At 36.4% G+C, this 72,089-nt stretch overlaps 1 protein-coding gene and 2 long non-coding RNA genes across 5 annotated transcripts; 2 read left to right on the top strand and 1 right to left on the bottom strand.

Moving 5' to 3' along the window:
* Positions 1–20,358: 20,358 nt before the first annotated feature.
* Positions 20,359–21,066, top strand: LOC104222468 (uncharacterized). The gene has a single exon (XM_009773697.1). It carries the CDS (start codon positions 20,359–20,361, stop codon positions 21,064–21,066), a length of 708 nt encoding a protein of 235 aa, XP_009771999.1.
* Positions 21,067–35,048: 13,982 nt separating this feature from the next.
* On the bottom strand, positions 35,049–38,245 carry LOC138891273 (uncharacterized). The gene is made up of 2 exons (XR_011407651.1): positions 37,985–38,245; positions 35,049–36,737 (listed from the first exon to the last, which is right to left on the bottom strand). It is a non-coding gene; the product is annotated as an uncharacterized lncRNA (long non-coding RNA).
* A 1,897-nt stretch (positions 38,246–40,142) lies between these two features.
* On the top strand, positions 40,143–59,522 carry LOC104222466 (uncharacterized). 3 transcript variants are annotated; one of them, XR_011407417.1, is made up of 5 exons: positions 40,143–40,237; positions 40,396–40,489; positions 57,919–58,024; positions 58,161–58,336; positions 59,409–59,522. It is a non-coding gene; the product is annotated as an uncharacterized lncRNA (long non-coding RNA). The 3 variants fall into 3 exon arrangements; XR_011407416.1 differs by lacking the exon at positions 59,409–59,522 and adding an exon at positions 58,446–58,589 and having other exon boundaries at positions 40,371–40,489; XR_011407415.1 differs by lacking the exon at positions 59,409–59,522 and adding an exon at positions 58,446–58,585.
* The last annotated feature ends 12,567 nt before the right edge of the window (positions 59,523–72,089 follow it).

Here is a 72,089-nt window from a genome sequence, read left to right as displayed (position 1 = left end):
GTTTTCTTAGGGCGTCGACACATTCTTCATTCCATTGCAGTCTATGGTATTTCCTTAGCACGTTGAAGAATTTGTGACATCTACCGAGGACCGTGAAATGAACCTTGACAGGGCGGTACTCGTCCTGTCAGTTTCCGCACCTGCTTTTTGTTGGTCAGTATCTTTGGTATTGCATCGATGGCCCTGATCTGATCCGGATTGACCTCGATACCTCTTTGTGACGCTAGGAAACCAAGGAACTTTCCCGAAGTTACGCCGAAGGCACATTTTTCGGGATTCAGCTTCATTCCGTATTGCCTTAATATCTCGAAGGCCTCCTTCAGATGGCCAATATGGTCCTCTTTCTTTGTCGACTTTACTAGCATGTCATCGAAGTAAACCTCCATGGTCTTGCCGAGCTATTCTTTGAACATCTTGGTAACTAGTCTTTGATATGTGGCCCCTGCATTCTTGAGTCTGAACGGCATTACCTTATAGAAATATGTCCCTCGGTGAGTGACGAAGGTTTTCTTTTCTTGATCTTCTTCAGCCATTAGAATTTGATTATAACACGAGTAGGCATCCAAGAAACTCAATAGCTCGTGCCTGGATGTCGCATCGATGAGCTGGTCGATATGGGGCAACGGAAAGGAGTCCTTCGGGCATACTTTGTTCAGATCGGTGAAGTTGACACACATCCCCCATTCCCCATTCTTCTTTTTGACCATTACCACATTGGCGACCCATTGGGGGTATTTTGACTCTCTGATGGAACCGTTAGCGAGTAATTTATCAACCTCCTGACTGACCGCCTCATTGATGGCGGCATTGAACTTTCTCCTTATTTGTTGTACCGGCAGATGAAGTGGATCGACATTCAGCCTGTGTGTGGCGATCTCCCTTAGGATTCCTGGCATATCTGAGTGGGAAAAGGCAAACAAATCGACATTTTTAGTTAAAAACTCACGATATTTACCTAGTTCCGAGAGATTGTGTCCATTATAAGCCTTTTTTATATTGTCGATATTGTCCAACTGGACGGGATTGAGATCCTCTACAGTTGCCTTGCAAGCTTCTACATTGTTCGGGTCTTTGATGGCTTCTACTTGTACGTCGGGTCTAGTTCCCGACATGGCTGATTTCTATGCCTCCTCACTTACCCCTTTTAGTTATTTGATGTATGTGCAATCTTGGGCGATCCGGTAGCATTCCTGGGCGGTTCGTGGCTCGCCTCGAATGTTGCATATCCCTCATAGGTGGAAATTTGATTACTTGGTAAAAACTTGATGGGACGGCCCGCATGGTGTGTACCCATGGACGACCTATAATGGCGTTGTAGGCTGTTTCCTGATTCATGATGTGGAATGTCGTTTCTAGGGTGACCCCTCTTGCCAGGACGGGTAGCACTATTTCTCCAGATATTCGCTCCACTACATGATTAAAACCCGTTAGTGTTATGCAACGCGGTATTATTTTATCCTCGAGTCTCATTTGCACGAGAACTCGTGGGTGAACAATACACGCGCTGCTTCTGTCATCCACCATTATTCTTTTTATATCGGTATCTGCGATGCGTAAAGTTATAACCAAAGCATCATAGTGAGGGAAAGACAAACCGTCGGTATTTGACTTATCGAAGATGATACTGTCTTCGAGGTCGTCATACCGTTCGTGGGCAACTGTCCGTTTGAGTTTATGTGTGGTGTTAAATTTCATGTGGTTGATTACCGTATCATCGCCACCGCCAATGATCATCTGTATGGTATGAGCTGGTGATGGTGGCTTTGGAGGTCCTTGAGGTTGGTCGCGCCCACGAGCGAAGTTGGCTCGTCCTTTATCGCTCAGCAGTTCTTTCAGGTATCCCTGGTTTAATATCCTCATTACTTCTTGTCGCAGACCTATGCAGTCTTCGGTCTTGTGTCCTCTCTCCTGATGGAATTCACACAAGACGTTCGACCTCCTGGTGCTCAGATCCGATTTCATCTTTTGCGGCCACTGCACCTTCGTACCAAACTTTTCCAGTGCGTACACTATCTCTAAAAGGGAAACACAAAAATTATGAGCAGATAGCAATAGAGGCATACCTCTTTCGTTTCGGAGGGGCGCAGTGTGTTGGGGCACGACATCCGCGTGTCGTGGAGGAGACGGATTGGATGTTAGATATAGGGCTGATGCCTTTCTCGATTGAAACATAGCAGTTGATCCCTTCGCCCATCATTACGTCGGTCTCTCCTTGTCTCGGTCTGGACTGATGTTAATCGCTGAAGTGGGCCATTCAGGTCGTCCTCGTCTACCCTCACTTAGGCGCAATAGGCGTTGTGGATCTCTTCCCAAGTGGTAGGGGTACTTCATGAGTGTACTGAGTAGTTTTTTGGTCGTTTTTGATCTGTTTCTTTTTAAACCATTTTGAAAGGCTGCTACTTCCATCCCTTCTGACACGTTCAGTAGGCTCATGCTTACTCTGTTGAATCGGGCTAGGAAATACCGAATTCCCTCGCCCGTAATTTGCCTGACGACGAAGATATCATTGACCCTAACTTCGACCTTTTTTGCTCCCACGTGAGCGGTGACAAACTTATCTGCCATCTATTCGAGCGTCGATATCGATCGTGCTCATAGTTGGGAGTACCATGTCAATGCTCCCCTCGTCAGAGTTTCGCCGAACTTTTTCAGTAGCACAGACGGTACCTGTTCTTTTGATAGATCATTACCTTTTACTATGGTAACGTAATGGATTAAGTGATCCTCCGGGTCTGTGGTCCCATCGTATATTTTCAAATATGGAGGCATTTTGAAGGTCTTTGGAATAGAATAGGGAGTTGCTCCTTCGCTGTATGGTTGTTCGACGAATCGGCCCACATCGCATTTTGGTAACAACTTCGGAGCACCCGATATTTTATCAACCATCTCCTGATGTTCCTTCATTGGTCGCGGAGTGTTTTGTTCTCATTTTCCATCTCTTCCATTTTCTTTAAGACGGTCATGAGTGCGTCATTTCCTGTATCAGTAACAGTACGGGTGTTACCTGTTCGTGTAGCGGCAGCAGCTATGGTTTATGTGGGTAGCGCGTCTTCGACACCTTCCTTAATGGGTTTCTCAAGCATGTTGCTCAAGGTACTCGTCAACCATTCTTCTAGTAGCCTTTTGACAGCCGGTGGCGCTTCTCCTGCTGCGGATGTTGAGGTTCCCCTCTCGCGCAAGATCGTTAGATCCCCGTGCGGAGGAGGTGAGATCTCTCCTTCAAGTGTAACACTTGGTGTTGCATTCTCACTGTCTTCTCCTCCGGCTTCGTTGAGGGAATTCAGGAGGTTGTTTGTGACACCCTCTATTGCCTTTAGCCCCGCTTCTCCCTTTCCCGCCATCGTTGGCTTTTATGGAGCTGAAGAAAGGTGATTATTTCTTTCAAGAATCTAGATGAAAACTACGATTTCAGCTATAGAAATCCCCACAGACGGTGCCAAAATGTTTGACTCGAAAGATATTAAAACCTTTTTGAGCAAATCAATCTAAGATGAAGGGGTAAATCTTAGCTGAGGATAATAATCTCTAGAAAGATCGATAGATAAGGAGAAGATAGATCACGAGGTTTCTTTTTGTTCATAAAATAGTAATGTCTCCCGAGTTGGAATACCGATTACAAAGTTATTGTCCTCCTTTTATACTAGGAGAGAAATTCTTCTAAACTGTAAAAGATAAAATACAAGAAATATTCGAAGGAATATTCCCGATGTCCCCTGATGGTTTGTACATTATTACAAGGGTCGTCCTATCTCTGGTTTGTCTCAGGGTCGTCTCCCTTAGGGCATCAATTCGAGGAGACTCCGTCAATCGTCGTACTCGTCGTTGTCGGTCAAATTTGGACCCATATAGGTACCTTGAGCCTCCCCTTTCTCTGTCTCACTTTCTCTTTGTTTTTCCTATCTTCTTCTCCCCCTCCTGTTGTGTGCCTATTTTCTTCTTCTCCTTTCTTCCTCCGTCTCTCTCGTGGTTCTTCTGCAATTTCCTCATTCTCCAACCCCTCTTCTTCTCCTGCTCTGTCTTCCTCTGTCTCGCGACCCCACTGCTATGCTTTCTTCTTCTTCTCCATCATTGTCCCATAGCGGAGACACAAACCAGTGACCTTTATTCTCTTTTCTTGGCCCGTGGTGTTTCTTTGTTTGTTTCAGGAACTTAGTAGCGACTGTTGGAGGTGCGTGTCGGGCACACGCGATAGCATTAACAGACAGTTCCGATGGGCCCGTGACAGCACGTGGGAAGCGGGAAATCAGTTCCATCTAGTGTTGCAGCTGCGTCTTGTACTCCACAAACTACTAACCAGGTTTTATCTCTCGGGAGTTGGTATCTCTTGTCCACCTGCCGACCTTCCTTGTAATACCTCGTACTTTCGAATTATGGTTCACTCGTGCGACATAGATAAACTTATCTGAACTCGGGAGATCAAGGTTGTATCCAAGCTTAGAGACCTAGGATTAAGTATATTTAAGTGTTGAACATAGGTTGGAGGTTAAGGAAGTTGAAAAGGAGTTTCGGCAAAGTTCGGCTTGAATGAGGTGACATATGGATCGTACACTTTAAAGTGTGACAATTACAGTTAGAAATAATATTTTTGTACGCAAAAGAGTCGATGAACTAGTACCATATTTCATTGGCATAGTAATAAGAGCTCCTTTGGACATAAGAATTTTCATTTTTTTCGAAAATTTTTTACCATTTTCGAAATTTTTTACTCTTTTTCGTAATTAGTGTTTGGCCATAAGTTTCCAATTTTCACTTGAAGATGAATTTTGCAATTTTTTGAAAATTTGAAAAACTCCAAAAAACTATTTTTAAAAATCTTCACTCAGATTACTCACAAAACTTCAAAAACAACCCAAAAATATATTCATGTCCAAACACAACTCTAACTTTCAAATACCATTTTCACTTAAAAAAATTTAATTTTTTTGGGAATTTTACAATTCTTATGTCCAAACGCCCACTAAGTATAGGAGGTGTATTATAAGTGATTTAAGAGCGAAGGATAGCCCTAGCATAAAGTTGAGTTGACGATTACGTCACAGACTAAAATTTCAAATAAGCTCGCACATGGCCCAACTTCAAACAAGTATATCTCCCGGGATATAAAGAGTTATGGGGTGAATTGCCTACCCAATTAAAGTTATTCGAATTTAGTTTCTAATGCACTAATATGTTTGTTAATCTGATCTCAGTACAAAGAGTTATATGCGTTTATTACCTACCTGCGTAGTGCCAAAGTGCATGTGGAACAAGTCGAACCTCCAAGGATAAATCGGCCAAACTTCATGTTTTTTAAGGTGAAACTTTGAGAATTCATTTGTAACATTTCCCTTGGACGAACTAAGTAGCCCTCTCAAAGTTTTCTTTCCATCATCAAAGACCTTCAAGCAAATCAAAGGGGTTCTTCCGAGATAACTAGGTGAAGAAAGTTCTAGTGTTCGGCAGCCAAAATTGAAGCTTATAGCGGGCTGATCAATTTTTTGTAGTTGAGATAAAGGTTGAGAATCAAGACATTCAAAGCAACAGAACCCCCAGATAGACATCCGTTTGTATATTCAGCTTCAATGGTGAGCCTCACTCTATCTGGGGGTGAGTCTGGTTCCTTCTTGGTGTACAGTTGTTTGGCCAGATCGGGGCCTGTCCCGCCACTTTTACAATTATAGATGATTTCAGAGGCTTCATAGACCAAAGTCATTCATGTTATGTACTCAGTTATATTTTGGGCTCAACTTTACTTAGCTTTTGCAAATCTTGTGATTTAAAGAACAAAACATTTTGCAGTTTATTATCAAAAAAAATTTTATGGAAATTACATATTATAAGTTTTCCTTTCAAATGTTTTCAAAAGTTTTCAAAATCATCGAGTAGGGTTCGCTCGATCAAGTTAAAGCACTAAGTGTTGGTCTGCCTCACCAAGATTTTGGGGCATGACAAACTTGGTATCAAAACAATAGATTTTTGTGTCCCGATGAGTTTATGAAGTTGTATCTAGTAGAGTCCTTTTTATCCGTGTTTTTCCCATTACATCTATAAGGAAGAGGCTACACGAACATTTAGGAGTAGTTACCTTTCTTTTATACTCTAGATCGTGCAATAGAGCTATGCTATAAGAGGTCATTTAGATTCATGCATTATTTCATTTTTGTTGAATTCTCTCATCTCTAAAGGGAAAAGAAGAGGTAAAGTTGAATTCTGATGATATCTTACTATCAGATGGAGCCATCAAGAATGAATCAAGTTGCAAAGGGACTCGTGGGAAGGCTTGACTGAGCCCTAAGTGCATCTAAAGCTTTGGGTTCGAGGGGATATGCTCATGTTTCCCTTTCTATTAATGTTATTCCGATTTCGAGCAGAACAGTTTTAGAAGTAAGAATGTAGGAGAGAATTGATTATATCAACCAGTCAGGTTGTGTTATGTGTGGGGAGCACCATTTCAGCAATTATTATAGGAGACAAGGGATTTTATTATTGTGAGCAGGGAATATCCTCGCGGCAGTCGTACATGGGACAAACAATTGCAGGACCCGAGATAGGGTTGATTGCCCCTTGAGCAGAAAGAACCAGGGTAAATGAGAGGATTATCATCCGAAAAGAGATAGGTGGTTCTAACAGTCTCTCTAGAAGATACCAGAACATGGTCAGAGTTCTAAGTCACTAGGCCCATAGATTCAGAGTAGTATGAACAAAGGAGGTCGTCTCGATCTCGTTGTAATTGATGTGGTAAGAAATATTTAGGGGTATGTCAATATGGTTCAAATGCATTTTATCGAGTTCGGAACCAAAATGTGGTTCTTTTGGACAAGTAGCACCTTAATAGGTATAAAAAAAAGATGACATTTTTATATATAGTGCCCAAATACTGGGCGTTATACATTAATGCTAATTGTGCTATTAATGTATAGCGCCCAGTATTTGGGCACTATACATAAAAAGCTAGCACGCCCAGGTATAGCGCCCAAATACCCGGCGCTATATATAAAACTTTATGCATAGCGTCCAGTATTTGGATTCTATACTCCTTTTTCCTGGCCCCACCAATAATTCTTGACTTCAATAATTCAAAAGCGTATAGTTCCCACTTTTTGGGCGCTATATATAAAAAAAAAATTCCGGCTAGCCATTTCCTATATAAAGAGGTTAGGATTGTATAGAAATTCATTCAAAAAAAAATTTAACTCTTGTTGAAACGTTTATTGTTATTAAATTCTCCAGCATTTTTTCATTATGTCTTAAGAGCGTAGAATAAGAGTTTCATTATATTGGGGGGGGTAAGGTTGTGATGGAGAATAACTCTGTGGGCTACAGTTTACCTGCTCAGTGTCATGTTAAATTGCCACTTACAATGGAGTACGATAAATTGATATCGTTGTTATGCAAAAAAATGAGTGTGAGGAAACGTTCAGTGATACTTAAAGTAACTGGAAGATATCCATATTTTGTCACTCCGCAAGGGGTTGCTTTTTACTCGGAGTTTAACATCGACGATGATGAAACTTTGAGTAATTTTCTGAGGACTCCGGACGAATGCCGGGAATTTCTTGTAATCACAATGCTGGAGATGTACGTGAAGGTCGAAGACGTTCCAAAAAACGAGGTTGTGCATAGTAGAGATAACCCCCAGTCATCGGATGGTTATTCTAGAGCAGTTTTTGCCTGACCGATACCGGACCCACCTATAGGCTAGAGGGAGTTGCGGAATTTCTACATTAGCCGGTAGCTGTGGTAGGTGGCCGAAACTGCAGAAATCGCTCCCAGACCCAAACCTAACATACAAAGTTGACGTAAAGTATAAGATTAATTATAACTAGGTAAAATTGTAACTAATGGACATATTATTTGAATATGTTGTCACCTATAGAAGCGGCAGAAAGCCACCAACGTCTCTCTGTGTGCCGATGCAAGCCCAGCACATCTGCCTGTACAAATATGAGATGACAGCACCACCCCAACTGTACATGGTTGTATCCTCGAACCGGCCAATATGATGCAGAAAACGGAGGCTCACTAGGTTCCCCGAAGTGTTCGGGAACAAGACCCCCCAAGTAGAAGGAGCAACAGCAGCCTCGTATATCGCTGTACATCCACCTCCGCTAACTCGTCGGTGATAGTATGGTGGATCTGCACCAAGTGGTCTCTAATGGGGACCAACTGCATACGACTGAACCCAGACGCTACCTCCTCGTACTCCGGCCTGAAACCCATGAGCATGTGCAGCATGTCCCACTAAGACTGTCGCGAATAATGTCTCATGGTCGCAGGCAGGAAAACTGGCAAGCCATCAGCGGACAGGCCATATAAAATCTCAGCGTCTTGGAGTGTGATGGTGGCCTCGCCGATGGGCAGATAGAAAGTGTGCGTCTCCGGTTGCCACCGTTCAATCAAGGCCGTGATCAAAGCCTAGTCGAGCTGTATCCGGCCAATCCTAATAATCATATATAATCCCATCTCCTCCAGGTAATGGACCACGCGGGGTGGACTCAAAAACTCCCACAATAGATCCACTCTCCTGGCCTAGAAAGTCTGCGTAAGCAATTGTCCATCCCATATATACTCGGATCTATGCTGGGGCTGTAGGGCTAATAGATCCGACGTCCAAGGGTCGGGATGTATAGTCGCGTCCATGTCATCAACTGTAAATTCATATTTTTTAATAACTTAATTGTACAAATTTATATATATATATATATATATATATATATATATATACCTATGGGTTCCGAGCTCGATATTTTGAAGCCCAGTGGCACCAAACTATCATTAATAATTATGTATTTTTTTTATAATTTAAATTCATATTTTGTAATAACTTAATTGTACAAATTATATATATATATATATATATATATATATATACCTATGGGTTCCGGGCTCGATATTTTGTGGCCCAGTGGCACCAAATTAATATTAGTCATTATGTGTGTTGATACAATTATTAACTTAATTGTACAAAGTTTGCATTTTCAACCAGTATAAGATACTTAAACAAAAGGAATTCTAAGCTAAAATACTACACATTACTACGCTGCAACACTCTAAATTTTACTATGCTAAAAGGGTCTACATTTTACTACGCTAAAAAGGTCTAGATTTTACTACGCTAAAAAATAATCTAAACTAAACATAAACAACAAATAAATTTTAATTGCAAATAAAACACAAAACGGCATGAAAACATATATATATAAATCAGGATATTAACAGACAAATTTATATTTTTTTATAATACACTAATATTAAATTCGGATAAATTTAACATACTAGTTTCGAAAAAAAATACAAACCGAAATAGAACACATACAAATCAAATAATATGCATTATTATAAAAGTTTCAACTTAAAATAAACTGAAATACCTCGATTTAGAATTTTTGAAAAGCAAATAGATTAAAATTTTGACTCCGGAAGTGTGAATCAACAATAATACTAAGCTCTACTCGAATGTGGGACCTACATTCTTCACCTTTATGTGAAGGAGGGCCCAAAAAAAAATTAAAATAGTGGGGCAGCGGGTATGGGAGTGGGGGACCAAGAAGAAGAAGAGATAAAATATTGAGGAACAAGAAGCAGAATCATCGTGATAAAGAAGACGGGTCATTTTTTAAAAAGGGGTATAGCGCCGGGTATTTGGGTGCTATACCTGGGCGTGTCAGCTTTTTATGTATAATGCCCAAATACTGGGCGTTATACATTAACGGCACAGTTAACGTTAATGTATAGCGCCCAGTATTTGGGCACTATATATAAAAATATCATCTTTTTTTTACACCTATTAAGGTGCTACTTGTCCAAAAGAACCACATTTTGGTTCCGGACTCGCATTTTATCGATGTGGTGTTGTGGGCCACAAAAAGAATAATTGCCCAGAATTTAGACAAAGGGGCAGAAGTGTTATGACTCAGCCCTCAAGGTCAACATCAGTATTGTCAGCAGTACCTCCCGTAGGCCATGGTCCTAAGATACCAGCAGACCAAGACACAGGTAGCGATAAAGTAGTAGGAATGAGCGAAGGTCAGACCCATCGGCAGGATATAATAGAATGTAAAAGTTCAGTGACATTGCCAGACATCGTCACGGGTATGTTGATAGTTCTCTATATGTCACGATCCTAAACCCAGATCCGGTCGTGATGGTGCCTCTCGTGAAGACAAGGCCAGCCAACACACTCCCAATTCATTTTAAGTAGTCAAAATAATACATATTAAGTCTTTAACATAATAATAATCCCAAAATAAGGTAAAACAGTACAATTGCGGAATAGACATAGCCCGACATTGGGGTGTCACCAGTCATGAGCATCTACTAACCGATTAAAACAGGAAGAGTCTACATAGTCTATTATAGAACTGAAACAAGAGAAAATAAGATAGGGGGAGAAGCACTGGGCTGCGAATGTTAAGCAGCTACCTAGTGAATCTCCGAATCCGCTTGAGCAGGAAGAAATCAGCACTCGCTAGTAGGACCTGAAGCGTCTGAATCTGCACACAGGGTGCAGAGAGTAAAGTGAGTACTCCAACTCAGTGAGTAACAATAATAAATGAAGACTGAGCGATAAGAAATCACGTAAAAACACAACAACATACTATATAGAAGCAGAGTAAAACCAGTAAGTGCAGTAAAAACAATGAAACCTCTTAAAAACATCTTAGCTCAGTTTAAACTTCTTTAAAATACCTTTTTAACAGTTAAACAAGTAAATGACAGGCAGCTAGAAACAGATAAAACACATAAAATTCGCCCCTCAGGCACAATGTCAATATAATCCGCCCCTCGGGCAATATCATGGAACAACACCAGCCCATTGGGCTATATCTCATATCACAATGGGTAACCGCACTCATTGGATGTGTACAAACTCCTGGAGGGGCCCCATACAACCCAAGCGCAATATCAAGCCATCTCGTGGCATAATCAATAGCTCTCAGCCTCATATCAACAAGCTACCTCGTGGCGTACAATCTCAGGCCTCGGCCTCATAATCATAATTAGTGTATCCTCATAACACAGGCCCTTAGCCTTACTCAGTCAGAATCTCATAAGCCGCTCGGGCAACATTAAAATATGATGCTCAGCCTAAATTATCATTTAGAATATCATTTAATGTGTTAAAATAGAGTAAACATGGCTGAGTTATGAAAACAGTAGAATATAGCATGACTGAGTACAAGTAAAAAGTCAAAATAGTGAGGAATTATTAGTAAAAATCCCCTAAAGGTCCAAATAGTTGGCACGAGGCTCAAATATGGCATTCAGCCCAAAACATGATGATAGCAAATAGTTTTCAATCAAATACAAGGTAAAATAGTCATTTAGGATGGACTAAGTCACAATCCCCAACTATGTGCGACCCCACGCTCGTCATCTAGCGTGTCTGTCACCTCAATATAGCACAACAATGTGTAGTCCGGGGTTTCATACCTTCCGGATAACATTTACAATCATTACTCACCTCTATCTGGTACAAATCTCTAGCTCGCGATGCCTTTGCCCCTCGAATCGGCCTCCGGATGCTCCAAATCTAACCAAAATCAGTGTAAAACCATCAAAATAATCTAAGGGAACAAAGCCCACTCGAAAGAAATCAAATTACAACACAAATCCCGAAATTGGCCAAACCCGACCTCCAGGCCCACGTCTCGAATTCGGATAAAAATTACATCAATAGACTCCTTATCACTCCCCGAGTTCATTCATATCAAAATCCAACCTCAAATGATCCCTCAAATCCCAAATTTTAGGTCTCCAATTACAAGCCCTAGTTCTTCAATATTAGGCTTAAATTCCATGATTAATTAGGTAGAATTCAGATTATAATCGAGTATTAAGTCCATAAATCTTACCTCCAAGTGTTCCCCCTTGAATACCTCTTCAATCCTCTTCAAAAATCGCCCAAAAATGGTGAAAGTTATCCCCAAAAACGCGGACAATGGCTATTTAAACATTCTGCCAGACATTCAATTCCTTCTTCGCGGACGCGGTCAAAGCCTCGCGTTCGAGAAGCACAAACTGACGTTGACCAAAATTTCCTTCATCGCGATCGCGACTCCCAGCTTGTAAACGTGAAGACTTAGCTCCCTTACTCACCGAGAACGCAACTCCCCATCCACAAATGCGAAGAACAAACCAACTTGAACCCAGCTGCTCAACTTTCCTCTACGCGAATGCGATGACCTTGAGCCTCAACCCTTCACGATCCCAGGACCTCCTTCGCAAACGCGAAGGCTAACTTCACAGCCTCCCAGCCTAACCCTTCGTGAATGCGAGGTCCCACTCGCGAATGCGACGGCTAAATGTCTGCAACATACACACAGCAGTTTCTGCAACTTTCAACAACTTGAAATGGGCCGATTGACCACCCGAAACTCACCCGAGGCCCCCAGAACCTCAACCAAACATGTCAACATACCTCATAACATCATTCAAACTTGTTCCAACCTTCGGAACGCTCAAAACAACATCAAAACACCAAATTCGCATCGGATTCAAGCCTAAGAATTCCAAAATTTTCTAAATTACGCTTTTGATCAAAATGTCTACCAAACCACATCCGAATGACCTGAAATTTTGCACACATATCCCAAATGACACAACGGAACTACTGTAACTCCCGGAATTCCATTACGACCCCTATATCAAAATCTCACCTATCAACCGGAAAATGCCAAAATTTCAATTTCGCTAATTCAAGCCTAAATTTACTCTGGACCTCCAAAACACATTCTGATCACGCTCCTAAGTCCCAAATCACCTCCCGAAGATGTCCGAACTATCAAAACTCACATCCGAGCCCTTTAACACATAAGTCAACATCCGGTTGACTTTTTCAATTTAAGCTTCCTCCAAAAGAGACTAAGTGTCTCAAACCTTACCAAAACTTCTCCAACCTTCTCCAACCTATGATGCTCGTCCTCTGGCATGGCAGGAGCTACATAGTCCTGAGCAGTTGCAACCGGATGGGCTGGATGTGCCCCCAGTGTCTGAAGGCCCTGCACTACCTGCTCAGGTGTGCGAGCAGCGGGATTTTGAGTGCCTCCCCCGGCCTGAGAAGTAGCTGCGGCTGTAGTAATTGAGACAGCCTGAGCTAGGCCAGTGCATACTGATAGAATCTGAGCCAAGGCCTCCTGAAGACCCGGAATCACAATGGGCACAATTGGTGTCTGAGCTGGTGTTGCTGGAGCGCCCATAACTGGGACCTAATCCTGAACTGGGGCGGCTGGTGGATTTGTAGGTGTTGCCCTAGCTGCTGTGCGGGCCATAGCCTTGTCCCTACCGTGACCATGACCACGTCATCGGCCTCTAGTGGCCACAGCTAGTGGTACTAGTGGTCGTCCATCCTGACCGGTAGCGCGTATCCTCACCATCTGTGAGAGAATAGAATAATAGAAGTTTAGTACTCGGATCAACAGATTCTCACGACAAGAATTTCAAGAATATGAAGTTTTTCCTAACGGTTCTGCAGCCTCTCGAGGATAAATACAGACGTCTCCGCACCAATCTGTGAGACTCTACTAAACCTGCTCATGACATGTGAGACCTATGTAACCTAGGCTCGGATACCAACTTGTCACGACCCTAAACCCAAACCCGGTCGTGATGGCGCCTCTCGTAAAGACAAGGTCAGCCGACACACTTCCAATTCATTTTAAGCAGTCAAAATAATACAAATTAAGTCTTTAACATAATGATAATCCCAAAATAAGGTGAAACAGTACAATTGCAGAATAGACATAGCCCGACATTGGGGTGTCACCAGTTATCGGGGTGTACATACTATACAGAGGCAGAGTAAAACCAGTAAGTGCAATAAAAACAATGAAACCTCTTAAAAATATCTTAGTTCAGTTTAAGATTCTTTAAAATAAGTTTTTAACAGTTAAACAAGTAAATGACAGGCAGTTAGAAACAGATAAAACACATAAAATTCGTCCCTCGGGCACAATGTCAACAGAATCCGCCCATCGGGCAATATCATGGAACAACACCAACCCCCCAGGCTATATCTCATATCACAATGGGTACCCGCGCTCACTAGGGGTGTATCAGACTCCCGGAGGCCCTTACGGCCCAAGTGCAATATCAAGTCATCTCGTGGCATAATCAATAGGCTCTCGGCCTTCTATCAACAAGCCACCTCGTGGCGTAAAATCTCAGGCCCTCGGCCTCATAATCATATTCAGTGTATCCTCACAACACAAGCCTGTGGCCTTACTCAGTCAGAATCTCATAAGCTACTTGGGCAATAGTAAAACATGATGCTCAGCCCAAATTATCATTTAGAATATCATTTAATGTGTTAAAATAGAGTAAAAATGGCTGAGTTATGAAAACAGTAGAATATAGCATGATTGACTACAAGTAAAAAGTCAAAATAATGAGGAATTATCAGTAAAAATCCCCTAAGGGTACAAATAGTTGGCACGAGGCCCAAATATGGCATTCAGCCCAAAACATAATGATAGCAAATAGTTTTCAATCAAATACGCGGTAAAACAGTCATTTGGGATGGACTAAGTCACAATCCCCAATGGTGCGCGATCCCACGCTCGTCATCTAGTGTGTGTGTCACCTCAATATAGCACAACAATGTGTAATCTGGGGTTTCATACCCTCAGGACAACATTTACAATCATTACTCACCTCTATCCGGTTCAAATCTCTAGCTCGTGATGCCTTTGCCCTTCGAATCGGCTTCCGAATGCTCCAAATCTAACCAAAATCAGTGCAAAACCATCAAAATATGCTAAGGGAATAAAGCCCACTCGAAAGAAATCAAATTACAACACAAATCCCGAAATTGGCCAAACCCGACCCCCGGGCCCACGTCTCTGATTCGGATAAAAATTACATCAATAGACTCCTTATCACTCCCCGAGTTCATTCACATCAAAATCACCAAAATCCAACCTCAAATGATCCCTCAAATCCCAAATTTTAGGTCTCCAATTACAAGCCCTAGTTCTTCAATATTATGCTTAAATTCCATGATTAATTAGGTAGAATTCACATTAGAATCGAGTATTAAGTCCATAAATCTTACCTCCAAGTGTTCCCCCTTGAATCCTTCTTCAATCCTCTTCAAAAAGCTTCAAAATCGCCAAAAAATAGTGAAAGTTAGCCCCAAAATCGCGGACAATGGCTATTTAAACATTCTGCAGAGGCATTCAAATCCTTCTTCGCGAACGCGGTCAAAGCCTCGCGTTCGCGAAGCACAAACTGACGTTGACCAAAATTTTCTTCATTGCGATCGCGACTCCCAGCTCGCGAACGCGAAGAATTAGCTCCCTTACTCACCGCGAACGCGACTCCCCATCTGCGAACGCGAAGAACAAACCAACCTGAACCCAACTGCTGAACTTTCCTCTACGTGAACGGGGCATAACCTCGTGAACGCGATGACCTCGAGCCTCAACTCTTCGCGATCGCGGGACCTCCTTCGCCAATGCGAAGGCCAACTTCACAGCCTCCCAGCCTAGCCCTTCGCGAATGTGAGGGCCCACTTGCGAACGCGAAGGCTAAATGTCTGCAACACACACACACAGAGTAGTTTCTGCAACTTTCAACAATTTGAAATGGTCCGATTGACCACCCGAAACTCACCCGAGGCCCCCGGAACCTCAACCAAACATGTCAACATACCTCATAACATCATTCAAACTTGTTCCAACCTTCGGAACGCTCAAAACAACATCAAAACACCAAATTCGCATCGGATTCAAGCCTAAGAATTCCAAAATCTTCTAAATTATGCTTTTGATCAAAAAGTCTACCAAACCACGTCCGAATGACCTGAAATTTTGCACATACATCCCAAATGATACAAAGGAACTACTGCAACTCCCGAAATTCCATTTCGACCCCTATATCAAAATCTCACCTATCAACCGGAAAACACCAAAATTCCAATTTCGCCAATTCAAGCCTAAATCTACTCCGGACCTCCAAAACACATTCCGATCACACTCCTAAGTCCCAAATCACCTCCCGAAATTGTCCGAACCATCGGAACTCACATCCGAGCCCTTTAACACATAAGTCAACATCCGGTTGACTTTTCCAACTTAAGCTTCCTCCAAAAGAGACTAAGTATCTCAAACCTTACCAAAACCTCTCCGAACCCGAACCAACCAACCCGGTAATACAAAATACAACTGAACAAGGAAATAAGAAGCAGAAATGAGGAAAACGGAGCGGTAACTCATGAAACGTTCGGCTGGGTTGTTACACTACCATATTATGTATATGTTGTTCGCCCCGAGTGTGTATAGCCTGACATGATTTCTTGAATGTTTAGAAGGCTCGGGGTTAGGCATTCTAATTTCTCTTATAAAAGATAGGTATATGTCCTAGTATAATTCATGCCTACAGTTAAGAAGAGTTAGTATACGACCTGAAAATAGGGTCGAATGATGGTAAAAGGTTAGAATCAGCATTACGCCTGCATAAGTTGTTCAGAGTTGAATAAAAGAATAAGATGTTAGTGAGTTGTTATTAGAAGAATATTTGACAAGTCTTGGATATATGTAGACGACGACTAAGTATCGTAAGCTTAGTATGGTAGTGTGATAAAAAGATGATGATTGAAATTGTAAAGAATATACAAGACATAAGATTATGTCTTCGCTATGAGAAGTGCATTGATGATTTCAATCTATATACTATATTAAAAGCACGAAGGCCTTTAGCGAAATATCTTTTATCTTTTTTACCCTAAAAATTTAAATTTACACTGGACAAAATAGTAATTTAATTATTTTTCTAATATTTAGAAATAGTTATTTAATTAATTTCCTAAAATTTAGGACTTCAAAATCACTTAAATTTTATGTATCAAATCCTTCCTTATTCGAGCTATGTAATATAACATATTTGTAAAAAAAAATAATAGCATAGGAAAAACACATTATTTTGTACGCTTCATTAACATGTAAATCTTTGGATGGAACACTTTCAATTCCTAGAGTCATCTATATCTATACTATATTAAAAACATGAAGGCCTTTAGCGAAATGTCGCTCGTTTTTTTTATCCTTTAAAAATATATTTTATATTGGAGAAAATAGTAATTTAAATTATGTGCCTAAACTTTAGGCTTCAAAATTAATTATATTTTGTATATTAAATACTCCCTTATTTAAACTATGTAAAAAGGTCTAAAATTTAGAATTTCAAAATCAAATAAGATTTTACCAAAATTAGGCAACCTAATTGTATGGACTTTGAACCAAATACTATTTGACTTCCCATTTAATTGTTGTTCACTTTTTGTGTGTGTACGTGACTTTCTTTCTTTTTTAAAAAAAATCGTAAGTTGTTTCTTACATTTTCTTTTTTGGTTCCAAGAATATTATTTTGTTGTGATTTATTAATGCATTACTGTATATTTTATGGCTTATCTATTCTCATCTTAATCATGTATCCGAGATTTTTTCTTATTTTAATTATTTATTTTTTATATTTTAAATTTAGTCTTATATGCTATTACTTTTAATCTAATCAATTACAATACAAATCAAGCAATGAATAAGAATATTTTTGACTAAGCTTATAAGCAGGATAAATTAATTCGTCTTAACATTCATCTAATTAGTCAATATAATAAGTACAATCTTAGTATACGTCTTACACATATAACATAAGAAAGTTATTTTTAATAAAAGATGTATAATTTTATCTCACTTAATAGGAATAAAATTGATTATATTATGTAATCCATCATGTGTAATATAAAGTACTTTAGAAAGGCATTATATGTAGAGCAAGATATGATGGAGATATTATTTATAAAAACAATTAGTATTTGTCAAGTTGCAATTGCAGGATACAAGTTAGTGCTCCCATAAATTAAGTAAAATATGAATAAAATATTTTCAATTGTCAATAATCTATCAAACTCAAATTTTTAAAAAATTAATATGACATAAAAGCACATATACCTAGCAAGGTCTCATATCATACGTAAAATCGAACAACCTCTTTATCTTTTAATCAAACATTACTCCATAATAATTTTGCACAATGAAGCAATTAATAAAAATAAACTGGAAGAAAGAACCACTACACTTGATACAAACCCTAAACATACGATTGACATTTATTATTTTTAGGAACTTGTAATTTTTTTGTTAATCTTTGTTTTATAACAGAGATACATCTGAGTATTATTTATGTTATTTTTTAAAAAAGTTTATATTTTTTATATAGGGTACACGCACAAAGCGCGTACACTAAATCTAGTAAAAATTATAAGTACGATTTGATTTTCCCAGTCAAATAGATAGTAGTGGTTGGGTGACAACTTGCAGGAGCGGATTTACGTTGACCTAAGTGGTGTCACGGGACACTGCTTGGTCGAAAGTTTTTATTATATATATATATATATATATAAAATAACTCAAGCAAAAATATTAGTAGAAATAATAAAGAGGACACCACTTAAAACAAAACAGTCTAGTGGCTTGTTGGTTAGGCTTCTTACTTGTAACAGGTCGCGGGTTCTCGAAGCCCACAACCTATATAAAAAAAGATTTTTTAAAACTTTGCACAGTTATTAATTAAGCCCCTTGGCTCGTAGACTAAAATAATTATTTGACCTTTTCCTAACAAATTAAAATCTTAAACCATTCTGACATAGGATTAGTGAAGACTATTTAAAACCTTAAGACTTTTTTTTTGGGAAATAGAGCTAATAGAATAACGAGGTTGTGGGTGCATATTTTTCAAACAACTCACTATTCCTGGAGCAAGCCTATTATCGTTATTACTTCAGGTTTGTTTCTCTCTTTTGCCTGTCCAGATCTTTTTGTGCAACTTATTTTTTATAGAGCTTATTTTTCTTTCAACTTCTGAATGCACTTTATTGGTTATTTGTCTTGGTTGATTTTCTCGGAGAAATTATTGAATTATGAGTAAAACATTACTATTAGCGGCGACATGCCAATGGATAGAAATATTGAACAATAAGGAGAAGTAATTTCACAAAAACTACTCCACCGTATAAATTATATGTGCTTAACAATAAGGTTAGTTGTACTTTTATTCAAAATTCATTGCTTGAAGATATTCTTTTTTGTGCTTAACAGTTTGGGGTTTTATTTCTTTTATTTGTTCATGATCATAATTGTGATGATTTTCTTTATTTATAATTTATTTTTGTTTGATGTGTTTGATTAATTTTAGAGGTTAAATTGTGGGATTACCATAACTTTAATTTGTAAGTGATAGATCTTTAATTGCCTTCTAATTTATCATTATTTCGGATCTTTAGTATTCTCTTATTTATTATATGTGTCTACTATTTAGGCAGAATACCCTCACCCATTCTTACTAAGAAACTGAAAGAAGTTATAATAAAATGTGACATGGGCTATTGTTAATGAAGTTGAAAAGTTTGATTATGATCCTTAATTAATTAATTTTTGTAGAAGAAGATAATAGGAAATCAAAAAATACGTATCAATCTTTCTCCCATATTTGTTTCTTTCTATTCTTTTATACAATGGTATTATTTAGGCTTCTATCTAAATTGATACTTAAATTTATAATTTAGCATAAATTTCAATGGAGAGATTTTTTCCTAAGGAGTCTTCCAAGCTCCCAAAGCTAAGTTCAACATCTCAAGATTTAGTTAACTTGGAGGAACAAGCAAATGAGCCACAGCAACATCGTCAAAATGAAAGGGTTGATTTGAGTTCCTTAGAAACTAATCCTGGGGAAAGATTACCTATTCGAAAATATCGTCCAAATGATCGTGATGCAATAAGAAGAGAATATATCAAAGAGGTCTTTTTCGACCTCGAAATCATAACTTTCCTCAAAGAAATTTTTATGGTAAAATGTGTCATTTTAATCCTCAATGTTTTGATGAGTACGATTGCTTGGAGTATAGTGTAACAAAAGATGCAGCTTTTTGCTTTTATTGTTATTTGTTTCAAGATGAATGCATCAATCAAGGGAGAGAGAATGTATTTTCAAGTATAGAGTTTGCAAGTTGGAATAAGAAGAACAGATTTGATATGCATATTGGTGGACCAAGTAGTATTCATAATCAGTCAAGAGTGCTAACGTTTTGTTGAAACAAAAACAATCAATTCAAAGTGCATTTGCTAAACAATCTTATCAACAAAAGATAGAATATCGGACTCGTTTAGAAGTTGTCGTTGATGTGATAAGATATCTTTTGAACCAAGAACTATCATTTCTGGACATCGTGAAGATGAATCATCTGTTTATATAGGTAATTTTATTGAACTTCTTAAATGGCATGCTAAATGATGTAAAGATGTTGGTGATGCACTTAAAAGAGCTCCAAAGAATAAGCAATTAACTTATCCATAAATTCAAAAGGATAATATCACTGCATGTAAAATGGAAACAATTAAATGTATCATTGAGGATTTAAATGGTGATTACTTTTCCATCGTAGTTGATGAATCTCGTGATGTATCGTGTAAGGAGCAAATGGCTATTGTTTTGTGCTATGTTGACAGAAGGGGAAGTGTGATGGAGAGGTTTATTGGTATTGTTCATGTTCGTGATACTGCTGCTTCATCCCTAAAGAATGAAATCACGGGTTTACTTGCTCGACATTCTTTAAGTCCATTTCATATACGTGGACAATGTTATGATGGAGCAAGCAATATGCAAGGATATATAAATGGACTTAAAATCTTGATGCAACGAGAAAGTAAAGGTGCTTATTCAATTCATTATTTTGTTCATCAACTTCAATTAACTCTTGTTGCAATTTCTAGAAGATGTGATGAAGTGCAAGAACTCTTATTATTAGTTTTCGATATACTGAATATGGTAGGAGCTTTTTTCAAGCGCAGAGATGAACTTCGTGAGTCTCAAGTAGAAGAAATTGGAGAAACATTACGTAAAAGTGAGCTAGAAACCGGTAGGGTCTTGACTCAAGAACTAGGACTTGCTAGAGCTGGTGATACTCGATGGGGTTCTCACTACAAATCCTTTAACAATTTTATTCTTATGTTTGGCCGTATCATGGATGTACTTGATGCTATTGTTGTTAATGCGCGTTTTGAAGAAAAGTGTATGGCAAAGGGGCATGTTTAACATTTGAGGTAGTCTTTATAAAATGTCAGCTTTTGAACTAAGAGGGAGATGGAACCAAAAGTACCAATGCATAATCATGTGTTCTATCTATCTATAAGCTTTGAGGAGGATTTTCGCAAAGGTTCAGTATGATGTTACATACACCCAGGCTCCATAAATATCACAACCCCATAAGAGTATATAAGAATAATGTTAGGAAGAACGTTACGCGAATTGAGAAGAAAAGAAAGTTTACCCCATGCTCATAATATACGTTCAAAGCATCGTAAAAAAGTTGGCCAAAGGGCCTGTGATGACAGTACATTCAGGATTCCGTGCAACTATAGGAACGAATGTGTCGATGATTTGTCGCCTATCGTGCTTATTTAGAGAAATCAGAGTTATGAATAATGTTCAAAACAATGTTATACGGAAGCTTAAAGATGATACGAAAAGCAAGGTATCTGTATCTAAGTTTCGGAATGAGTAAGATAAGATTCAAGGCAACGCTATGTTTCAGTTCCAAAAGAGATACGTTTAAGTTACCCTATGTTACTTATGTCAGATGTACCCTACTCAAAGTCGACGTATTCATGGCACGCCTACGCTCGAGATTTACGCTCTATGTTCATGATCTAAGAGTCAAGATGCTATTCATATTCTACATCATCCATGTCTATGTCCCATCATTCTTATGTTTTACACACCAAGTCGTGCTTATGTCTAAAGTTAAATTCGTATTCGGGTTTCGTGTATATATCGTGCTTATGTACCAATGCCTGTGTTTCAACTGTGGTATGTTTCGAGTATGGCGAAGAATAGTGAGAAAAGAAGTTGAAGGTAAGCTATTTATTAATTTGTATGGCCAAAAAGGGCCACGTAATATTTTTTGCTCATTTTCAGTGTGTTGTGCATTGTGACGTGAGAGGCATATATATGCTTTTGGCTAGCTGACAGGCTTTGAGATAGTTCTATTCACAGAGGAAATTCTACCGAAACTTTTAGAAAATCCTAGAGTTAGCCTTTTCTTTAGTTATGACTCTCATTAGAGGATAAATGATCTCAAGGGAGAGATGATGTAATATCTCGTACTTCCGGGGTTACGTCACAGACCAAAATTTTAAATAAGTTCGCGCATGGCCCAATTTCAAACACGTATCTCTCCTAGGTATAAAAGTTCATGGGGTTCATTACCTACGCAATTAAAGGAATCTGAATCTAGTTTCCAACCAATTAAATCGTTCGTCAATCCAACCTCAGTACAAAGCGTTATATGGTTTTTACTACGGACCTGCGCAGTGCCTAAGTGCATGCAGGACACGTGAAACCTCCAAGGTTAAGTCGGCCAAACTTTATGTTTTATAAGCTGAAACTTTGGGAATTTCGTTTTAAATATTTCTCTTGGACGAACTAAGCTTCCCTCTCAAGTTTTTCTTTCTATCATCAAATATCTTCAAGCAAATCGAAAGGGCTCTTCCGGGAGAATGAAGTGAAGAAAGTTATAGGGTTCGGCAGCCAAGATTGAAGCTTATAACAGACGGATCGATTCTTTGTAGTCGAGCTAAAGGTTGAGACTCAAGCCGTTCGGAGCAGCAGACCCTCCAGCTAGATATCAATTTCTATAGTCAACTGCAGATTGTTATCTGAGGCCGAGTCTAGTTCCTTTTTGGTGTACAATTGTCTGGGTAGGTCAGGCCCTGTCCCACCATTTTTATAGTTATAGATGATCTTAGAGTTTTCATAAACAAAAGTCACCCATGCTATGTCCTCAGTTATATTTTGGGCTCAGCTTTACTTAGCTTTTGCAAAGCTTGTGTTTTAAAGGAAAAAGATTTCGCGGTTTTATTATCAGAAATTTTTTAATGAAAATCACATATTATATGTTTTCCTTTCAGATGTTTTCATAATTTTTTCAGATTCATAGAGCAGGGTTCACTTGATCAAGTTAAGGCACCGATTGCCGGTCCGCCTCACCAAGGTTTTGGGGCATGACACTCCTCTTCCTTGTGTTAGTTTAATTAGCCACTCTTAGTTCTAGCATATTATCTCTCTTGATTTGTTATATATGTTCCTCTTGTTCATGTTTGCTTGCCTGTCTTTATATTTAATAAGTTGATTTGATTTGTATCAGCTTTCATTTATTTACTTTAGATTCGCTACTTGTTATAGTTTAGCTTAGTATATCATAGTTTATAGTTTATAGAGGCATTGGTGAATGATGGTAAAGTAGGTCATGTTCTTGGGTGGGACGGGAGGTGGAGCGGATGGGAGCGGGCAGGGGCAAGGGTGGTAATAGGGGCAAGGGACCCTCTAGGTTGAGAGTTGGGTCTTGGAACATAAGAACTTTAACAGAACAATTTTTAAAGTTAGAGAAGATTCTCGCAAAGAGGAAGATCAACATTGTTTGTGTCCGGGAAACTAGATGGGTGGGAACTAAAGCGCGTGATGTAAACGGATTTAAGTTGTGGTACTCGGGAGGCTTGAGGGGTAAGAATGGAGTAGGCATTTTGGTAGGGAGGAACTTAGAGAGAAAGTGGTAGAGGTTGGGAGGGTGAGCAATAGGTTTATGGTTATTAAGCTAGTTATTGGAGGGCTTTCATGTAATGTAGTAAGTGAAAACGCACCTCAATGGGGCTTCTATGGGGTGGTAAAAAGGCATTTCTGGGATGATTTGGACGAGGTCGTTCTTAGTATTCCACACACCGAAAAGTTATTCATAGGAGAAAATTTTCAACGACCACATCGGAGCAAGCACAATGGGGTATGACGATGCGCATGGGGGTATTGATTTTTGATGTTTGGCTATAAATGTATATTTTTAGTGCATTGATCACCTTACATTTTAGTGTTTTAATGATTGATTATGTGACGTTTGAGCTTAATTATGTCATTTTTATGTGTAGGATCGTTGAAGGATGAAAACGCATGAAGGTTGCACCCAAGAATGTCAAAGATACATAAAAAAGAGCACGAAAAGGCAAAAATTGGACAAGGCCCAGAACCAGGCGCCAAGCCAGGCAACGCCTAGTCCCAAGCGAGATGCAACGCGCAGTAGCCTAGGCGAGGCGAGCTCCAGGAGATGCTACAGACTTTCCCACTCAGCGCATTGAACATTCTCTACTTGATTTTGGACTTGGGGATTCCAGCCCTAACCTATAAATACCCTCTAAATGTGATTAGTGGTGGTCAATTTTGAGGGCGGCAAAGGCATAGAAACACAAATGAAGCACGAAATTCATCAATTCTTCCATCTTTCATCTAGTATTCATAGATTTTATGTTTAAAAATAACATATTAATTATTGTCATGAACATGAGTGGCTAAGAACCTCATTATTCTAGGGTTATGGGTTGTACTTGACTATTGTTGTTTGACGGTTGATTATTTTGCTTGAATTATCATATTAGCTTGTTTATTCATTCTTGCACTTAATTATTATGTTGCATAGCTAATAATAGGATATTATCTACGAATTTATAGTTGAACTCGAAAGTGGGAATTATAGATTGCATACAAGATTGAGTAGAGTAAGTTTATGAATCCGGGCATCGGAAAATAGATTCGCGATTAGGATAGACATATTCTAGTTGCCTTATTTGGTTATTTTTGAAGGAAATATCATGTATTCTCATTAATTCTGATTCTATAGACATATAGTATTAGGTTGACTTGAATAGATGAGCGAATCGTTGAAAGAACTTTGCGAGCATAATAAACTCTGTTAACCAAAAAATTAGATAGATTAAGCAGTTGAATCAACCGGAAAAAACGCAATAGGAGAGACATTAATCCCATAACCCCGAAATATCCCCATCATATTGAATTCACTCCTACGTGTTTATTTGCTCTACTTGCGATTTTATTCTCTTATTTGCTTATTAGTTTCGTAATAATTTAGTTAGTAAAAACCACAATCATCTTCCTCAAAATCTCTTGAGCAAATAACTCGTAACTAGTTCAGCTAAGGCAGTAGTTGATCATAAATCCCCATTGGAACGATAATTTCTTATCACTTTATTACTTGTCGACTGTGTATATTTGCGTGTGCGTTTGGGCCCAACAATTGTAGAGATAGAAATGATGGAGGAACTTCGCTATTAGATTTTGCCAAAGCTTTTTATTTGTTGATAGCTAACTAGAGCTTTCTGAAGAAGGATGAGCCTTGATCCCCTTCCAAAATACGGTGGCCAAGACCCAAATTGATTACCTACTCTTTACGAAGGGCGATAGAGGTTTATGTATGGATTGTAAGGTTATTCCGAGTGAAAATCTCACAAGTCATCATAAGCTCTTGGTAATGGACTTTGACATTAAGAGAAAGAGGAAAATGAGGGTTGTGCATGGTCAACCTAAGATCAAGTGGGGAGCCTTTACTAAGGACAAATCCCAAGTGTTGGAGAAAAGGTTGATGGAAATGGGCGACTGGAGGAGGAGTGGAGACGCGAGTTACAGGTGAACTAGGACAGCGGATTGCATTAGAAAAGCAGCTAGAGCGGTGCTAGGGATCTTGAAAAGTTACTCTGGTGGACAGAGAGGAGACTGATGGTGGAATGAAAAGGTCTAAAGGAAAGTGGAAGTAAAGAAGGCAGCATATCTAAAGTTGGTGGAGAGAAAGACAAGGAGAATAAGAGGACGAACATGGATAGCTATAAGACAAAAAAGAAGGAGGCGAAGTTAGTGATCACGATGGCGAACAGCAATGTTTGAACGCCTGTATGCAAAACTTATGGAGAAATGTGGGGATAAAAATTTATACAGGCTAGCCAAGGCGGGGGAGAGGAAGGCCCGTGACCTGGACCAAGTGAAGTGCATCAATGATGAAGAAGGCAAAGTATTGGTGGAAGAGGTACATATTAGACAAAGATGGTAGACATACTTTCATAAACTTTTGAATGAAAATAAAGACATGAATATTATGCTAGGTGATTCCGAGCACTCCGAGAGTCGTCGAGATTTTGGGTATTGTAGGCGTATTAAGGTTACGAAGGTCGAATGGACTTTGTGTAAGATGAGCAGGTGAAGAGTGACTGGGCCAGACGAGATCCCTGTAGAGTTTTTTAAGAGTGGGGAAGGACAAGTTTGGAGTGACTAACTGGGTTGTTCAATGTCATATTTACGATGGCAAAAGCCCATAGAATGGAGGTGGAGTACAACTATTCTGTTGTACAAAAACAAGGGTAATCTTCAAAATTGCAACAACTAGCGGGGTATTAAGCCACACTATAAAAGTTTGAGAGAGGCTGATAGATGAGGGTAAGGAGAAGCATATCTATTTTCGAGAACCAGTCATGATTCATGCTGGGGCGATCGGCAACAGAAGCCATTCTCCTTGTAAGGAGATTGGTGGAGCAGTATAGGGAGAGGAAAGGTACTTGCATATGGTGTTCATTGACCTACAAAAAACTTACGACAAAGTCCCAAGGGAAGTTATATGGAGATGTTTGGAGGCAAAAGGCATTCCTATAGCCTACACTAGAGCGATCAAAGATATGTATGATGGAGCTCAGACTTGGGTAAGGACAGCGGGAGGAGACTAGGGACACTTTTCGGTACTGAAGGGGTTGCTCCAGGGATCAACTCTTAGTCCATTTTTATTTGCTTTGGTGATGGATGAATTGAAATGACACATTCAAGAGGAGATAACGTGGTGCATGTTATTTGCAAATGATATAATTATAATTGAAAATATGCAAGACGGAGTTAACGCTAGGCTAGAGGTTTACGACAGAATCTAGAGTCTAAATGTTTCAGGTTGAGCAGGACTAAAATAAAATACTTGGAGTATAAGTTCGGTAATGTTACTCATGAGGCGGAAGTGAAAGTGAGGTTTGATACGCAAGTCATCCCCAAAAGAGAAAGTTTCAAGTATCTTGGATCAATAATTTAAGGTAATGGGGAGATTGGTAAGGATGACATACATTGTATTGGAGCGAGATGGATGAAATTGAGGCTCACATCTGGTGTCCTATGTGATAAGAAAGTGACACCGAGGTCCTACAGAGTGGTTGTTAGACCGATTATGTTGCATGGCGCGGAATAATGGCCAATCAAGAACTCTCAATAGCGGAAATGAGGATGTTGAGATGGATGTGTGGGCATACTAGGAGATATATGATCAAGAATGAAGATATTCGAGACAAGATGCAGGAAGGGAGGTGTTGAGATGGTTCAGACATGTGAAGAGGAGAGGTCGAGATGCCCCAGTGAGGAGGACCTTTAATAGGAGGGTGTAGAGGTCGAGGAGAGGGTAGGAGGATAGTGGATAGTCGAGCATTCTTCTTTTCTATACCAGTAGTATTAGTACATATTCTACTATTCGTATTCTTAGATTTCTATTACTGCAAGTTGTTTTTTCTTTTCGGTCATCTTATTACTATGTTGTTGTTCCTGCTGCTTCTTTTTATAGCTTCTAGATTACCGTATTTTCTTGTCATTATTGTTGTGCTTATGCTTTTCTTGAGCCGGGAAGCTATTGAAAACCTCTCCGCTTTTATAACGATACGGATAAGATCTACAGACACACTATCCTTCTCAGACCTTATTATATAAAATTATACCGGGTATGTTATTGTTATTTGTTACTTTCTTCTTCGTTTCCTAAAGGCTCCTCCGGTCTCCAAATAACCAATTTGATCGTGTGGGTCCATTCTCGTCAAAGTGCATTCCACGAGAGTATAGACACATTACACTGTTAATGTGGACCTTTATCACCATTCACCAATTCGTCCTAATCTTCCGTCTTGAAAATATAATTAAGAAATAAATTTTATCGTCAATAGTTTTTAAGTATTTAGATGAGATATTTCCGTAATTTAACATGTACAGCAGGCAAAACTATTATACGTAAAAATTGCACGGGACGTCCTATTTGGTCTTCCCCATTTAACCTATACCTATTTATTTAAAAAGTTTTAATTTGTACCAAATTTTTAAACAATTTCAACCTCTTTCTCCTCCTCCTTCTCCTCCTTCATTTTCTTCTTCTTCTTCTATTAACAACTGAAAGGCACTAACAATTTGAGATTTTGTGCTGTGGATTGTAATATTGTGGTGAACGAAGCATTGATTGGGGTGACACTACTAGAAATTCGGAAAAAAATGACCAAAATTGGTCTGTCAAGAAAAGCGACCAACGCTGGTCGCTAAATTGGAGAAAATAATTAAATAATTATTCTAAATACATTAGCGACCAAGGTTGGTCGCTAATTTGGTCAAAATGTTGACCGAACTAGTCAGACTTGCTTGGTCAAAGAAATACTGAAATTAGCGACCAACTTTAGTCGCTAAAGTGGGACCCACTTATAAAATTTTAATAATTATATTATTATTTAAAAAAAATATAAAATATAAATAAATATAATTTAAAATTAGCGACCAAAGTTGGTCGCTCACGGAAGGAGAAGCAGATAGACCAACTTTGGTCGCTAATCTGGGACCAGTTATAAAATTTTGAAAATTATATTATTATTTAAAAAAATTATAAAATATAAATAAATATAATTTAATAATCGACTTATAACCTACTCAGATGCATCGTTGAATATTTAAAACAAAACGTCTCGACTTATATCAATTAATCTGTTATAATAAATACATCGACTTATAACCTATTATAATCTATTAAAAGTAATTACCTAGTTAATATAAAAAAAAATTAAAGATTATGCTTATAGTTTTTAATTATTTATAATAATTGTAGTTAAATAAAATAAATATTTATAGCTAATAAGATTTTTTATAGCTTATAATATTTAAAAACAAAAATAGAAAGAAAAAAAGTTATTTAATTTTTTTATAGAAATAGCGACCAACTTTGGTCGCTATTTTGGTCAAACAGTCAAACTTAATTAGCTACCAAAATAGCGACCAACGTTGGTTGCTTTTTTGTAAATCCAGACTCAAAAACGGGTTTCCCCCTCCCATTCTTTTATTTTCTTCCCAAAATTTTCCCAAATTCTCTCTCAACACATTCCCCTGCCCTTCTCTATTTCCCTCACATAAATCAATCCCCCCACCCCGCGCCACCACTGTGACCGCCTGAGCTGCCGCTGCCCCTTTCTCTCCTTCTCCACCTAAAAAAAACCTAGGTTTGAATTATAACCTTGAATCTTTGTTATTTCTAGTTTTTGTTTCAATTATATCAATATTATAGTTTAAGGATATGAATTAGTGTTTAAATTCTTTGAACATTGTTTTTATTGAGGATTAGGGTTTAGGTCTTGTTTTACTTAGCTTTGTTAATTATTAACTAATTAGTTTAATTAGTGTTGAATTTAGTGTAGTTAGATTTAAATTATACTTTGTATTGTCTTGATAGTTTAGTTAGAATCTAGGGTTTAGTTTATGTATTGGAATTTTAGTTTATAAATTGAAGTTTTAGAATATGAATTGAACTTTTGTGGATATGAGTTGAATCTTTAGGATATGAATTGAACCTTTAGGATATGAATTGAAATATTTGTGTATGAATTGAACTTGTAGGATATGAATTGAGCCTTTAGGATATGAATTGGACTTTTAGTTTATGTATTGGAATTTTAGTTTATAAATTGAAATTTTAGGACATGAATTGAACTTTTGTGGATATGAGTTGCACCTTTAGGATATGAATTGAACCTTTAGGATATAAATTGGAATTTTAGTTTATGTATTGAAATTTTAGTTTATAAATTGAAATTTTAGGATATGAATTGAACTTTTGTGGATATGAGTTGAACCTTTAGAATATGAATTGGACTTTTGTGGATATGAGTTGAACCTTTAGGATATGAATTGAACCTTTAGCATATGAATTGAAATTTTTGTGTATGAATTGAACTTTTAGGATATGAATTGAGCCTTTAGGATATGAATTGGACTTTTAGTTTATGTATTGAAATTTTAGTTTATAAATTGAAATTTTAAGATATGAATTGAACTTTTGTGGATATGAGTTGCATCTTTAGGATATGAATTGAACCTTTAGGATGTGAATTGGAATTTTAGTTTATAAATTAAAATTTTAGGATATGAATTGAACTTTTGTGGATATGAGTTGAACCTTTAGGATATAAATTGAACCTTTAGAATATGCATTGGACTTTTAGTTTATGTATTGAAATTTTAGTTTATAAATTGAAATTTTAAGATATGAATTGAACTTTTGTGGATATGAGTTGAACCTTTAGGATATGAATTGAACCTTTAGGATATGAATTGGGCTTTTCGTTTATTGGAATTTTAGTTTATAAATTGAAATTTTAGGATATGAATTGAACTTTTGTGGATATGAGTTGAACCTTTAGTGAATTGAACTTTTAGGATATGAATTGAACCTTTAGGATATGAATTGAAATTTTTGTGTATGAATTGAACTTTTAGGATATGAATTGAGCCTTTAGGATATGAATTGAACTTTTGTGGATATGAATTGAAATTTAGGATTGCGGGAGGATTTTGTAGAAGGGGTTGATGACTTTATTAGACATGCAATGGAACTTTCACCAAGAATAACTTAGATACAGTACCTGGCAGAGTGGGTCTTTAATTGTTGTTCTCATTAGCGACTATGATGATGAGAATGCAATGGCATGTGTTTCAAACAGTGATGGTATAGGTAGGAATTTAACATTTCCTAAGCAGATAAAAGAAGAGGTTATAGAGGAATTCTCTACTTCATTTTCCAAAAGGAAAAGAAGTTTAATTGAGAGTGACAAGGTTGATGGTAATGGAAAGTTGTCCATTGCTCATGGCAGTTCCCATAAAACGAGGATCATAAGACTTTGTGAGATTTGAGTGACAAAAGTATGGAAATGCTAATCAAAAGAATTAAAGTATGGAAATGTTAATCAAGAGAAGTTTGGAGAAATTTGTTGCCTATAAAGTGCACATATCACGTTCATGCAGAGTTCAGCACCTTCTCTTCCAAGAAAAACGTTTTACCTTTAATTCTTTTTTGATGACAAAGACGAAAGGAAGTTTTATTCTCAACTTTCTTCCAAGTCTGATCCGTAAAAGCTTAATGGGATTGGTGATATTTCTTCGAATTCAGACAATGATTTGAGTGACAAAAGTATGGAAATGCTAATCAAAAGAATTAAAGTATGGAAATGCTAATCAAGAGAAGTTTGGAGAAATCTGTTGCCTATAAAGTGCACATATCACGTTCATGCAGAGTTCAGCACCTTCTCTTCCAAGAAAAACGTTTTACCTTTAATTCTTTTGTTATGACAAAGACGAAAGGAAGTTTTATTCTCAACTTTCTTCCAAGTCTGATCCGTAAAAGCTTAATGGGATTGGTGATATTTCTTCGGATTCAGCTAATGATTTGAGTGACAAAAGTATGGAAATGCTAATCAAAAGAATTAAACTATGGAAATGCTAATCAAGAGAAGTTTGGAGAAATCTGTTGCCTATAAAGTGCACATATCACGTTCATGCAAAGTTCAGCATCCTTCTCTTCCAAGAAAAACGTTTTACCTTTAATTCTTTTGATTAGCATTTCCTTACTTTTGTCACTCAACTCATTTTCTGAATCCGAAGAAATATCACCAATCTCATTAAGCTTGTACGGATCAGACTTGGAAGAATGTTGAGAATAAAACTTCCTTTCGTCTTTGTCATCACAGAGTCTTATGATCCCCGTTTTATGTGAATTGTCATGAGCAACGAACAACTTTTCATTACCATCAACCTTGTCACTCTCAATTAAACTTCTTTTCCTCTTGGAAAATGAAGTAGAGAATTCCTCTATAACATCTTCTTTTATCTGCTTAGGAAATGTTAAATTCCTACCTACACCATCACTGTTTGAAACACATGTCATTGTCTTCTCATCATCATTGTCGCTAATGAGAACAACAATTGATCAAAGACACACCTTGTCAGGTACTGTATCCAAGTTATTCTCTGTATCCAAGTTCATCCCGAGTAATAGTACCACGAGGATAATCACCAAAGCCACCAGACAGCTTTATGATGCCAATGAAGCAAGATGAGTTATTCAATGAGACTCGTATTGTAAAGAAGAAGAAAGAGACTGATCCAGAAAGGTGGGTCGAGGGCCGAGCCTCAACTATACATGTAAGTTTTTTACTTTTCATTAAGTATTTTGATTTACTTTTATATAAATTTTGAAATACTAATTCAATATAATTTTTCTTATAGGTTCGCTTCACTGATGACGTGGAGGAATTCATACGCAGTCAGACTCCCAATGAGTCGGGCGAGGCAACCAACTTTCGGACGAGGATGCTGAAAGAACACTCCTTGAGTACTTTATATACTTTGAACTAGACAATAGAACCAGTTTTCGAATGGGCTTGTAATAAGCGTTAACTTAATTTTGTTAGTTTAATGTGTTAGTTCTATTAAACTTTATACTTTGTTGGTTTAATGTTGTTGTTGTTGTTGTGTTGTTGTTGTTGTGTTGTAATAGGAAATTTGGTATGCTGGCAGGTGGTATAGCTGCCAAAACAGACAGTTTCTGCCAAAATTATTCCAAAAAAAGCGACCAACTTTGGTCGTTTGTTGGTCGCTTTTCTTATTAAAAAAATATTTTCTGGGCAATAGCGACCAAGGTTGGCCGCTAATTAGCCCAGATTTCTTAAAAAGCGACCAACTTTGGTCGCTATTCTATTAAAAAAATAATTTCTAAAAAATATGTTTAAAAAATAATTAAATTCTTGCAATTAGCGACCAATTTTGGTCGCCTATGTTTAAAAAAATTAAAAAAAAAACGACCAACTTTGGCCGCTATTTTTCAGATTTTAAAATATAATATTTGGTTTACAGACCAAAGTTGGTCGCTATATTTTGATTAATAATAAATTAAAAAAAGTAATTTAAATTATATTATTAAAATACTAAAGTGACCAAAGTTGGTCTCTATATTTAAAAAACCCGGAATATTTGGTCTTTTTACCATAGCGACCAATTTTGGTCTCTAAGGTAAAGGGACCAGCAAAATAGCGACCAAGCCAGTTTGGACACTTTTTGGCACTTTTTGACCTGTAAGCGACCAACTTTGATCGCTTTTTGTTGTCGCTTTTTTCCGGATTTCTAGTAGTGTGACGAAACTGTGAAAAGGGGACACAGTAATCAGAATTCTGGCAACCACATTGGTAGAACTTTTCGTTGGTTGTATCCGAAAGAACATTCGTGGAAAATAGCAATAAGACTACTAATAACGAAAGAAATAAAGTTTATATTCCACTCTTCCTACAAAATGTTACTTCAGCTTATATAGTACTGAAGTTTTAACAAATGAACTAAATAACTTCAGCATCTTCTGCTGAAGTTTTTGAAAAAGCTTTATGACAAAACTAATTAATCCAGGACAAAAAAAACTTCAGCTATTTTAGTGCTTAAGTTTTTACAAATGAACTAAATAACTTCAGCATCTTATCCAGGAAAAAAAAACTTCAGCACTGCCTTTGCTACTTCAGGCCCGTCTACTAGAATGCTGAAGTTTTGCATAATTGTCTTTGGTACTTCAGCCTCGTATGCTGAAGTTACGCAAAAAAGTAGGTACGCTTACAATTTTTTTTGCAAAGCGTGCACAAGTTAAAACGTGACCCAAAAAACGGGTATAGATGCAAATACCCCCTATTATACAACTCCTGTTTAACTTTAAGCCCATTGCACACTCAATAGTACATATGATCTTTTCTTTTAGCTGAAAACATAAAATTTCCATACAAAGAGTAACTAATATCTCCACAAAGCGCTTTTCACGTTAAAAGCACAAAATCTTGAAATCTTTACTTTATCTTTATCCTTTGCAAGAAGTGAGAAATTAATCAATGTGGTTTAGCCTGCTAGAGAAGTTACTACTCAGACCTTAAACTAGGACCAGCCATACAAATATGTAGTGACTGATTTTAACACAAATTTTTAGAGAGGAATTCTATATTTTAGGTCAATATTATAAACATAAGAAATGAAAAAGAGTGAGCGATATTTTCGTTGAAATATACACCCTAAGGAACGGGTGAATACGGCCAACAGGTACTTTCCGTGGGCACCACTATAAAGGTACCGTGTTGGGGGACCCGAGAAACTCCATCGTTCCCAAAGAGAATATCTGGGAAAAGACCCTACCCTGTGCCATTGCCCTAACTGCTGCTCCCCAAATGGATTTGGATATTCCTGTTTACTACCACATCGATCGTGAACATTTTTACTTTTACGAAAGGAACATTGTCAACAGGTTATTCTCTTTCTAAATTTGCTTGCCAAATTATGTTACCATTTTATAATTTTGTTGTTAGTATATAGTATATACCCATTTACGTTTACAGACTTGCTGAATGTGTTTATATCTTACTATCTCTTAACAATACCCATTTGTGTTAAGCTAGTTCTGTTCATAATTTTGTTTTTTAACGATACCCATTTGTGCTAAGCTAGTTCTGTTCATAATTTTGATTTTTACAATCCCTTTGGGTTAACCATAATTGTGTTTTTACCCATCTACGTTAACAAGACAATGCAAAATGTATTTATATCTTGTTTTTTAACAATACCCATTTGTATTTAAGCTAGATCCGTTTATAATCTTGATTTTTACAATCCCTTTCTGTTACCATTTCATATTTATTTATTTTTACAAATGGGTACCCATTTTTGCTTCAGTTCTAGATCTGTTGTTGAATATTCAAACATTTGTGCTTACAGGATAGACAAGTTTCTGGCTAATGTCACTGTTCCAGACAACTTCATCATCAAGGGAACGCTGCAAAAATTCTACTGTAATGGCATAATCAGAGCTTTCCTAATTGTAAATGTTAGGGAGTTTTTGACTAACATATATATATATATTATGCATTTTCAGACTACTACTGCAACGGGTATGGAACTTAACAACTGGAAAGGATATGGTGAACCGGGTTGATCAGTGGAGGCGTGAACTTGCTGACAACACTAAGTCCCTGAAAATGGGGTTTGACATTCGTGATCAATCTCAAACGACCTTTCCAGAGAAGATTCTGCTAGTGCTTAAGGTTGCCTATCCACTAGAACAGTTCAGGTATAAATCAATTTAATGCAATCAAACAGTTGACCAAAAAGAAGATACAAAAAGAAAAACCAAAATTTTGTTCCTGGGAATTTTTTTCAAGGGCAAATGTGATAGATAGGTTGTTTACACATGCTATATAGTTCTGCTTTCATGCATACCTGCCATTCACATTCATGAAGAGCCTCCTCTTCAGCAACCTGTTTAGTCATCTTTTCCCGCATTTAGACCAGCACTGGTAAGATTTTCCATTTAGAGGTCTGCAAAACAGCCAAGACAAACCCCAACAGCCAAAACAGACCCAAACTTTACACGTACTCCATCTAAGACCGGTTTCTTCTTCCTCTTGTTGCACGTTTCTGCTTTATTTCTTTAGAATTCTTTGGTTCCTTCTTTGCTCTAACTCAAACAGCAATTCCTCTTATTAGCCCCTAGCAGGATACGCTAATAAAACTTAAATGGACTGAGTTCCAGAGGATTTTTGAAGAAGACATTAAGGGAGCGGAAAAATCCGCAAGTATCTGCTTTTTAAGCTTTGAGTAATATTGACTTACTCTGAATCTAACAACTTCTTTCAAACTTTGTTTGTAGTGTACTAGTAGAGATGAAGATAAAAGACTGATCAAAGCCCTGGTTGAAGCAGTTGAAGAGGTAAAACTCTCTCAACAGAAATTTTTTTTAAAAAAATAACAGAGACAAAAGGCATACTAACATTTGAATTTTGCAGGAGAGGAAACATAATGACATATACATGTACACCCCAAACAGCACAAGCAACGTATAAGCTTTCTTAACACTTCCAAGTACTTTTGAAAAACAACGAATCTATGGACAACTGTTTCACTGAAAAACTTTTGGAAAAGAATTGTTTTTTTCAATTGGATGTTTTCCAGAACTTAAAAAAAAATTAGTCGCAACACTATACTTTGCTAACTACCAACATTGAACTCTCAAGTTATCAATGACACCTCTATTATGCAGACAGTGTAACAGTATCCCGAAAGCACCATGTCCTGGACTAATAACTCAACATTTTTTATCTTTCAGCTTGGGCAAACATTTCTTTTTCCACGACCATTCAGATAGAAGAATCTTCATGCTGGTCTACGAAAAGAAGAAGTAAGATGGTTCAATGTACTTCAATGATATTATTTTTAGTTAGATCAAAAACCTTGTTCTATCCCTTAAGGTTTATATCCTATTCTTAATGTTCTACTACCTGCATAACTTATTCTTCTTTGTACTGAAATTCTAGACTTTGTTATTGCCTTTTGTACTTTATCAAATTTCATATATAATTCTTGAGGTAAGGTTATTGCTCTTTGTCCTTAATTGGTTCGTATTCTAAATTAGAACTAAATAAAACATCTTAAGGAAGAAGTGGATGTTTAAAGAGCACAAGGATTCTGCATGGAACAATGCAAGGTAGTGTAGGTTTATGGTATAAAGAATTACCACAAACAGTAAAGGAGGAACGTTACTAATTAGCAGAAAAAAGAACAGTAACAGATTTATTGACTACATTGAAAAATACCAGAAGATTTGAAGTTTGAGGACAAGACTTGGATAGTGAAGAAAAAGGACAATATCTCTCTCCATAGGTGGCAGAAATAACATCTCCCCGTGGCAGGTTGACCCTAATTAACAGCATCTTGGCCAGCATCCCAGCTTACTTCATGCCCCTTTTCCCTACTACCTACAAGGGTTTTAAAGCAGCTGGACTAAATAAGGAGAATTTCTGTTTGGGAAGGAAGTGGCACTCAACACAAGCTCCATTTGGTTAAATATTCTAATGTAATCCAAAAAAAAAAAGACACTATTCTTTTTTTAATACAAAGGAAAATATTCTTTGTTGTTCTGCAGTTTTTTTTTAAGATTAAAATAACATATGCTATGATTTTATTGTATTCTTGTATAAGCACAGAATGATATAGTTTTCTACTAGGTCCACAATATACTACTCTGAGTATTTCTATATATGTCAATGGAGATTCATCATATTTTTGGTAAATCCAGAGACCCAGTAAAGGTTCTAAAGGAAGAAAAAAGAAACTTCTGGAAGGAGCACGAGGAAAATTTCTTGAAGGAGCAAAAGGAAAATTTCTTGAAGGAGCAAGGCAACTCATCAGGTACAAGCGGAAAGGAAAGACAAGCAGCAGATGAGGAAAACCAACCTTAATGGAGAAAACTGATTTTGATTTTTTCATACCTATTTACAGAAATTAGTAAACAGCTTAAACTTTCAGCTTTATCATGACCCATAAGCATAATATGGTCATTGAGTTGTATGTTTAGTATGTTCAAACTTATAGCATTAGAAAGTCAAGGGAAATATTCTCATTATATCAGATATGCACCAATTTTCAAAGAAGAAAATATGAGTTTCTCAACTACAACAAGATACAATAAAAATCTGTAATTGTTTACGCTATAGTAAGAAAAGTTAAGTGTAATAATCTTCATGAGCACAAAGAAAGAAATTCAGATCTTATCAATACTAGAAATGGTTTTCAAAGAAAGTAAAACCGATGCTTAGGAAAATAGCATAGAACTTAGAAGTCACAACAGAAATCCAAAAAGAAAAACACAAAAAAAGAGAATAATCTTACAGCAAATTGAAGAAAAAATCAATCGAAGAACATGATAGGCTAATCAAGCAAAATCCCAGAATTGCCAAAAAACGGATTTTTTTGCAAAAGAACCGATCTTCAACAAAACAGATCTTAAATATATGTTCTTGATTACGTTAGAATAATGAAAAGCTAAGTGTAAGAAAAGAAATTCAGATCTTGTCAATACTAGAGAAGGTTTTCAAAGAAAACAAAGCAGATACTCAGGAAAATAGCATAGAACTAGAATTACTGAATAGATCTTAAAAGTCAAAATCTAAATAAGATTAACAAAACATGTAACAATCAGAACCCAAAATCAACTTGTTTTCACCTTTCTGAAACAGATCTTACAGTAGGGTTGAAGAAAAGATTCAATTGAAGCACGGCTAATTAAGCCAAAATCCATAATTATAAAAAGAAGCGATCTTTATTGCCAGGGAATGGATTTTTGCTAAATAACGTTAAAGAACGGATCTTTTTGCGAAAGTGTCAAAGAACCATTCTTCAACAAGGTACAATAAAATCTGTTGGGAGGTTGGTTAAAGTTGGGATTTTTAGGCGTTAACGAGAGAGGTGGAGTCGGGTCACCAGATTGAGAGTCTCTTGGGCCGGGTTAATTAGTTATTGGGTTGGTCCCTAGCTATTTTATATTTACTAGAGAAAAAGACACTAAGAGCCCTTTTTAGAAATTTAATGACCAAAATCTTATCTTTTGAAAAATGACAGAAATTAGAAAAGATTCAATTTGGAATCAACGTTACCACAAGAAGATGAAATCAGTCAAATAAAGCATATCCAACTTAAACATTGGTTTCAACTCATACTGCCAATTAGACAGTTCGAGAATCTAACAAGAGTATGACAACCCAAGCTATTAATCCAAAATCCCATGCATGTGCACCAGCTGAAGCACGATCACCATTTCTCTGTGTCAAAAAGCTGAATCTCGCATATAATAGTTGGAGTTCGATTGGAACCTAATAGTTCAAAATAAGTGATTTTTTTGTTGTTTTGACAAAATTTACAAATTAATATTAATTAATTAGCAATGAAACTGACCATATTAACATTTACTATCTCTTCACATAAACACTCCTAACATACTCCAACATTAATTACTCCAAGGACAATGTAGGAAAAAAAATAATTAATTCATTCTTGAAATCTGAAAAAATCACTTATTTTGGACTACAAGAAAAAAATTAAAAAATCACTTATTTTGGACCGGAGGGAGTATATTTTTGGACTCAAAATACATAAATAAATGAAAAAACCTTAGTGACCAAAATATATAAAATGCAATTTTGAACCACGTTTTACCTTAATGTCCGTTAAAATAAAACACGTTTCAAAACCACGTTTTCTAAATTTAGCTTTCGGCTTCCGCTTTCTTATTTTTGAGAGACACTGCAGTGGGCAAATGGGGATCAAATTAATTGCATGAATTTTCCGCAAAGAATCATAAGTATTCAACTTGATATCAGCAGAAAAATGATTTATTCACTAACCGAAAATGTATAAAATATTTATAATTTTTTTGTATATAATGCACATATAAACAAAAAATATACTCCTTCCGTTTCAAATTAGATGAGATACTTTCCTTTTTAATTTTTTCCAAAATAAATAATACATTTCCAAATTTGGAAATAATTGAACTTTAAACTCTCCATTTTGCCTATTTTATCCTTAATTGAGAAGTTTTTATAATCACACAAATATCATGGCCCCACAAAGCTTTTACCCCTTAAACTTTTAAAATCATAAATTTCACTTTTTTTTTAAAACTCTGTGTCGAGTCAAACTACTTTATTTAAATTGAAACAGAGGGAGTATTATATTTATTGACTATTATTTTTAGGAACGGCTAAAAATATACCATCCATCGACAAAATACCCATATCAAAAGGACCAACAAGTAGAGCAACTCAACAAGTTCTTAATTAGTTCATGGATAGCAAATTTTTCTTATGGAAGGGAACAGTAAACGAAATAAATAGGTGCAATTTTGCACGGAGATGCATTAAATATATCTTAAAGCTTCCCTCAGAAGTCAGAAGCCGGAAAAGTTCAGATGCATTTACCCGTATGCTTTTTTCCACCAAAATAAAAGAAAAATATAAACCGCACTCTTTTCGAATAGATAAACTATGTGCAAATAGGAAAAGTTTTATTTTGTGTACAAAAATCTGAGTCCACGTACAACTCACAAAATAAAATTTTCCATGCAAATAGGACTAGATATCTATATTCCTACATTACTACATATTTGTTTTTATATTAGAAATGAGAGTTTGAAAGGACGAACACCTGCAATATGTAGCTGTACAAGAGGCAGTCAGAGTTGGGAGTTGTAAGTTCTATAGGGGTAAAGTGGTAATTTGAGTCAATCCTACATGTTCCAGAAACACGTGTAAAGCTTTTTCCCTCCCACTTGGTAAACGTCATTTCCCCAAAGCTTCTCTTCTACTTTTCTCGTCCATGCCAGTCCCATCTAGACTTCAACGCCTGACCAAAATTTTACTTTAAATCTCGCTCATCGCATCAGCTTATGTTGCTCTCAAACTCTTTCGTTTATTCAAAGGTATGTATTCTTATTTGGGGATTTTCCTCTTCGAATTTTTCGTCTATCCTTTATGGATTTTTGATTTGATTTATCATGGGTCTTCTTACTTTTGTGTTTGATTTTTCTGTGCATCTGTTTATTCTCTCTGAAGACGAAAAATAAGTGTTTTCTTTTAGTGATTCAAGAGGATGTTACAACAACTAATGATCTGAGTCACCACATTTGGTTGGAGGACATATAACATGGTAGCAGAGAGATCAACACATGCATGTAAGTAAATATACCCGTTTATCTAACTTTATTTGAGTTTTCAGTTGTTTCTGCATCTGTTTATTGCATTTTGCTGGCCCAGTTTCCGCTTTTCTTCTTCTTCTTTTTTTCCCCCTTAGTAAAGACGAAATTTTGGTCATAGAAGCAGCAGTGAATGATGAATCAAAAATGAATTCCACCTTTAGCTTTTGATATTAGTAGTATGTGTGGAGTACAAGATCCGGTACTGTTGTTTCTCTTAATAAGTTTAAATAATTTACCATGTATTTGTATAGTGTAATAACAAAAGTATTTTGAGATGAGTTGTACCATTCGCAGTGATAACACTAACAAAATGGTGTTCAAAAGACTACCATTAGTAACAAAGTGAATAAGTATGTCTTGCTAAATGCAATTGGGGATGTCGGAATGAAGGTATTTTCCACTCTTGGCTCTCTATTCCTAACCCCTTAGAATTTGCTTTCTTTTAGTTATTGTCACACCTTCTTTTTACACACCCGAATGTATATAAAGGAGTTTTTCCAATTTAAGTGACATTATTCGAAATGGGATTAATTATTCAATTCAGAGTCGCCTCTTGGGATAGTTTATTTGGTGTTCCAAGTCACCGATTTATTTTAAATCCCAAATTGAGGAAATTTCGACTTTCCTTTTGAAGTCTGCGAACCAGAAATTCTGAGTAGGGAATTCTGTTAACCCGGGAGAAGGTGTTAGGCATTCCCGGATTCCATGGTTCTAGCACGGTCGCTTAAACTATTACAATTGGCCTATTATCTGATTTTTAAAACATGTTTCAACCTATGGTATATTTTTAACTTATTAGCCGCATTTGATTAAATTTTTTTTGGAAAAATTCAACGTCATATAAAACACGTATTGAACCACGTCACATGAAATGCACCCGCGGTCCACGACACATTTTATCTAACGTTGTTGAGTTTTTGATTTTGGTCACATAAAATGCACACCCGAGTTTAGGAAATTAATTTTTTTTTAAAAAAATAGCGCGTCTAAAGCAACTACGCACTTTTAAGTTTGCGAGGGCCATGGAAAATTCAACTAAATGGCACGCCTCGATTTCTAAGGATTAAAATTAATTAAATGAGGGCCATGAGTTTTGAGATTTTATTTGGCATGGCGCGCCTCGATTATTCTAAAAGGATTGTATTCAATTTAAAGCAAACTACAAATATTCATGATTATGTTTCTTCCTAAAACTACTTTGAGATTATTGCAAGGTCATGATTTATGAATATGGAATTATTATTGAAGAAATATATGATTTGAGTTATTATGGACCTAATCACCCATGTCGGTATCAAATTTGCTATTGACTTAACATCCTTTAATTTGGATCCAAGCTATTACATCGTTCTCTCTCCATTTTGAATACATTTTCCTATCTTTCCCTATGAACTACAATCTCATTGAAGAAACTCATTCTGTCTTTCACGAATTCTATTTCTTGATGCTCTTCCTTCATTTTTTTTGTTCATATCTTTCAAGTTGGTAGATAACCAAAATATAATATACAAATCAAAAGGAAATACGGTGAAAGAAAAATAATGGAAACATTGGTTAAGAAAAGAATGAACCTTTTATAGATGAAGATCTTATTCAATACATATGGAGCAAACAACCATCAAATTTAATGTGCAAATGAACCACAATCAGAGGCAACGAGCGGAAACCTTTCGAACCGAACTCGACTTCGACCTCTTCGGGCTAGTATTTTGGGCTATCTTTTAAATTGAGTTTGAAGCTTTTGGATTTGATTTTTGGTGTGATTTAGCTCCTGTTTTTGAGGTATTTTTTTTTTAATCAAGGTAATGAATGACTATATGTTTTTTTTTTTTGAAAGAAATAGGTAGAAAGAATAAAACTAGTAGAAATTCTTTTTAGCATAGAAGAAGAAAATTTGTTTTCTCTCAATATCCTTCCCTCTTCTCTTCTTTTCTTCAAATATTTCTCTTCTATTTATAGGAGAATTTACAAAAAAAATCAGATTTTTTTTTTAATTTTTTTATTTTTTTATTTAAAAGAAATCTCACTTACATTTTGCTTTTCTTTTTTTATAAAAAGAATTACCACCTTTCTTTACTTTTATTTTTTAAATTCCAACTTTAATTACTTTTATCTTATTTAAAATCCCACTTTTTTTTACTTTTTTAAAAGAGAATTCCACTTATTTTACTTTTCTTAAAAAAACAATCCACTTTCTTTTACTTTTCTTTAAAAAATTCTACTTTATTTTAATTTAAATTTTTTTAAATTTTCAGCTACCTTTATATTATTTTTTAGTTCCAACTTTCTTTTACTTTTTATTTTTAAAAATTTCCACAAAACTTTACGTTTATTTTTTTAATTTTTCACTTTCTTTTACTTTTTTAAAAGAGAATTCCACCTACTTTTACTTCTTTTTTTTTAAGTTCATACTTCCCTTTTTCTTATTTTTTAAAATCTCTCCCGAAAATTTTAAAAAAAAATTAATATTTTTCAGTTTTTTTATTATTATTTAAAAATAAGAAAAAAATAAAATAATATTAATAGTAATAATTCACCTTCTAAAATTTTGTATTTTTAACCTATAATAAAAAGTATAACAAAGCTAAAAAATTTGTATGTTAAAACCCCCTAAAATATTTACATAGAAGAAGTGACAAAAAAAATATTGTCAAAAATTAGGTGCTCACAGCTGCCCCTCTTTGCTTGGAAACATGAATAGTTTTCAAGCAAAGATAAGGTGAGTCATGTGACTAATTTTTGAACATATCTTTATTCAAAAGAGAAGAAATAAGGATAAGAGAAAAGAGAAAGGGTGCAACCGAGTCTTGGTTTTAGACAACCTACATATCCCGGGTTATAAGGGAATCAGGTCGCGTGTAGTTCAAGAAAAATGATGGAATGATGAGTTGAGGAGTCGAGTGATGTTCCGTCGAGGCTCCGGTTCGCGATCCTGTTATTATATCAAAAATCAAAGAGAAACTAAACAAGCCTATCAGCTATGAGTTACAAGATTCCTATCTATGAGTCTTGTGAAACTTGTCTTGTGAAACTTGTCTTTGATCTTGACTGGTTCTTCCTGCAGACTCTGATTTGAATCTTGATGTTCGTTAGCTGCAACTGCTGGTTCATTCTTCTTCAGCTTTTCGGATCAAGGCGGGACATGCGAAGCTTGTGACTTCAATCATATCTTGAACAGACCACATCTTTCTCCACATCAACATTTTGAGTTCATTTATTTTTGCTCCTTTTCTTCTTTTCTTTATTTTGGATTGAGACTCATTCTTTTGGTTGTCTCAGACCTTGTGCCTCGAGGCCAAACCTGCTCAGACACCAAAACAAACAAACGAACGAAATTTTTCTGCCCCAGTTTTCACTAGGAAAATTTCGTAAGTTATTTGTAACTAAAATCTAAACTCTTTTTTTTTTTTTGAAAGCGGTAAAATAAGGATTGCGTGTCTTTAGGAGGAGGAGATTAGGGAATGGAGCCCTATATCTAAAATAACCTCGACTAGGGAGTGGATATCCTATGTTGGCAAAAAGGCGACTAGGCAATGGAGGCCCTATGTCTAAAAATCTCAACTCAGGGATTGGAGCCCTAATGTTGGAAAAGAAAGGCGACTAGGGAATGGAGACCCTATGTCTAAAATCTCAACTAGGGATTGGAGCCCTAAAGTTGGCAAAAGGCGATTAGGGAATGGAGGCCCTATGTCTAAAAATCTCAACTCAGGGATTGGAGCCCTAATGTTGACAAAAGGCGACTAGGGAATGGAGGCCCTATGTCTAAAAATCTCAACTTAGGGATTGGAGCCCTAATGTCGGCAAAAAGGCGACTAGGGAATGAAGGTCCTATGTCTAAAAATCTCAACTTAGGGATTGGAGCCCTAATGTTGGCAAAAAATGCGACTAGGGAATGGAGGCCCTCTGTCTAAAAATCTCAACTCAGGGATTGGAGCCCTAATGTTGGTAAAAGACGACTAGGGAATGGAGGCCCTATGTCTAAAAATCTCAACTCAGGGATTGGAGCCCTAATGTTGGCAATAAAGACGACTAGGGAATGGAGACCCTATGTCTAAAATCTCAACTTAGGGATTGGAGCCCTAACGTTGGCAAAAGGCGACTAGGGGATGGAGGCCTTATGTCTAAAAAAATCTCAACTTAGGGATTGAAGCCCTAATGTTGGCAAAAGGCGACTAGGGAATGGAGGCCCTATGTCTAAAAAATCTCAACTCAGGGATTGGAGCCCTAATGCTGGCAATAAAGACGACTAGGGAACGGAGGCCCTATGTCTAAAATCTCAACTTAGGGATTGGAGCCATAATGTTGGCAAAATGCAACTAGGAAATGGAGGCCCTATGTCTAAAAATCTCAACTTACGGATTGGAGCCCTAATGTCGGCAAAAAGGTGACTAGGGAATGAAGGCCCTATGTCTAAAAATCTCAACTAGGGATTGGAGCCCTAAAGTTGGCAAAATGCGACTAGGGAACGAAGGACCTACGTCTAAAATCTCAACTCAGGGATTGGAGCCCTAATGTTGGCAAAAAGGTAAAAGATTGATTTTGGGGCTTCTAAACTACCTTTTTTTATTTTCTTCTTATCTATTTTCTTTCAATTCATTTTTTAGTAAAAAAAATGCAGGAAAGAATTTGGAGGAGACTTCCCTTTTGGGTTGATTATTGTTGCTAAGCTATTTCTAGCGCTTGCACATTTCTTTTTCCATTTTGGTTACACCTGCTTCTTGCACTGTTGCTTTGGATTGCACCTGTTTCAATTTTCAAACAAAGAACAATTGTTAGTTTGAAACAGTGGTCGGTTTTGTGGCCTTCATTGTTTTTGATCGCTTGATCTCGGCCCAACTCTTTTGGCGAGAACCTCTGTCACTTGCTGGCTTTTCTTAAAGATTGGTCTCTTTTCTAAAACCGAGGAACTCAACTTTTCAAAATTTATCATGACGGCTCACCCGTATAGGGCTTTGGCCCTTTCATTTTAATCTGCTTCTAGGGGCTTTTGACTTTGGATTTCTTTTCATTTTCAATAACTCTGATTTCAGAGCATCGGCTATCATGGCCAGTTGGGATCGACTTGATGCACCCACTGAGGCTGGGTACTTTTCTTTGGACTTGGCTTTTATTAAACAAAACTCTGTAAAACCAATCTTGCCACCTTTTCTTTGTATTAGTTTCGGAACAGAGTTAGACCGAAAGGGATTCAAGAAAAAGTAAGAAAGGACAAGAAAAAATGAATTTAAGGAGAAGCGTCCCTTTTGGGGGAAAGAAAGACTTATCTGGGGTGCATGCAGACTTCAATAGACATGACATGCTTCTTGGACTGGATACCCGATATGCACAACTATCCAACTCATTGTGAACCACATCTCTAAATTGAGAAACCTGGCCAGGACTCTTTCAGTGGTGGGGGGTGTCTTCTTTTCGATCGACGGCGCCCTTTGCGGGTTTTCGCCAATCGACATCTCTCATTTCTCTTCTCACCGTCGCCTGATAGTACTCTTTACGAGTTTCCACTAACCAGGCTCTCTCATTTTCAATTTTTCTGCTCACCGTCGCCTTATGGTGTCCGTGTGGGTTTTCACCAATAAGACTCTCTCATTTTATTTCTCTCATTTTTATTGCATCGGATCCAAGTAGTTGTATTCTCTGATCCTTGAACATTCTCACCGATTGATCGGAAGGACTTGAAAGGATTTGGGTAAAAATGATTTGGATCGAATTACAACTTTGGAACCATTCAAGCGGGATTATCGCAGGACCATTACAACATCTGCCCTAGTTTCACTTTTGAGGGAATTTGGATTTTTATTTTGGTGTGACTGAACCCCATAGAGAGGCTGCCTACGTATCCTTTCGGAATCAAGTCGAACGTAGTTCAGGAAAACATCTTCTTCTTTTTTTTCAATAACACTTTCAAGTTCCAAAGAGGGCAATTAAAGAAGAGTAACCGGCACAAATGGGTTTGCAAAGGGTAGATAGTGTTTAGGTAGCGAGAATAAAAGCCTTCGTCCTCCCAATCGGACAATGTTGTTGTTACAGAAAGACTAAACATAGTACTTTTTGACTGCATCCGCATTTACAACTACTTCAGGATCATTTCCTTCGATATCGCCCAGATACAATGCTCCTCTCGGCAATATCTTTCTGATGACGTATGGGCCCTTCCAATTAGGAGCGAATTTTCCTTTTGCTTCCTGGTGATGGGGAAGAATACGCCTTAAAACGAGTTGCCCCACTTCAAAACTTCTAGGCCGCACTTTCTTGTTATAGGCACGAGCCATTCTTTGTTGGTCCAACTGCCCGTGGCAGACCGCAGCCATTCGCTTTTCATCGATCAATGTTAATTGTTCCAGACGGGTTTTAACCCACTCACTGTCTTCAATTTCGGCTTCAACAATGATTCGGAGAGAGGGGATTTCAACCTCGGCAGGTATTACGGCTTCCGTGCCATAAACCAAAAGATACGGAGTGGCTCCAATTGATGTGCGCACAGTAGTGCGATATCCCAACAATGCAAACGACAACTTTTCATGCCACTGCCTGGAACTTTGAATCATCTTTCTCAAAATCTTTTTGATGTTTTTGTTTGCTGCTTCAACGGCACCATTGCCTTTAGGCCGATAAGGAGTAGAGTTCCGGTGCATTATCTTGAATTGCTTACATATCTCCCCCATCAAATGACTATTCAAGTTTGCAGCATTGTTTGTGATAATAGTTGCAGGAATGCCAAAACGGCAGATAAGATTGGAGTGCACGAAATCTACCACAGCTTTCTTGGTGACAGACTTGAGAGTGATTGCTTCAACCCATTTTGTAAAGTAGTCAATGGCAACTAGTATGAATCTGTGTCCATTTGAGGCTTTTGGCTCGATTGGCCCAATGACGTCCATGCCCCAGGCAACAAATGGCCAAGGTGCAGACATGGGATGCAGTTCTGTGGGAGGTGCATAAATCAAATCACTGTGTACCTGACACTGATGACACTTCCGAACGAAACTAAAACAGTCCTTTTCCATGGTCATCCAGTAATAACCCGCTCGAAGGATTTTCTTTGCTAAAACATACTCATTCATGTGGGGCCCGCATACTCCCGCGTGTACCTCATGCATGATTCTTCCAGCCTCTTCTGCGTCAACACATCTTAACAAATTGAGGTCCGGAGTTCTCTTGTACAAGACATCCCCACTCAAAAAGAAACCACTTGCGTGCCGTCTAATGGTTCTCTTTTGGTCTCCACTGGCTTGCTCGGGGTATTCTTGAGTTTTCAAAAACTTTTTGATGTCATGGTACCATGGTTGGGTATTTGGTGCTACTTCAATTGTATTACAATAACCATGCCTTTCCCAGATTTGAATTTCCAAGGGATCTTTGTGAGCATTGCCCGGATACGGTAGTATTGAGGCCAAAGTAGCAAGTGCGTCGGCTAATTCGTTGTGACAACGAGGAATGTACCTGAACTCTATTGACTTGAATCGCTTGCTGAGGTCTTCCACATGCTTCTTGTAAGGGATAAGCTTAACATCTCGGGTTTCCCATTCTCCTTGGGCTTGCCGGATAATCAGATCTGAGTCCCATGATCAACAACTCTTCGACATTTTGGTCGATTGCCATGTTTATACCCATAATGCAAGCTTCATACTCGGCGGTGTTGTTTGTACAGAAGAACCGAAGCCGAGCTGTGGCTGGATAGTGCTGACCAGTGGGTGAGATCAAAATTGCCCCAATTCCAACACCTTTTGCGTTTACCGCCCCATCAAAGAACATTTTCCAAGCATGAGTGTCTTCAGATATTGCCTCAACTGAATTTACTTCTTCATCTGGGAAGTAAGTTCTCAAAGGTTGGTACTCATCATCAATCGGGTTCTCAGCTAAATGATCCGCTAATGTCTGGGCTTTCATTGTCGTGCGAGTGACACAGACTATGTCAAACTCCGTGAGCAAGATCTGCCACTTTGCTAATCTCCCAGTGGGCATTGGTTTCTGAAATATGTACTTTAAAGGATCCAACCTGGTTATGAGGTAGGTGGTGTAAGCTTGCAAATAATGCCTCAGCTTCTGAGCGATCAATGTCAAAGCACAGCAAGTTCTTTCCAATAAAGTGTACTTGGCTTCATAACTAGTAAACTTCTTGCTCAGATAGTAAATGGCATGCTCCTTCTTTCCGGTCACGTCATGTTGCCCGAGGACACAGCCAAAAGAATTTTCCAAGATGGTCAGGTACAAGAACAGAGGCCTCCCTGGCTCAGGTGGGACCAAGACTGGCGGATTTGACAGATATTCCTTGATTTTATCAAAAGCTTCTTGACATTCAACTGTCCATTTGATTGCCTCATCTTTCTTTAACAACTTAAATTTGGGTTCACACGTGGAGGTCAACTGAGCAATGAAACGACTGATGTAATTCAATCTTCCCAACAAACACATAACATCTTTCTTGGTTCTTGGAGGAGGCAAATCCCAAATAGACTTTATCTTTGTTGGATCTAACTCGATGTCCCTCCGATTGACTATGAATCCCAAGAGTTTGCCGGATGGTACCCCAAATGCACATTTGGCTGGGTTCAGCTTCAAATCATATTTGCGCAACCGCTCAAAGAATTTTCTCAAGTCCCGAACGTGGTCGTCCTAGGTTTTGGATTTGATGATTACATCGTCCACATACACCTCTATCTCTTGGTACATCATATCATGAAAAATGGCAGTCATGGCCCTCATGTAGGTTGCCCCGGCATTTTTCAGACCAAATGGCATGACTCTATAACAGTAAGTGTCTCAAGGTGTGGTAAAAGCTGTCTTTTCTGCATCTTCTTCAACCATCAACACCTGGTGGTATCCTGCGTAACAATCCACAAAAGACTGTATTTCATGTTTGGTGTAGTTATCAACAAGGATGTGGATGTTTGGCAAAGGGAAATTGTCCTTGGGGCTTGCTTTGTTCAGATCTCGGTAGTCAACGCACACCCGAGTTTTCCCATCTTTCTTTGGCACGGGAACTATATTAGCCAGCCATGTGGTGTATCGGACCACTCGGATCACTCCCGCCTTTAACTGTTTTGTGACCTCTTCTTTAATCTTGTCACTGATATCAATTTTGAACTTCCTCTGTTTTTGCTGGATAGGGGAATAATCGGGGTAGGTTGGCAACTTATGGACCACTAAATCGACACTTAATCTTGGCATGTCATCGTATGACCAAACAAACACATCTTTGAATACAAACAAAAGTTGGATCAATGCGTCCCTGGTTCTTTCATCTGTATAAATGCTTATCTTGGTTTCTTTGACTTCTTCAGAGCTACCCAAATTAACCGGCTCAGTTTCATTTAAGTTTGGCTTAGGTTTATTATCAAATTGTTCCAATTCTCGATTTATTTCCTTAAAAGCCTCTTCTTCATCATATTCCGGTTCTTGGTTCATTATTTCGCAGTTAGACAGCGTGTTTGGATCTGGGCATGAAGTCCGCAAGCATGTCATGTTATTTAAAGCCACATTATTAGAGTTGAAAGAAAAAAGAGAAAAAATAACAAAATCAGAAAGAATAAAGAAGGATGGACGATGAAATATGATTTCATTTCTTTGAATTTGAAGATAACAGGGTTTACATTGGAAATTAAAAGACAAGAAACTAAAGAAAAACATCCGAGTTACACCCTGACATAACTCGCGATGCAGAAAAAATGGCAGGACAGGTCTACCGGGACTCCCGCCTGATTGGGAATGGCGTAGCCTTCCAATTCTGCAACTTGGCATTGGATCCCATATACAGCACCTCAGCGGTGCTTGAGCCCTCCCCTGGCTGGACCATGTGGGTTCCATATAGTATCTTCCTCATTGCCCCACAGATCTCTTCAATCTCTTCGGCAGTAAAGGCCTCATCTTTTTCTTTCTTCTGGTATTTTGGCTTGACAAATGTTCTGTACAGATGCGGAACCGGCTGAGGCAAGACTCAACCATCATTCTTTCTATCATCTGCCCATCTTATATTAGCTGGAGTGGGTCAGAAGCCTACCCCGAAGAACTTTTCACTGCTGGGCAGGGTGATAAGTTCAACTATCCCTTGCAATGATTTCCCAAGTCCCTTCCCCAGTTTGAAGCCATGTCGGGTCATTTCTTTGGCTACCATGATTGATGCATTAGAAAGGAAGGGTTGGGGGCAAGGGTTTCCTTCTTTGTACTGGTCTGCAACCACAATTTCAAAAGCATGATAAACTATGTGCTCACTCCCCTCTCTTGCTTCAAGACATGGGACTGATGGGTCCTGATAAATTGATTGCTCATCTTCTCCGTGGACCACGATCTTTTGATCATCATGCTCGAACTTCACCATCTGATGAAGAGTAGATGGTACAGCCCCCGCTGCATGAATCCATGGACTCCCCAAAAGAAAGTTGTAGGATGTGTCCATGTCTAGAACCTGGAAGGTTACTTCAAAGTCTACTGGCCTGATGGTCAGAATTAGATCGATCTCTCCAATTGTGTCCCTTTTGATGCCATCGAAGGCACGTACGTAGACATTGTTGGGTCGGATTATTTCGGTCCCGATTTCCATGTGATGTAGAGTTGAAAGTGGGCAAATGTCTACTTCAGAGCCTCCGTCCAACATAACCCTTTTCACGTAGTGCCCTTTTCATTTGACTGTTAGGTGCAGGGCTTTGTTATGTGCGGCCCCTTCTGAGGGCAAATCATTTTTGCTGAAAGTGATCTGGTTGATTGCGAAAAATCTTTCTGTCATTCTATCCAACTGCTCTACAGAAGTGTTAACAGGCACATATGCTTCGTTAAGGGTCTTGATCAATATCTTCTGATGTTCGGCGGAGTTCATCAACAAAGCCAACAAGGAGACTTGTTCGGGAAATTTTCGAAGCTGGTCAATCACCTCATAATCTGCCATTTTCATGTTTTGAAAGAAAGTCTTCGCTTCTTCGGCACTCACGGGTTTCTTAAGTGGGAAGCGCTTTCTAGTAGCGTTGTTCACCTCTTCCAAATTTGAATACTTTTCAACAGGGTTATTTTCTTGAACTTCTCCTGGGATTTCTTTGCCCTTATAGGTCACCACCGTTTTGTTGTAGTTCCAGGGCACAGCAGTAGGATCTTTCATGGGCTTCTGTGGCGCGCGTCCAATAATCACGGGCTCATTCAGCCTCGATGGCTTAATTGGCCCCCGCATCACATAAGCCCCCTTGGGCACATACATCTGGGTTGTTTTGTTCAGCTCGAATCTCCTGGGAGGACTCAATGTCATCTGCTTTTCTTTACGGCCTTGAGGGACGTAGAGAACAACATCTTTGGGAGGCGTTGCCTCGGTCTCAACTTCAATTTTCTTCTCTGACTTTGGAGGGGTGGTTTCTTTCCTTTTCTCCCCTTTATCTTGCTTCGGGGCAGCTTTTGGTTTATTTTCTTCGTCAGCAATGGCAATGATGGCCTTCAATGTTGGGTCAAATTCCTTATCCTCACAAATCATTCCAATTATCGGCCCGTTGTTGTGGGTTGGCAGTGGGTTGTTGGTCACATTAGGAACATCTTCATCCCTCGGCACTATCTTCCTTTGTTCTATCAAGTTCTCCACGGCTCTCTTCAGAATCCAACAATCATCCGTGTCATGCCCTTCTGCCCCTGAGTGATAGACGCATCGGGTACCGGCTTTGTAAGCGGGTGATGCTGGGTTTTGCCTGGTTTGAGGAACAGGCTGTAGCAGACCCATTTGAACAAGCTTTGGTAACAGGCTGGAGTAGGTTTCGCCAATTGGTGTGAAATTTGGCCTCTTGGGCGGTTCATGAGGGTGGAAATTATTTTGTGGAGGACGGGGGTTGTAGTTGGTTTGGTAAGGAGGTTGGTTTCTAGGAAATGGAGCTTGATTTCTGTTGGCTTGTTGTTGTGGCCGGACATAAGGCTAAGCATTCATGACCGAGTATGGCTGAGGAGTATAGGCCAAGTCTTGGTGAGGGTAATAGTGCTGCGGGGTCCTTTCTGAGAAAAGGGATCTGGGAGTACAGTTTCTCCTTGCACCCGACACTACCATGGATGTTTCTTCCTTTTTCTTTCCCTTTGCTATTCCTCCAGACCCACCCTGAATGGCTTGAGAGGTAGCTCTGATAGCGGATTGGCTTGGAATTCGACCCGTTTTCAGCCCATTTTCAACCATTTCGCCAATCTTGATAGCTTCAGCGAACGGTTTACCCATTGCGGACATCATATTTTGGAAGTAGTCAGCTTCCTGAGCTTGAAGGAAAACTGTGACCATTTCAACCTCATCCATCGGAGGCTTTACCCTGGATGTCTGCTCACGCCATTTAACTGCGTACTCTTGGAAGCTTTCTGAGGATTTCTTTTTCAAGTTTGTCAATGAGTTCCTATCTGAAGCAATATCAATGTTGTACTGGAACTGCCTGACGAAATATCTAGCAAGATCATCCCAGATGTACCAGCGGGATATATCCTGGTCCATGTACCACTCAGATGCGATGCAAACCAGACTTTCTCCGAAATAGGCCATGAGTAGTTCTTCCTTTCCACCGGCTCCTCGCAACTGATTGCAATATCTCTTGATATGAGCAATAGGATCACCATGCCCATCGTACTTCTCAAATTTTGGGGTTTTGAATCTCAATGGTAAGTGCACATGAGGGAACATGCATAAGTCGGCATAGGATACACTTTTCTGTCCACTCAAGCCTTGTATGCTTTTGAGACTCTGTTCCATACTCCTCATCTTCCTCACAATCTCTTCTTGCTCAGGAGTTTTGGTGGTCTTTTCTTGCCCCGCAGTGAACTCAAATTGGGGTGGTTGAGGGTAAGTATAAGTAGGAAACTGAGGAGGTTCCACTGGGAAAGATGGTGCTTGAAATGTGAAGGAAGATGAATCAAAGTTAGGCCTGGGTAAAGCAGGTTGTGCCGTAGCTGAACAAGGTGGCGCGATGAATATGTTTGAAGCCACACTTGAAGCTAACACCTGGGGGGCGAGACTCAGAAGGTGTTCCAGCAAAGTGGGCTGAAATGGTAGGATATCCCAGTGGGGTATTTGGATAACTTATGGGGATGTTGGAGGTCCCACTTGCCCTGGGAAAAAGCTCAGGGAATCCAGGGATCGCACTTGGCGGTTCTTTTCCATTGGCCCAGGCGTCCCACATTTTCATCATGCGGAGACGCAGAATTCTATTTTCCTCAGTCGTTGCTGACTCAGAAGTTGGGATGGCCAAGATCGGACTATCCTCTAGAATAGGAACTGTTGGCAGAGGAATTTCCTTGTTTTTGACCTTGTGAAGTATGAATGTGAAGCCAGACTACCACAAAACCAACCACCTTACTATAGAACCTTTACAATAGTAGACAACAAACCAGTTAGTTTGAAGCAATTAACACATAGGAAATCGCACGTTGGGGTGTGATGCACCTATACAGTTAAATGTGTTTCTACATGTTTCGCAACGGCTGCATGTTTCATCCCGGCTCTGCTTATTTTCCCAATTTTCTTTTTCTTTCCACTTTTGGCTTTTGTACTTCTCCTCTTATTCCCATTTTCCACTCTTTTCTTTCCTCTCTTTCCTTGCCCTTTTTTTTCGTTTTTCTTTTGGTTTTTCTTTGGCTCTCTTTTTCACATCCCTCTCTTATTTGAGTTATTTACAAAAATCGTGACCGGATCCGATAAGGATTGTCTATGTATCACGACGCCGCGTGAATCAAACTAACGTAGTTCGGGAAGACCAAAAATAAAGTAAATAAACTAACTCTTTTTTTTTGGAATATTTTAATTTCCGCAAGAAAGACTTATAAAGAAGCAAGAAAATATTTTTGATTTCAATTTTTTTGGGGGGAATTTCGAAAGAAAGATTTTTTTTTTTAATTTAGACTTTTACTGTTTTTTTTTTGGAATTTCGATAGAAAAAAAAACTTCTAAAGAAGAAAGAAAAATATTTTTGGAATTTTATTTTGAATTATGAAAGAAATACTTCTAAAAAATGAAATATTTTTGAATTTTGAATTTTCTTTTCAATTTTGAAAGAAGAATGAAAATATTTTTGGATTTTTGGAAAATATTAAAAGAAAATATTTTTTAATAACAATTAGGGTCTAAAGAAGCAGTAAAAGAAAATATTTTTGTATATATTTTTTTTAAAAAAAACAATTAGTTTCTAAAGAAACAAGTAATGGAAAATATTTTTTTTTGGATTTTTTGAAAATTGGGGTTTAAAAAAAAGACTTTTCTAGAGAGGAAGTAAAGGAAAATATTTTTGGATTTTTTTTGAAAATTATGGGCCGGAACCGATGAGGTTTGCCTACGTATCTCACATCCGGTGAGAGTCAGACCCGCGTAGTTCGCCAGTTTTGACAGAACATGGCAGTTGAAAACTTTGGCTCATTTGGAGATGACTTCTTTCTTTTTTTTCGGAATTTCGGCAGAGTTTCAGAATTTTCTAAATACCTACCTCTCACTCCAATATTATTATTATTATTATTTTGATTTTTTGATTTTTTTTTTCATTTTCTTCCTCTGTTCTAGAAGCCGGTCAACATGCAAGCCGAAACAAACAGATGCGCAAGTAGCACGTAAGATGCATCAGGATGGTTTTTTTCATTTGGGTACACCTGTCCTAGACAGACCCAACCCCTGTATTGAGTCTCCAAGGTCAAATGCACATGATGCAAACAAACGTTCCTACTAGGGATCCGGCATGAGGCTTGTTATACTAGGTTTAAAAACCTGGGTTTATTGTTCTAGACCTGGCTTACCCGAGCGGACAGCTCGAGCCGAGGGGCAGCGTACCGGGAATACAGAAGCTTCACCGGCTTTGCAACTTGTCCGAACCTCGTTCTAAAATTGGGATAAGACTCTAACAGAAAAGAAGTCACACGAAGTGCACACTTCCCAGATGATTTAGAAGACTCAGAGAGAGGAGGGTTTCGTAGCAATTTATATACAGTCCAAACAATATCAAAGCGGTAAAAGCGGCATTTAGCACATTAGGCTCAACATGTAAAAATCAGATAAAACAAGCCAACTATAACAGTTATTCTAAGCTCGAATTCTTGAACCCTGAACCGAAGTTCTGGGTTTGGATCCCCAGCAGAGTCGCCAGAGCTGTCACACCTCCTTTTTACACACCCGAAGGTATATAAGGGAGTTTTTCCAATTTAAGTGACATTATTCGAAATGGGATTAATTATTCAATTCAGAGTCGCCACTTGGGATAGTTTATTTGGTGTCCCAAGTCACCGATTTATTTTAAATCCCAAATCGAGGAAATTTCGACTTTCCTTTTGAAGTCTGCGAACCAGAAATTCTGAGTAGGGAATTCTGTTAACCCGGGAGAAGGTGTTAGGCATTCCCGGATTCCGTGGTTCTAGCACGGTCGCTTAAACTATTACAACTGGCCTATTATCTGATTTTTAAAACATGTTTCAACCTATGGTATATTTTTAACTTATTAGTCGCTTTTAATTAAATTTTTTTTTTTGGAAAAATTCAACGTCATATATAACACGTATTGAACCACGTCACATGAAATGCACCCGCGGTCCACGACACATTTTATCTAACGTTGTTGAGATTTGGATTTGGATCACATAAAATGCACACCCGAGTTTAGGAAATTAATTTTTTTTTAAAAAAAAATAGCGCGCCTAAAGCAACTACGCACTTTCAAATTTGCGAGAGCCATGGAAAATTTAACTAAATGGCACGCCTCGATTTCTAAGGATTAAAATTAATTAAATGAGGGCCATGAGTTTTGAGATTTTATTTGGCATGGCGCGCCTCGATTATTCTAAAAGGATTGTATTCAATTTAAAGCAAACTACAAATATTCATGATTATGTTTCTTCCTAAAACTACTTTGAGATTATTGCAAGGTCATGATTTATGAATATGGAATTATTATTGAAGAAATATATGATTTGAGTTATTATGGACCTAATCACCCATGTCGGTATCAAATTTGCTATTGACTTAACATCCTTTAATTTGGATCCAAGCTATTACATCGTTCTCTCTCCATTTTGAATACATTTTCCTATCTTTCCCTATGAACTACAATCTCATTGAAGAAACTCATTCTGTCTTTCACGAATTCTATTTCTTGATGCTCTTCCTTCATTTTTTTTGTTCATATCTTTCAAGTTGGTAGATAACCAAAATATAATATACAAATCAAAAGGAAATACGGTGAAAGAAAAATAATGGAAACATTGGTTAAGAAAAGAATGAACCTTTTATAGATGAAGATCTTATTCAATACATATGGAGCAAACAACCATCAAATTTAATGTGCAAATGAACCACAATCAGAGGCAACGAGCGGAAACCTTTCGAACCGAACTCGACTTCGACCTCTTCGGGCTAGTATTTTGGACTATCTTTTAAATTGAGTTTGAAGCTTTTGGATTTGATTTTTGGTGTGATTTAGCTCCTGTTTTTGAGGTATTTTTTTTAAACAAGGTAATGAATGACTATATGTTTTTTTTTGTTGAAAGAAATAGGTAGAAAGAATAAAACTAGTAGAAATTCTCTTTAGCATAGAAGAAGAAAATTTGTTTTTTCTCAATATTCTTCCCTCTTCTCTTCTCTTCTTTTCTTCAAATATTTCTCTTCTATTTATAGGAGAATTTTCAAAAAAAATCAGATTTTATTTTTAATTTTTTAATTTTTTTATTTAAAAGAAATCCCACTTACATTTTGCTTTTCTTTTTTTTATAAAAAGAATTACCACCTTTCTTTACTTTTATTTTTTAAATTCCAACTTTAATTACTTTTATCTTATTTAAAATCCCACTTTTTTTACTTTTTTAAAAGAGAATTCCACTTATTTTACTTTTCTTAAAAAAACAATCCACTTTCTTTTACTTTTCTTTAAAAAATTCTACTTTATTTTAATTTAAATTTTTTTAAATTTTCAGCTACCTTTATATTATTTTTTAATTCCAACTTTCTTTTACTTTTTATTTTTAAAAATTTCCACAAAACTTTACTTTTATTTTTTTAATTTTTCACTTTCTTTTACTTTTTTAAAAGAGAATTCCACCTACTTTTACTTCTTCTTTTTTTAATTCCATACTTCCCTTTTTCTTATTTTTTTAAATCTCTCCCGAAAATTTTAAAAAAAAATTAATATTTTTCGGATTTTTTATTATTATTTAAAAATAAGAATAAAAATAAAATAATATTAATAGTAATAATTCACCTTCTAAAATTTTGTATTTTTAACCTATAATAAAAAGTATAACAAAGCTAAAAATTTGTATGTTAAAACCCCCTAAAATATTTACATAAAAGAAGTGACAAAAATAAAAATTAAATATTGTCAAAAATTAGGTGCTCACAGTTATTTTGAAGAATGAATTTGAGTTTTCTCCATCATATATGTCTAGCTCTGACTTATATTTCAATTCTACGTGCACTGTGGCTTTATGCAAAATGGTTGCAGAGAAATAGCTCAGAAAAATGTCGAATATGTCAAGATGTGTCGGTTTTTGTGTTGCCTCTGGTAATTTTGATGCATATGATACCCCTCATCAACCATCAACTATAAGGTGCATGTTCTCAGAAGCTCTTTTGTGTTCTTATGGTTATAGCGAAACAATATTCATATTGGATTTTTTTTCCTTTCTAAAGGAACAAGTACATTTCATCTTCTGATGCTAATATGGTGTTCTATGATAACTACAGGTTTACTTTGAAATCACCCGGACAATATTAGTACTTATGGTATGTCTTAAAATTCAACAACAACAACAACGACCCAGTAAAATCCCACAAGTAGGGTCTGGGGAGTATAGTGTGCATGCAGACCTTACCTCTACCCGAAGGAGTAGAGAGGTTGTTTCCGAAAAACCTTCGGCTCGGTATGTCTTAAAAGTCATGACATATTAATTGTACACCATTACATAATACCTCATTAGGATTTGAATATTTCAAGTAGTGTAACTGATTTTACTTTCTTTTTTTTTACAGATAATCTGTAAGGTTGTTAAACAGTAGGTATTTGTAACAAAAGATAATTTGTAAGGTGATTACCCAATATGATTTAAGGTGTGTTAAAAATCTTCAATTGGTATTGATCATTTGGTTCTATAGTTTCATCAATTGCAGTTGCAAACTAGCATTGTTGGAAAGCATAGCATATAGTTTATTTCATTAACAAGATCATTTTTCATAGTTCAAATAACACTGGAACTTATAGAAGATGGATGAGAAAAGGATGTATATATGTCACAATAGTTACTTTAAATAAAAAGATTCAAAGATTCCATTTGTTAGTACAAGGGAAGATATAACTATGCGCAATTTTAATTTTATTATAGTTATTAGTTCTTTCTTTTCCATTCCAATTCTCATTAAACACTGGCAGGAAAACTGGATCCTTTTTTTTGCAGGCATGCATAATAATAAAAAAATATATATATATATGTTTTTTCTTTCTAATTTTCTACTAATACATACTTGATATTAACTCATTGTACACCATGTTATACTTATCTATTTGTAGTAAAGTCATCTTAATTATTGAACGAATATCTTGCTCGGCTACATCATGTAATTGACAGGTTCTAATATATTCCCAAAGAGTTAAAAAAAGGAAGCTGAAGAGAGCATAATCGGGCAAGGTGATCAATCTTGAGAATGGAAGCATCACTTATGTCAAACATGCAATAACTTTAATTCATGGAAGATAAATAATTTACTTTTTTGGCAACTAAGATTTCTTATTTAAAGCTCTATCATCATTGATAAGATTTCGGTCGTGCTCCTCATAGACATCTAAGGATGTGTTAAAAGTTAAAACTGAGGAACAATATTTTATCTTGGTTACTTTTTCTCTTTCCCCTGTGTTCTCTTTCTCCCTCCTCTTTTTTGTCTTAACTGTTTTCCTACTTAATTAACACGCAACCTTCTTTGATGTATCCTCTTCTCCAGGTTAGAGTTTCAATTCCGCAAAAAAGAAAGGAAGAAGAGAAAAATTGCGAATGATATTGGGTTCTATTCATGTCAATTTTACTGTGTCGTCCCTGTGGATCAGATATCTTTGTTCCCACAGGTACTAAAATCATAGTATTATTTGGATGTTAAAAGGATAATATTTAAATGCCTATTATTACGTTGTGATTTGGAAATATATAGTATCTAATTATTCTATCCGTATTATTTACTTCTTATGTTCTTCATCATAATGCAAGCTAAATCTGAAGGAACAGTTAGTATTTTGACAAAGTTATTTTTAAAATTTTCCTATGGATTTAGCTTGATGTTACAATTAACTTAAAAGGCAAGGAGGCCTCAAGTGGATTTCTGCTTTAAAAGTTTTAATATCTGTCAGAACTGTACTTCAGGCATTCTTTTTCAGATTTACGGTGGATGTTCAATTCATATTTAATATAATAACTGAACAAAATAAAAAAGTCCATGTTCTTTTAATCCTAGTAGTAATAAAATTAAGTTCATTTATTTGATTATGAGATGTGATAAACGGATTTTTTCGGGAGCGAATGAAAGTTCAAATCACTGCGAACAAGAGTTTGGAGATTGAATTGCTAATTATGAGAGGTGGGATCTTTTTGAGAATTGGGAGTTATCCGAGAAGTTATTCACAATTACATGAGCCAACTTTTTTTTTTCAGTCTTAATAATATTTCGACAGCCCTTTCGTGATGGTTTTTCAAATAAGCAATTACTACATCTTTTGGTTTGTAATTACGTATTACTGAAGTTAATTTGTATATGTTACTATGATTTAATCAATGACAGAAAGTTTATGACTTTTGTATGAGCATTTTCCTTGAAAGCTTTTACGATTTCTACGTTGTCATTATGATCAAGGAAGAGGCTGAAAAATGAGAATTATTTTCTGTGTCAGGACTCTTCTAATGCAAGAAGTTAGTTATATATATAATGAAAGTGATGTGTGTCCTCATATCACACTATCTATGACAAAGCATTATTAGTGTACATATAATTACAAGCTTATTTCTTTACACAACTAATCCAAAACCAGATCTTAACTTAATTAATTATCCTGAACAGATTACTGTTCTCTCTCTGCCTTTAGTACCATAGGGTTTCTATTGAATGGCTTACTTTTATTATTATTACTAGTTTAGTGTACATGCGTTGCACGTGTGTCTCGCGTCAAATAAATATGTGTACAAGAATAATGTATTTGACTACAAATGCTTCATCCCGATTTTATATTTTTTTCCTATCAATTTAGCATTGATATATTTGTGATAATTTCCATATATAATAACCTTAGCTTGTATTACATTTTCAATTGTTGTAATTTCAAGGGGGCAAAAATTTAGAAAACAATCTGTAAGATTAGAGTTTTTGTATAAGAAAAAATGAATAGATAAATATCAAATATGTGAGTCGTCCTAAAAAATTTAGGGTTATTCTCGCTATTTTATTCCCTTCTTTTGAGTCGTCTACTTATTCTGATCTCAGAAAAGTTTGTACAATCAAAACAAGCATGAGAACAATATATAAATAAATATCAAATATGTAAATAAAGTTACAGACGAACATAAATATACTAAGCAACATGAAGTTTAAATCAATAATTAAAGCTTATATCATAAATTAATAGGATTATGTTATCATGCCAATAAAACATTTACAAGAACTATGAAATACACGCACATTAAAAAAAATTAAAAGACTAAAAAATTCATTCCTCCTAATCTCGTTCTAAAATCATATGAATACTATATTTATTAGATAAATAATATCAAATACAAAAATATAATAGAAGAAAATCGAATTTTTCTATAAAAATCTATCGGAAAGAGAACTAATTAACTTTCAAAAGCCTATCCAACAATTAATGACTAACCATGAGCTTACGAACAAACAAAATATTGAAATAGTAATACATGTGTAGATAATTGAAAGTTTTAAACCGAAAAAGAGGAAAAGAGGTTTCTAGACATGAAATTAATAGGTAATTTGACCTCAGATTGTAGTCCTACAGATAGTCAAATATGTACTTATTGAATTTTTTTCAACTTTTCTGTCAAATAAAATTTACTACATTCGAATGTTAGAAATTACAATTATACCAACATATTTTCGTAAGGAAATTAATTCAAATCATTAGATCTTGATAAATAGTGGATTGAATTTAAATTCGGTTTTCCTTTTTTAGCCATGAATTAGAACTTTATGTGGCTGCTATATATGTATTTCCAACAAGAATATCTTTTTAAAAGATTTACCACTTTTTGAATTGTGACTGAATAAAATTTATTTGAGTTATATAAAATTATAAAATAAAAGTTAAAGGACTTTTAAGAACATAATAAATATTGTTCTCATTTAGCTAATTCAATAAATAAAAATATCATATACCATAAAAGTTTTTCGAATACCTTATTTGTGATTTAAAAAAAGGACTTATATGAACATTTCAAAATTAAAATTAAATCTTTTGGTCTTCTAAAAATTTGGGATGAAAGTTGACATTATACCTCCTAAATATTAATAATGACAATATAAAGTTTAAAGAATAACTAATGTTGAATAATATTTTACATCAACTAACTTAATTTAAAAAATAATATAGTGAGACATTATCAAAAAATGATAACTCGTTTATAATATATTTGGTCTTATACTATTTCATCTTTATTACTTCAAATTCCTATTTTTATCAATTTGACTTTTTTTTAACTTCTTTCACCATTAGTGCTCTTCCTACAAAAATTAGTTTATATACCTTAAAGAACTTTGTCATCTTGACAAATAAACTTACTTATATAGTGAATTTTAAAAAAATATTAACTTGAACTCTTTTGCATTAGTTAATTCAAAAACTTAATTATTTATTCTCAGCATTAGAGAAAATAAATTAATTTTTATTATCAAATTCTTAATATTAGTTCATCCTAATTTTTAAATTTTAACTACAATTAGAACTTTGTTCAATAAATTTTTCTATTTAATAGTTAGAAATCATTAGTATGTCAATTTTGATTCGTTTTAGTGCTTCCGATATCATTGTTCATTAATCTGTCAATTTTAATTCGTTTTTGTGCTTCCGGAATTATTGTGCTTTTGACTCCTAGAAAATATTGCTAACGCATAATTTCTTAAAGTTCTGAATAATAAGAAAATCTTATAGTTTAATATTGTTTTAAAGCTTTACTATCGATAGACGTCAAATTAATAAGGACGTTCATCTAAAGTTTTAAAGCTTTAATAATAGACGTCAAATAAGGACATTCATATAAGGTAAAAAATTTAATAATATTAGGATTTGCTACTTAGTTTAATAAGGAAAGGTTTAATAAATAAATTTTAGTTGATACATAAAGTCCTAAAATTTAGGAAAACAACTTAAAATTACAAATTTATCTAATGTGAAATCTTTTTTTAAAGGATAAAAAGGGTAAACGACATTTCGCTAAGGGCCTTCGTGCTTTTAATATAGTACTAGTCTTTATACTCATGTGTTGCACAAATATTTTAAGTCAAATATCATATAATTTGTACGAAAGATATTAAAAATTTAATTGCATAGGTATTCTAATAGTAACATTTGTTAGAGAAATAAAATAGAACTAAATCATGTAAAAAGAGTTACTCACAAGTATAAAAATCAATCAATATTTTTAAATTATTTTGATCAGTCTATATCTCGATTTGAAGATTCGTGCTTTAATAACCAAGAAGAAAAGTAATTAGCCATGTTCTTAATATGCTTAATTAAATACTACAATTAATTTCATAAATCAAACCTACAATTGAATGAATGATGGTGTACCTTATTACACGAAAAAAAAAAACATAGAAAGATATGTCAATAAATGTACTGCAGACGTAAAACAAAACGACTTCATCAGAAAACAAATGACTTTAGACAAAAGAAGAAGAAGTTAAACCTCAATATGTATATGCTATTCATGTGATCAATTACACAAGAGAAAGTATTCTTACTCTTAGTATATTTTGAGGTTTAGGACGACATGTTATTATAGCACAAGCGCACGATTTAACCATGTTTATAGGAGTTTACGGTCGGTGCTGCATATTTGATTCATATTATAAGTAGAACTAAAATTGTAGAGTTGTAGTTTAAATCGAAAAAGTAAGTAGTACTAAAGCTGTAGCTTAAATGAAAAAGAATTGTATCTTTCAAATAATATATATTTTGAGTATTACAACTACGTCCACGATTAACTTGTTTCATTAAACATATATTTTATTTGTTTAAGGGCATAAAAGTCAATTAATATTTCAGGGATATTTTTGTCGTTCAACATTTAGCATAAAATATTCGTGCTTTTATAATAACTAGCCTCTATTTACGTGCTTTGCACGTATATCTCTAGCTATAATTAAAAGATAAATTGAAAAGAAATTTCTTCCTATAATTTCATATAAAAGACGTTTTTCATGTTATTATGTCAAGAAGGTGTCACTTTACTCATTCGATTGTTAAGTTATTATCTATGATAAGGAACTTCTGTAGTGAAAGGTTATGTGTTGCTAAGTATTTAAATATTCGTCCTAGTAATAGTTGCTAGTATCATCTTAAGCGAAGTCAAAATTAAAATATATTTTACTTTCATTAGGGAACTTGACAGTCAATATCTCATTTGACTGATCGACATATTGTGCTAGCTAAGATTACTTTGTCCATCATGTATTTTTGCACAAATTTTTATTTGATGATATAAATACTTCATTTCTTAAGCAACCTTTAACATTACTGTCATTATTGGGCTTGACACCCAATTGTTCAAAATGAATGACCAAATTCTCTTATTATATACTTTTCTCAATTTTCGAAATGAAGTAAGAAATTACTGAATGTTGAATCTATTTTTGTTCTCATATTTTTTGTTAGCTGAATTATTTCCGTTTGATGTCATAAATATTATTCTATCAGGTTTGTATTTATAGTCCATATTCTCCCTAAATTTGGAACTATTAGTAGTACTTGATGGTTCACCTCTAAAATCATTATTTTCTCACCAGGTAATACTTTTAGTCTAAATATTAAATGCCTTACTTGTACAATTCGACTAATTGGGATCCATTTAGATATTTTAGTCTACACAGTAGGCAAATAGTAACGTCAAAAAGTAGTAAATCTATGAGGACGTTCGCTATTGAATTATCTTGTTTTTAGCTAATTCGACCATTTGTTGAGTATTTTGAAGGGTACGTAGTTCTTATGGGGTAAAATTAATAAAGAGATCTATTTGGTTCAAAATCCCAAAAATAGATTTGAAGTTGGCTAGAAGTTACTGTTCGAGATCATAGTTTTTGCTGAACTTAGAGTTGTAGTGCAATCATATTATTAAATTTACATGTAATTACAATTTTATCCGATGTAAACTTATTTGTACTTTAGTTTTTAAAGGACATAAAAATCAATCAATATTTTAAGGATATTTTGATCGTTCAACATTTAGCGTTTTAACATTCGAATTTTTATAATAATCAGTCTATATGTTAGTGCTTTGCACGAATATATTTTGCGTTACATATTAGGAAGCACATGACATCCAATTTCATATATCTTCTAAAAGTGATTATTATTGTGGAATATGTACAAAGTACATATAAGCAATTCCTAAAGTAAAAATAATAATAATAATAATAATATATAATTCAAACCAACTCATTTACAAAAGTTTTAACACAATCAAAGAAAACTGAAACTAAATATTGTAGAATCATGGTTAAAGTTGTAAAATCTTATAGAATGCAACAATTATTAGTGTTATAGCGATTCAATGATTACATTAGTTGAACCTTAACGATTAAATTGATTATATTTGATTACGCGACATCTATAAATTGTTGCAATTATAATCTTTCACACGTTAGTTATGTGCATCTTTTTTCCACACATTATTTGTTGCCCTAATACTATCTACGGAACACGACGTTCTTAGTTTTAATATACACTTATATGTAATATAAAGGTAGTTTCATATTAAGAATTACATCAATCAGGTCAAAATGGAACATTTGAAAGAACTTGCAGTATTAATTATTATTGTTGGTAGCTTGTTGTGCGATAGTGAATTTTATGCCATATATATCAAAAAACTGTTAACATCGAGAATAATTTTTCACGTAGCATAAAGTTGAATTTCATTATTCTTCACTTATAGAACGAATAGCAAATAGTAGCAAAAAACAAAAAGGTACAGAAAAGAAAATTACAAGAACCAAAATTTTGACTAATAGAAGAATAAGAATCAAAACAATCTGGCTGAAGGAATTTGAAAGTACCATTAAAACCAACACAGCTATAACAACACTCCAATTCTAATCGAATTTTAACCAGCAACCATGGAAGCTTGAAGAATAAGTTTTTTTTCTTGGTCAATTATAACTCTTCTATTGTTTATTGTGTCCTCTTGTTACTTTATCTTGATAAGTCTTGTTTTTTATAATTTTAACTCTTAATCCTAATTATGTCAGTTGTGTTCCCTTTATATTAATAAATTCCTATTGTCGAGATATCAAACATTTGGGTTATAAGCTCAAGAAACTCTGGGGTAACTTGTCAAAATTATTGGTTCTAAGCTTACAAATAAGATATGAAAATTAATTAAGACTTAAGAGCCTATTTAGAATTTTCTTCATTAAAAGAACTTTATTGTAGGAATATATACCACAGCGGAAGCAATAACAGAATCTTATTCACGTGTAATCTAAACAACTAGCACGTATGGAGATTTTAAGATTACCTCTTGAAGCGTAAACACAACAAATCTATGTCGTTCTCCAGTTCCTCAGTTGAAAACACACCAGCAGATTTCCACAGTCTTCTACTGTGTTACCCAAACAATAACCGAAAATAGAGAATTTTGGGTGGGCAAAATTCTAGTAGAAACCGCAGTCAGAATCATGTCAAAAAACGTCCAGCCCTTATATCCATATATATAGCTGCGTTTTTTAGGTCAAAACCGTTTTCAAAACCTGTTAGGTTTCCTTCTCCCACTAAGGGACGGTTTCCACGTTTTCTTTCCCACTAAGTAATAATTTCCACTATTTTCTATTATTTAGGCACAGTAGGGACCACATAATTTAATTAACAAGGCTTCCTATTATGATATTAATTTCGAAATTCTGAAACCAATTTCCATCATAATAAATTACGAATTATTCCACTAAAAATTCGTAATTGCACTCCTTAGTTCAATTTCGAAATTCTTCCATAAAACCTTATTTAACTCATCATGTTAAGATTCAGATACTAATCAATCAAATTAAATTACTGACTATTTAATTTATTGATTACTTCCTTTAGACTTACACTTAACTTATTTCATGTGTCGGATACAAAATCCACCGGCCGGGTTTACACATGAAAACTTATAAGCTTTCATAAAGGAGTATCATCAATCTCAAAATCGAGACATGGATTCCATCAACTAATTATTACTTCGCCAATGTATATCATTGTTATCCAATTTACCAGGCTTATTGACTCGCGAAAGAATCTCGCCTTTTAATAAATCAAAACAACAAGTGACATACACAACTAATAATAATTATATCAGGATTAAGAGTATAAGTACATTAAATGGACTAGAGAAATTATTTTATAAAGTCAGTATAAAATACTCATCTCTACTTGATCCGTTCAATACATACAAAATGTACTAGCACAAGAAGTTGGAATTAAACCATTCCCATAATCAAGATAAATTATATTTAATCTTGTGCTACAATCATTCCGATGATTTGTCCAATTCCATCATTAGATTGTGAACATTAACTTTTATGTCTTACAAGAACCGATGATTTAATCTTCCGTGTATAAGCTAAACTCTATACACTAAATCATCTACTATGTAAGCAATGGACGCACAAACCAACACATGATCTATTTAAAATGAAACTTTATTGAATTTAAACAAGTAAATAAATAATTGTTCATAAAGAATACTATAACAATACGCATGGCTTATAGTATATTCTAACAATCTCCCACTTAGACTAATAACCATGCGTCTACAATTTTGACACCCATTCCTTCTACATGCTTATCAAAAGTCTTCTGTGGTAAGCTCTTAGTAAACGGATCTGCCAAGTTGTTCTCTGACGCAATCTTGGTGACCACTACATCCCCTCTCTGCACTATATCACGAATTAAATGATATTTACGCTCAATGTGCTTTGCCCTCTTATGGCTTCGTGGCTCCTTTGAATTTGCAACCGCACCACTATTATCACAGTAAAGCGTAATTGGCGCTTGAATCGAAGGAACCACACCCAACTCTCTCAGGAAGTTACCGAGCCAAACTGCCTCTTTGGCTGCCTCAGAGGCTGCCACATATTCGACTTCCATGGTGGAATCAGCAACACAAGTTTGCTTGATACTCCTCCAACTTATGGCTCCACCTCCAAGAGTAAACACATTACCTGAGGTAGACTTTCTAGAATCTCTATCTGATTGGAAATCCGAATCAGTATACCCAATAGGTACCAGGTCATCCGAATGGTAGATCAACATGTAATCCCTAGTCCTTTTCAGGTACATGATTATATGTTTAACCGCCGTCCAATGCTCTTTCCCAGGATTAGATTGAAATCTGCTAACAACGCCAACGGCAAAGCAGATATCAGGCCTAGTGCATAACATAGCATACATGAGGCTCCCCACAGCTGATGCATAAGGGACCGCCTTCATCTTTTCTATCTCTTCATCAGTCTTAGGAGACTGATCTTTAGATAGAGAAATTCCATGTCTGAAAGGAAGGAATCCTTTCTTGGAATCATGCATGCTAAACCTGGAGAGTATTGTATCAATATAAAGACCTTGGGACAAGCCTAATATCCTTTTCTTGCGATCTCGCAAGAGTTTGATCCCAAGGATATGAGCCGCTTCTCCCAAATCTTTCATATCAAAATGTGTGGACAACCACTGCTTAACTGAATTCAACATGCCCACATTATTTCCTATGAGCAGTATGTCATCTACATATAAGATCAAAAATGCCACTTTGTCCCCATCCCACTTTTTGTATACACAAGATTCGTTAAGACACTGATCAAAACCAAAAGTTTTAATCGCCTTATCAAAACAAGTGTTCCATGCCCTAGATGCCTGTTTTAGTCCATAAATGGACCTTTTAAGCTTACACAACATGTGCTCTTTGCCACTTTCCATAAAACCGTCTGGTTGCATCATATAGATGCACTCATCAAGACTTCCATTAAGGAAAGCTGTCTTGACATCCATTTGCCAAATCTCATAATCATAATGAGCAACAATGGATAAGAGAATCCTTATAGACTTAAGCATGGCTACCGGCGAGAAGGTTTCCTCATAGTCGATCCCTTCTTTCTGAGTAAACCCTTTCGCTACAAGCCTTGCTTTAAAAGTTTGTACTTTTCCGTCTACACCTCTTTTTTTCTTATAGATCCACTTGCATCCAATGGGTTTAAACCCATCAGTTGGTTCTACAAGATCCCAAACCTAATTAGAGTACATAGACTCCATCTCTGATTTCATAGCAGCAACCCACTTATCGGCATCTTTATCATGTAGTGCTTGGTCGTAATTGACAAGTTCGAAGGTAGGCTCCTCAGGGATCCTATCATATGATTCTCCCAAGAGCGTGTAATGAATTGGCTGTCTTATTTCTCTCCCACTACGACTACGCACTACATCAGTTGCAACTACATCACTTTGATTTTGTGGTTGAACCACAACATCATCAGGAACCTGAGTCTCCATGCTATCCACAGGGATATCAACGACTTCTTCCTGTTGTGCAGTATGCTCAACATGACTCCCACTACTTTGTGGTAGTATGACTGCGAGCACTTGTTCTTGTGGGACATTAAGTCTATTGACATTTCTCCCACTACTAAAGTGCAATGGTATGTCAAAATCGACTTTCGGGGTTTGGATATGGTCATTTTGATTTTCAGATGACTGAGTTTCCATTCCTTTACTAAGTTCCTGTAAAACGAGTTTACTTCTAGGAATATGGTTCATCAAATAGTCCTCTTCTAGAAACTTGGCATTTGTGCTAACAATTACCTTTTTCTCTTTAGGACAATAGAATAAACCACCTTTCGTCCCTTTTGGATAACCTATAAACACACATACATCCGTTCTTGCCTCCAATTTATCCGTTTTCCCCTTTAGCACATGTACCGGACAACCCCAAACTCGAATATGCCGCAGACTAGGCTTGCGCCCAGACCACAATTCTGTAGGGGTCAAGGGTACTAACTTTGAAAGAACTAAGTTCAGAACATAATTCGTTGTTTCTAAGGCATGTCCCCAAAAAGACGAAGGCAAATCGGAATAACTCATCATTGATCTAACCATTTTCATAAGAGTCCTATTTCTTCTTTCAGCTACACCATTTTGTTGTGGAGTTCCAGGTGCAGATAATTCAGATGTAATTCCACATTCTGATAAAAAATCAATGAAGTCCGTAGAGAGGTACTCCCTACCACGATCAGATCGTAGTGTCTTGATATGTTTATTATGTCGCTTTTCAGTCTCAGTCTTGAATTCTTTGAACTTTTCAAAACATTCAGACTTTCGACGCAACAAATAAATATATCCATATTTTGAGTAATCGTCTGTGAAAGTCACAAAATACTCAAAACTACCTCTTGCTTTGACATTCATTGGACCACACAAATCAAAATGAATTAACTCTAATTTATCACTTGCCCGATTTCCTTTTGAGGGGAAATTTCGTTTTGTCATTTTTCCTTCTAAACAAGATTCACAAGTTGGTAGTGCCTCCACTTTCAATGAACTTAAAGGTCCATCCTTGACCAACCTGGAAATTCTGTTCAAATTTATATGACCCAAACGCAAGTGCCATAAATATGTTTCACTCAATTCAGAAGAACGTTTTCTCTTACTTGGTAAATCAACATTATTCAGTTCTTTAGGTGGTAACGGTTTAGAGATAGAGTCAACAACAAAAAGACCATTGTTCTTTAGGTGGTAACGGTTTAGAGATAGAGTCAACAACAAAAAGACCATTAATCAATGTAGCCGAAGAGAGATAACGCTTATTATGAGTAATAACACATTTATCAACGTCATGACAATTAAAATCATAACCATCTCTCATAGCGCTAGAAACCGAAATTAAATTCCTTCTAACGGAAGGTACATATAATGTGTCTTTTAAAGCTAAAACTCTACCACTACCAAACGAAATACTAATATTTCCTAATGCTAAAGCTGGGGCTGCTGAACCGTCTGCTTGATAAACATTGATTTCTCCTTTACTTAGCCGTCGCGTTACCTGAAACCCCTGCAAATAAGTGCAGATATGATTAGTGGCTCCCGAATCTACACACCATGACATGGTAGAAACAGCCGCTAAAAATGTTTCAACGACAAGTAGATGTAAATCACCTGGTTTATTTTTCAGCTTGGCCAGATAAGTTGGACACTGCTTCTTATGATGCCCGGGCTGCTTGCAGTGATAACACTTGCCCTTAGCCTTTTTCACACCAGTAGTCGCGCCACCAACAGAGGGTTTTTGAGCCTTTTTCTTTTTCTGCCCGCCTCTCGGCTTAGAAGAAGAACCTGCCTCAAAATTCAATGCCACGGGAGGAGCTTGGGACTTGATAATAGTCTCTGCCGACTGCAGCTCATTCAACAATTTCGCAAGGGACAAATCCATTTTGTTCATGTTATAATTCAGGCGAAATTGCTGAAAACTGTCAGGCAAAGTCTGCAGGATCATTTCAACCTGCGTGTCCTTATCAATGTTAGCTCCAAGGACCTCCAGTTCATTCAGAAGACTCATCATCTTCAGAACATGGTCCCTGACCGATGAACCTTCAACCATTTTGGTATTCAGAAGGGCTTTCATGGCAGTCTGCTTAGCCGCACGATTCTGATCTCCGAACATTTCTTTGAGATTTTCCAGAATGTCATAAGCAGACTCCATCGACTGATGCTGATGTTGCAGAACATTCGACATGGATGCCAAAATGTAACACCGCGCCATCTCATCAGCCTTAATCCATTTCTGGTAAGCCTTCTGTTCATCATCTGTGGCATCATCTCCAGGTTTTTCTGGACACACCTCATCGAGCACAAATTTGTACTCTTCAGCAATTAGAACAATATCCAAATTTCGTTTCCAATCAACATAATTTGGACCCTCAAGTTTGTTTTGGGTAAGAATGGCAGTAAGGGGATTAAAAGCAGTCATTGTTAATCTGGGAGACATTAAATATTTAAATAGATCAAATCAGTTTGTATTATGAACATTAAAATTCAAAACACATTATATATATACAATCTATGCACCTTGAACAACAAATTTCGATGGGAAAGAAGCTATTCTTGCAATATACATATATAATGACAGATTTTCACTCCATAAACTTAAACATGTCATACTCAGATGGAGAGTAAATTGTTAATTTAAGCCAAGTGAATATCAACATTTAACATATATTAGTCCCATTGAACCAACATGCATACTCAGATGGAGAGTAAATACAAATAATCAATGACTAGTATAACATAGTAATTATTCATAATATTTTTATCCGATATGGAAGAAGACCTACGTCAACGTGTAAAAACATTATATCACTGATTTTTTAAGCCCGGGGACCAAGGGAACAACTAAA

This window comes from Nicotiana sylvestris, chromosome 5 (genome assembly GCF_000393655.2).
Source record: "Nicotiana sylvestris chromosome 5, ASM39365v2, whole genome shotgun sequence".
Classification (NCBI taxonomy): domain Eukaryota; kingdom Viridiplantae; phylum Streptophyta; class Magnoliopsida; order Solanales; family Solanaceae; genus Nicotiana; species Nicotiana sylvestris.
The sequence above is the reverse complement of the archived record's forward strand: the minus strand, read 5'-3'. Positions and strand labels throughout refer to the sequence as shown.

Excerpts from the sequence above, each read along its gene's own strand:
- LOC104222468 (XM_009773697.1), top strand. The coding sequence starts at position 20,359 with ATGGAAACAATTAAATGTATCATTGAGGATTTAAATGGTGATTACTTT.